A 70,971-nucleotide genomic window follows, 5' to 3' on the forward strand; every position below is an offset into this window, starting at 1 on the left:
AATTGAATAATTTGAAAGATAAATAACTTAAAAATGGTTAACCAATTAACAATTTATAAAAATATTTATTTTAAAAATATTAAGAAATTTATCTTTCGAAAATTTACACAGATTCAAACATTTTTTTCTAAGAAAAAAAATAAAAAAGTGATTTATTTTTCAAATTATTCTATTTACAAAAAATGGAAGTTGAAGCTTAAATTAATTAATTTTTAAAAAATAAAAAATAAGTGGATCGACACATATACACAAAATTTTTTTGATAGCTAAATCAACGTATATTTAAATAAATAATTTTTTTTTAAAAAATAAAAAGAGTAAAAATTCAAAAAATATGTGTACGAAAATTCAAGAATTTTCATATTCCAACTATTATTGTTATTATTATTTATTAATCATATTACTAGTAATACTAAAATAAAAAATAAGTGAATGCATACACGTATACATTTTTTTCGAAAACTAAACCAACACATATTAAAATAAATATTTTTTTAAAAAATAAGTTCAAATTTTTTTTGAAAGATAAATTAATTAACAAATAAAATTTTTTAAAAAAAATTGGTTGACTAACTCGCTATTTAAAGTGATCTATTTTTCAAATTATTGAATTTGAGTTTCAATTTTATTTTTTACATGTAGTCTTCCTATTTTACTAATAATATATGTATCCAAATTAAATAAAAAATAATAATAATTAAAAATAAAAAATAAAAAAGCAACGTCCGCTGCCATGTTGACAAACTGCCATTTGCAGCTGCACATGTCAGCTTGGACGCTGCAAAATATATTGCAAGTGTTCGTCATTGATGGTGGCGATTTGCCTTAATTTTGGAAAACTTATTTTCTACTTCAATTTTGTTAATATAATTTAGTTTCAAACAGAATAAAAAATTATTTTTTCTCTCGAAATATGATTTTTCTTTAAAAAGTGATATAATAATATAATGACATGGATTTCAGTAGCTTCCAAGCTTGGTCCCTTGGATCCCCAACTTTAAGCATATATTTCCTCATAATCATCATCCCTCTTGATGATGCATTATTTGAATCTTGGCCCCATGCATCACTTTAAGCTGCTCCGCAACATGATGTAATTTACAAAAAATCAACATATATCCCACTTGAAGAAAAGTGGGGGAAACCAAATAAATTAAAGAATCGCCAAAATTCCAAATCCAAAGTCGGAAAATGGATCCAAAAAATGAAAGTAATTCATATCTTGATTTTGTTCTGTATTTAATTTTTATATTATACATATATTATATGATGTAAGTATGAGTAGGTTAGTGATGTCACCTGATATTCATTTTTTTTTTTGGTAATAAAACGCGAGCTATTTGAAAATGTAATTAAGATTATATGATAAACTTATACAGAAGAATGAATGAATCAGCTGGAAATATATTTTTAAGAAAAAAAGTCATTTCCGTTTGTGAATATTTGAAAATTCTTTCGCCAATAACTTATAGCTCATCTAACATTAAAAAAAAATATATCAAGTTTGAGATGAGTTCTACCGTTCGAAATCAAATTTTAACCAAAGTTTTCACCAATTTTTTTTTTAAAACAAGTTTAGAAAATGAGTAAGGATTTGAGTCAGGGTGCTATTTAATACTTCTCACCTAACCAACATATATAAATTGAGGAGTATCCAATGCTCTTTCTTTGATAAATTTTCATTAAAAAAATCTGATTTTTTACGTTGATTGCGATGATAAGTTAAGCAACCGAGGTAGCTAATTAAATCTCACTTAAATTTTTTTAAATTTTCATATTGTGTAATTTTTAAACAAATGTTAAAACTTGTGATTTCAAAAAATAAATATGGAATTCAAGAGCTCGAATTTAATGGATTTATTTGGGACCATCCTTTTTTTTTTTTGCTTCCACTTGTTTCAAAAATAAGCATTCGTTTTTGGAAGTTTAAACAAACTTTTGATAAAAATAAAAACAACTTTTTATTACCGAATACATAGAGTGTAAAATATAAATGAATAAATAAAATAAAATGATATATGTACGTATGATATGATGAACAACTTAGATTTTTATTGACAGACACCAGAAAAGGTGTTATGGGAAAATATGAAACAATGATTTCATTGGATATTGAATTTACTATTACAAATAAATCCGGAAATGTATTCAATTATTACACTTGGGAATTTAATGCAAATCTCCTCAAAGTTGGTTTATAATCACAGTCATTCGCATAATGTTTTTTTAGTGAAACATAGAAAATGATTTAGAAAGACAACTCCAGTATTGACAAAATCCAATCGAAAGAAAAGTTGTTTGCTTTGGATTCCTCCACCAGAAAGAGATCATACAAGAAATTTAACATTAAAACTTTGAAAAATAATCTTCCTTCACCCACACATCGTAAAAGCTAAAATCATCAACAAAAAGTCAAAGATGTAAACTTGATCTATTTGTATGTGTGTGTGTGTGTGTGTGTGCAGGTATAAAGAATCACATTCTCTGTTCCTCCAATCTTAGACACGATATTTTCCGACTTCCATCGAATATTAATATTCTCACATATGTTTATCTTTGGAAAGTTCACACGTCTCGAACCTTTCATGTACTGTGATTGAGAGCCTATTTAATTACTTGATGGGTTTGACGAGTAAAATTGATCCCGATCAAGCATATCTGTCCCAGAAATTAGATCTGCATGCAATGCAGAAACGCGACTTCATTGGAAATCTCCACAAAGAAAATAAAGACGTGCTTTCGGTTTCTGTTTTGAATATCAAATTGCCATCTTCAGAACCTGAATTAGTCGCGAGACAGGACGATCACGAAGAAGAAGGCTGCATAACGCCGAAATTAGCAGTGGATACCTGTAAGGAATGCCCACCTGCTCCCAGAAAACCCAAACCACTGCCATCCACAAAGAGAAAAATGGATAGAGTTTTGCTTGATGTTTCCATCGATGAAATTGAATCAGTTTTTCCTTCCCATTTTCTTGAATTATTTTGTAGTGGTAAGATAAAGAAAGTTAGGAAATAAAGCTGTGCATTCGAGTGAAATTTGTTATTTCATATTATCGATCAGCTTGTTCTTGAGATATTGATCATTTGTCATCCGTATTAATATACCATACATGTTATCGTCTTTTCCATATATGATTCATATATTTATATATGTTTCAAACTGAAATTTCGTGCGATTTTCTAAATTGCTGAACCAGTTAATTAGTTTGCTTTCTCTACTCTATTATTTGTATCTACGTACACTCATTTTTTTTACAAGTGTTGAGTGAATGTTCAAAATTATATACTTATAAATTTCTGTGTTATGTTTCATTGATTCATCACGATTCACGGGTGACATTGAGAGTATACATTTTTGTTATTAAATTAGCTCTCATTATTTGCGTATTCATTCTAAATCACCTCACACAAGTTCAACTTGTGTTATAGAGATTTAATAAATCATGTGATTGAAATCATATATCACAACATACTATGAATTATATGAATAACGGTATATGTGTAACAGAATCCATTGGTTGGTCATCTATCGTGTGAGTTATGAATCTTCCAAGAGAGCAGAAAACCATCATATTCTTGCCTTAGATGAGAGAATGAGAGAAGTCTAGAAATGAATTGTACATATTCTGTGTTATTCTGTATGCCTCGGGGACTATAATCATATATATAACATGAGCCGTATTTAACCCATCATAGAAGTTAGGCTGAGTTTCTACACAAAAATAGATCATACCAATTTATTTAATATGTTGAAAACCACTAATAATTCAATCATCTTATTGAGTCTTTTATTAATTAGACAACGAATCTATTTACAATTAATTAAATTATGCGAGCCTTCAAAATAATTCCAAAAAATTATATTTGATTCTTCAAATCATCAAATGTATTAAACCTTTCCCTTCGATGTGTTCCGTCCCGTCTCAATTTCATTATTCACGCTTACGGTACTCTTATACATGTCATTATTCCACTATCTAATGAATCAAAAAATAAATTAAAACTTTGTCAAGTTAAATTTCAAAGTGAACAAGATAGATCCAAGATATGGACAAACGCAGGTAAATTTCGGGCACATTGTGGAATGAACCGAACGCAGATATCATGTGTCTGTGTCTGCTGAATGTTTTGTTTGTGCATCCGAAAGTTTGGAGCAGTGTTATGCGATTTTATGTTTGTTTTGTTATTAGCATGTCTTGGATCTATCTTGTTCACTTTGAAATTTTACCTGCGTTTGTCCATATCTTGGATCTATCTTTCATAGTTGCACTTGCATTGATCTTTTTTTCTTTTTTTTTTTTACCACCAAATCTATAAATTGACCCTCAAGTTGAAAATGTTGCCTATGACTGTATTTGTCGTCCATTATTTTTAGTTATAGTTTGGTACAGTGGAAAAGAGAGGGATTGATAAATAATCCTCCTTATATCACGTTTGGTACTTTTTTAGAAAGCACATGATAATATCAGATGCCTATGATAAATAATTTTATACAAAAGGATAAAATATTTTTTTTATGATATGCGATAATTTTAATTTAATGATATAAAACCATCACAAATGACTTAATTGCCCTCAATATATAAAAAACTTAAACTTTATAAATGATTTTTATAAATCTCTGCTAATAGGTAGAAATTAAAATCAAATAAATATTTTTATTTATTTTTATATATTATATAATATGATAATTATATAAATGAACTCGAAATAATTATATAAATGATTTTTATAAATCTCAATAAAATTATTAGTATCACTCAATTAACTTTAAAAATTGATATTTGACTTGACTAAAAAAATCAAGGGCTCAATTATCATATTATATAATATATGAAATTAGGTAAAAATAAATAAATCATGCAAGCACTGTCGGCGTATGAACAGATAAGAAATATGAACTTAAGCAACAACTTTGAAATTATGAAATTTATTATGATAAAGTTAATTTTGTCATTACAATCTAATATATAAATTTAATCACTCATATTAAAATCATACCAAATATTAAATATAATATTGTACATCTTATTTATCCTTAATTTATCATTATATTATATATCACATGTTTATCCTATCATGTGTATCAAACTATGCCTTATATGCATAGGCTTCAAAGGGAAGAAATGGATGGCATTTTCATGAAATAATATGTAATGAGCTATGTCTATGCATACATAGGGCAACCATTAGCCGAGCAAAGCAGTTCCCTAATGATCAATATAGCAGCTTTTCGTTGTTTCAAGCTTGGTGCTCGCGAACAGCTAGCCCCCTGCCGGCTTACCTGGGGGACAAGCTTTCCATTGTTGCACCTTGAGCATCACAACTTGCTATAACATTGGTGTGTGTAAATACAAGTGTACCACGTTGACTTTTTAGGAGGTTTCATGATATACTTGTCAATAGGGTTACGCCGGTGTGGCATGCGCACAAATATAACACAAGAATATTTGAGGAGCTAGAGATTTAACACAACTACTTCTCCGGTAAAAACTGAGGATGTTTACATTTTTCTCAAGTTGAAATATATCCACATCATGCCAAAGGATAACTGCTTCTGTTTCCTCATTCTATCCCTTTTCATGGATTTTTTTAGTTGGATATAGTCCTCAACTAATCAATCGGAATAAATTACTTAACATTGGGAGAAGTGATCTTTTTCACCTTTTCCCTGTCAAGCAAGCTATATTCTATGTGCCCTTCCTTCAACGCTTTATAAGGACCGAAAACAAACAAACCCAAATAAAAAGAAATAGAAACAATCGTTATCTATTAACAGTGTCAACTGACGGTGGTGGCCGTGGTTGTGAGAGTTGATTCTGAGTTTGAGTTTGAGTTTTGAGTAGTCTCAGTTTGCACCCTCACCTGCTTATTTGTTTCTACAAATCTATCCATCCGTTCAAGCAATAAGGCAGCTTTTCTCTTTCCCCTTTCTGTGCCATTTTGTGCCAAATCAAGAAGTGGTCCCATAACGCCTAGTTCCTGCGCATCAGCAAGGTGCTGTTGGTCTCCGAAGCATAGATGTACCAACACTGCTGCTGCATTTTCTTTGTTTCTCGGGGAGCCATTACCAATAACATCAACTAAAACAGGCACGGCCACTGCAGCTCCAATGGCTGCCTTTCCTTCAGGATGGCTAGACAATATTGCCAATATTGCCAATGCCTCATCCACCATGCTGCCTTGGGGTTCAGTAAGTAGCCGCATCAATGTGGGAATAACTCCTGCCCTCACCGCCTTTCCTTTATTACCTTGATATATGCATAAGTTGAAGAGTGCCGTTGCAGCATCTTTCTTCCCTCTTTGAGTGCCTTCACTTAAAAGTGTAACCAGTGGTGGAATTGCTCCTGAAGAGCCAATTGTCACCTTATTTTCATCAACTACTGACAGGCTAAACAAGGTGGCAGCTGCATTTTCCCGTGCCTCCATGCTTCCTTTCTTGAGCACGAGAACTATACAAGGAACAGCCCCAGAGGATATTATGCTCCCCTTGTTGGTGTCACATATCGAGAGGTTAAGAAGTGCAGTAACGGAGTGCTCCTGAGTTCGAGAATCAGGAGTTGATAAAAGCTGGACAAGCAGAGGGATTGCACCAGCTTCTGCTATTGCCACCCGATTATCTGCATTCCGTTTGGCAAGCAGGCGGATTTCGCCTGCTGCAGACCGTTGGTCTTCGAGGCTGGCGGATGTTAGCTTATGTAGAAGAGCCTCTATCTTGATAAGCTCATCAGGGGAGCATGCAGATGTAGTCTTAGTGGCTCGATGGCTGCTTGGTTGCTTTGGAGGTTCAATCCCATTTGCCTCACACCACTGTGCAATAAGACTTCGAAGAACATAATTTGGCGTTACAGAATTGCTAGTAAGATTTTGTTGTGTCTTGGGACAAGTAACATGTCCTTTCCGCAACCATTGTTCAATGTACAACCTTTCATATGTCTACAATAAATAAAAGAATTTACCAGTTAAATAGCTAGGAAAGCAACCAAAATTTATTCAATGTAAAATCTTTCAAATGTCTATAATAGGAAAAGAATTAGTTAAATAGATTTGTCATTCTGTTTTCAATCATTTACTTCTGGTGCTCCAAAAGATTGTCATCCACTGATTGCACAAAGAGGTAACCACAAAACATGGAGGTTTCATGCAAGACATAAGATTGCAGCACATACTTTCGTTGAAAGAGATTAGCAAGAAAAGAAATGACGTGACAAGATTCAATTCAAAGGCTACATTCTGATAAAGAACATCGAATAACAAGAGTAATTAACAACGCGAAGGCAAAAAAAAAAATTTGAATCAATACCTGCCCTGTTGATACTATGACAGGATCCCTCATTAGCTCTAATGAGATAGGACAACGAAAGTCATCTGGTATGACAAGGTTCGTCTGATCTCCATCGGTCAATGTTTTCCCACTGCTGCTTGCAGGAACAGACTTTTTCGTTGCCGTGGAGTCAATGTTGGGGTTTACTGTCAGCACAAAATCCTTAATTTTCTTCAATAGCATCGACATCTTCTCTATGCTTTCCTCTGGATCCCCACCAGTTTCAGCAACTAATTCATGCAAAGCTATTGATTCTTGAGTTAAGTCAGATATGCCGTCAAGCTGTAATTTTTCAACCAATCTCCTTAATACATCTGGATCTTCTGCAGCATCATTACTCTGGTTATAAAGGCACAAAAGATCGTGGTGCAGCTCAAAATCTGGTGCGTCCACCCTTCCCTTTGCTCTTCTGAATTGAGCAAGAACAAGCTCAACCTGGAAAAGATGGTTTTAAAGATAGAATAAGAGACTATCCCCATCAATCAAGTGAATAGCCGCCACATTCTCGATAGTTTTCAGTGACACCAAACAAACATCTTCAAGTGCATTCGTGACGTGAAATGTACCATTGCGGTACATAAGTTCTCTGATAAAATCGTAATTTGTGATCATGGATGAATAAAACAGCGTCCAAATATATGGCAGGGGCCTGTATTTACCTGTTCCTTTACTTCATCTGATATATCAAGTTTTTCGAATGAAATGCCACTCAGCGCTTGCTCCAACTGAGCCGTAACTTCTTGAAATTTAATCATGATTTGCTCTCTCTCCAATACCTGTAAGTAGAGAAGAATTCTTCTAATTCTACAATTAATTTTAATGGGAAAAAAACATGATGCAGATTATGTGTGTTTCAACAACACGCAAAAAATTATAAATGCAATCTAAAAATGCACAGCCTGAAGGGAAATTAAGAGATTAATTTAACTGCCATCAGTGGAAAATCCTACGCTTTTAATGGACTATCTCAGAAAATTCCATAATTCCTGCAGTAACGAAAATTTGATAACGTATAATCTCAACCAAGATTCCTCAAACCTAAAGCAAATCTTACACCAGACACAAGATAAATCTACTTTCCTCGTGTTTCCTTCATTTTCACCAATCGAATTCAAAAGTTAGCAGGGGCTAATAAACATCTCACCATTCTCGGAATTTTTTGCGACAAGCAACTCATACACGATCAACCAAACAATATAAGAAAAATGAAACGATATTTTTTAAAAACTCTGATCAGATACAAGATTCGAGTTAGAATCTCCAATTTTCCAGAAAGAAAAGTGCACACAGTCACGGAGAAACAAAAATCGAAAAGATCAAATAAAACAAGGAAAAACATTATAAAATGTGGCCATGTGATTTAACTTGAAGAGAATGAATAAATTCCCAAAATCAACAATAAAGATCAATAATGACCATTCCATACAGACCAGATAAATCTTGCTCCCTTCGCTGCCAAACAGGAGTAATTCCTTGGCCGATTCCAAAGCTTTCACTAGAGAAGCTAATGCTTTCATGGAATCCTCGGGGATCAACTCTTTGCTATCGCGAATTTCTTCAAACATCGGAGACAACAGCTTCAACCGCCGAGCTAGATTCATGTACTGCTTCTTCACGGCAGCTCGGTACTCCGGAATCGCCGAAATTTCATCGACTATTTCGATTAATTTCCGAGATAACGCGGCTTTATCTTGGTCCATTATCACAAAGAGATCTGAAGAGAAAATGTAGAATATTATATTTATATTTAAAACCCGAGTGTTGATTTAAGTAACAGACGGTGTTTTGGAGTCAACGAACGTGGGTACGTTCCCAAGTTGAAGGATGGCTGGAAGAACTGATCGGGTCAAGGGTCCAGGTGAAGATCGGATTCGGGTCAGGGTCAGAGTCAGAGTCAGAGTCGGCTTCTCGGAGATGAGTAGGATTTCGTGAAGGTGTGGTGGAATTAAGCTTTTAGGCTGTGCTTGGATTTGGAATGAAAAAGTAATTGGATTTGGATTATAATTAAATTAAATATAAATGCAAAATCGTTCCAAATTATTTTTTAAAAATTTAATAATGTGGAAGTTCAGTTCTGAAGACCCACCCATTAAAAAATGGGAAACTTTTGCTTTTTAAAATTTTAATTTAGATAGATGGTCCATTCAATCTAACTACTTTTACTTGATGGTGCCGGTTAGACGTCGGCAGAAAAGTAAATAAATGTCTAAACATGTACTATGTTTAGTTTAAGAGTATATCTCTTGTGAGACGGTCTCACGAATATTTATCTGTGAAACAGGTCAACCCTATTTATATTCACAATAAAAAGTAATAACCTTAGCATAAAAAATAATATTTTTTCATGGATGACCCAAATAAGAGATATGTCTCACAACATACGACCCGTGAGACCGTCTCACACAAATTTTTGCCTTAATTTAATCGATATCAAAATCTAACATAAGATTTGAAAGTCTTATAAATGAGCTTTTGAGTGGATGAGACTTGTGTTGGATTTTTGTGCCAACTAATGGTGAATTTTTGGAAGGCCTGGCTATTTAAATCTATTCAAAAATCACCAATTCCAGAAATGAGAAATAAACTAAAAAGAGAAGGAAGAAAAGACGCGCGATTTATACCCTAAGCGAGGGTTGGTTTTAAGTGATCAAATCCACATGTAATGTTGTATTGTACATACACATACACGTGGCTGTAAGTTAATAGATTTTGTACAAGTGGAAATGTAGATCCGAATTAAAATAAGTCATTGGTAAACATAGAATCCAATGGAAAAGCCCATGAATACTTGGAGGGATCTTGATTGTAGCTGTCAATATGGGTTGGGCTCTCGTCGGACCAGCCCAACCAACCAACCAATTGAAATGGTTTTGAATTGAAGTTTTCTCAATTTATCTAAAAGCGAACCTACCCGGGTTAGCATGTGCTGGTCGAAAGCGTGTGTATTTTTTTTAAAAATTAAATTTTGTGAATTTTTGTGCTAATAACTTTGACTAACATATAAAAGTGACAAATCAAGAATTTTAATATAAATTTTATTTATAAAATTAAAAAAAAAATCATTGGATGGGTTGGTCTGTGGGACCTCAACCCACTCTTGGGTTTGGCTAAGTCAAAGATTTCCCAACTAGTAAGGAACCTATCCGCAAGTTGACCCTCCAGATGGCGAGTTTTGGTGGGCCAATCTGACCCACCACGAGCCCCATTTGACAAAAATAGTAATATTCACAAAGGATTCCTATTGTCCATAATAAAAAAAAATTATTAATTTTAATTTGTTTTTGTTTAATGATGATAACTGGATGCAACAAATAAAATTATTAGTATAAAATTAATGTTATTTTTGTAATATAATAGTGTTAAAATAAATTATTTATAATTTTTTGTTATTCTTATATAATTAGTTTGCTACTTTTTATCTTTAATCTTTTTCTTATTGTTCTCTTCAGTATCTAGATTTCTAAAGTGTTGGTATCAGTTGGACTAATCGAATAACCGACAAAGATGAGTATGCTTATGAGATGGGTAAAATAAATTGTGAAACATAATCGTCCTCGCACCCGAGTCATTGCCATCCATATCTGTAGTATCAATATGTAGTTTGAACATTCGAAATCCAAAAAATAATAATTTTAAAAGTCAATGTTAAAAATTTGTTAGGAACACAAAAACAACGTATGTCCCGACAAAGTCAAAACGGAAATAAATGAAATGTCGTCTGACAGTGGAAAAAGTCTAAAACTAGGAATATATTTTGGAAGCCAACTTGTTTCACGGCAACTAATATATTCCAAGAGTGAGAATCTGGGCATGTGCTGTTACCAAGTCACCACAAAGCAGAGCTGTAGTAATTACCAAATTTCTTACTTAACTAGAACTTGACCCCAAAAATCAAGAGGAAATTCTTGAAACAATTATTCAGTTTCCATATTATTTAATTTTTTTTGTTTTTGCGTTACTTTTACGTGTACGAACTCGGTTTCTAAGCTCATCCGTTGACCATAAAATGTATTTATTTGTTATTATTAAAACACATTCGGCTTCCACAGTGAATGAGTACAGGCCAATCTCTTGCTGTACGGTTTTTTATAAGCTCATTTCTAAAATTTTGGTGAACAGATTGAGAGGCACAATGGCAGGATTAGTGGATGGGGCACAGGCAGCTTTCATTAAAGGGCGCTCCATTGTTGATAACATTCATCTGGCTCAAGAATTGCTGAGGAAGTATGCAAGGAAACGTGGATCCCCGAGATGCATACTGAAAGTGGATATTCAAAAAGCTTATGACACTGTGGATTGGGGATTTTTGAAAGAGGTACTCATTCTCTTGAAATTTCCTTGCAAGTTTATTAATTGGATTATGGAATGTGTTACCACTGTCTCCTACTCGATTGCTATCAACGGTAATCTGCATGGACATTTTGAGGGTAAGCGGGGTCTTCGTCAAGGGGACCCGTTATCACCGCTCTTGTTCTCACTTTGTCTCGAGGTACTATCCAGGGAACTAAAACATATGTCTAGATCAGCGGGGTTCGGTTTTCACCCAAAATGTATCAATCTTAGAATTACACACTTGGCTTATGCGGATGACCTACTCCTACTTTCGTATGGTGATACTCGAAGTGTGTCAATGATTATGCGGTGCTTAAATTCCTTTGGGGACATGGCTGGTTTGAAAATAAATGCGCTGAAATCTAACATATATATGGGAAGCATTGAAGGCTCATTGCGACAGGATATCTTGGACATTACTGGCTTTACTCCAGGAATCTTACCTTTCAGATATTTGGGAATACCTCTTGCTGCGAAAAGATTGTGTGCATCAGATTATGGTAAATTAGTGGATAATATCTCGACGAAGGTTAGTGCTTGGCCTAGACATTCACTTTCTTATGCGGGGAAGTTAGAATTGATTCGTTCGGTTATTCAAGGCGTGGAGTGTTTTTGGTTATCTATCCTACCAGTACCGAATTGTGTGCTTGACTCAATACATGCTATTTGCCGCAAGTTCGTGTGGCCAACTAAACGTCCACCTATTGCTTGGAACACATTGTGTAAACCAATATCAGAGGGAGGAATGGGTCTAAAGAATCTGAAAGCTTGGAACCGTGCGCTGATAGCGAAAAGCTTATGGAAGATTCATGTGGGGAATGAGAACTTATGGATTAGGTGGGTAAATCACAACTATAGTTGCTTTGGAGGGGTTTGGAAATGGAGAAGGCACAAGGATGCCTCACCATTAATTAAGCAAATTCTTGACATTAGAGATGAGTTGATTGGAAGACTTGGCTCTGAGGAAGCTGCTTCATTGTGCTTACAGAAATGGTTTGGTAATAAGGAGGGTATCGCTCATGCGTATCAGTTCTTCGTTGGAACGACAGGAAATTGGCCTTGGAAACCTCTACTGTCTAGGACATTCATACTACCCAAGCATCGGTTCATACTTTGGTTATTTGCACACCGTAAACTCAGGACTCGAGACAGACTAGAATTTATCAATGATCGGAGATGTGTCTTGTGCAAACTTAAAGATGAAACTATTGATCATTTGTTCTTCGATTGCAGTGTTACAAATCCCATTTGGAAGAGTGTTCGTCATTGGCTTGATATGAAGAAAATAATGAGATCTCCGACGGCTATATTGCGAGCTTTCAGAAGGCAGTATAGAGGTACCTCGATGTTGACAAGAATGAGAATAACAGCACTGGCTGCAACAGTGTACCATGTTTGGAATATGCGAAATAGAGTAATGTTTGACCAAGAAAAATTCAGCTGTCAAGATATCGTCATGAAGATTAAGATTCACACGTATCGGTCCATTCCTGAAGCAATTGAAGTAGCAAACGAGTACGCGTGATTATTGTGGCATTTGATTTGTATTTTCGTATTATGATGTTTCTTGGTTTTTGATTTTCTTTGGGAATGTCCAATGTATTTGTAACATTAACTTTTTACCCATTTTAATGAAATCAGTTTCATTTAAAAAAAAGAAGTTATAACCACTTGAAAAGTTGAGAAAGGATTGATACCACTTGTTATGCAATAGAAGTCATATAATTCTACAATGATATGATATTGTCTACTTTGAGCATAAACTCTCATGAGTTGTTAATTTTTGGATTTTACCCAAAGGCTTCATACCAATTAAGATATTCTTCCATCTGATTAATTCATGATCTTCCTCGTATATTTTCAACGTGAAACTTTTATTGAATTCTCAATACTCCCCTCCCTCAAACCCATCCGTCCATCCTCAAGGCAACTCCTCTTCGCTACGTTAGAAGTGTATGTCTTGTTAGAGTAGATGCCCTGCAAGCCAACAGTTGGCTAGGGAATTTATGGACTCAAGTGTAATAAACAATCTTTATTTTAATATAATTTAACTTTTCACGGTTTCAATTTACTTTATCTGTATACCCATGCAATCAGCATAGATAAAGTCCTTGATTATATTTTAATACAAATGAATCGTAATTCGATGTTGAAACTCATTTGTAAACACTGTATAATCTAAATTCGTTCCTAGTCGATTCAGCCGCCTAAAACATGGATAAAGGTCGCTTGAGCTCGAGACTAGCATCTGTGATGTTGTGTACCGCGTTTCTTGGTAAGGGCATAGAGATGTCCAAACATACAGATGGGTAATCATATGATGATTATACCGAACAACCCTCCCTCGGACTTTCCAAGTGATTATCATTCATCGAGAGGATAAGTCCGTGGTTATGATTGTACACCATTAATCCTTACGACCCGGGACAACACTGAGGCTCTACATGCTAGGGTTGTGCTTTGACTCGTTTACCGGCTCCAGGAGAGTCATCAGGTGGCGAGATTGGGTACAGTTGCGACACATATACGAGCCAGTGCATTGTAGTCGGGGATTCACCGCTCACCTGCGGGTGTGGATATCCTATGTGATCTGATGAAATAATAGTGCGTGGAATCTTTGGCCAGAGTATGAGATGTACGTTGGAGAAGGAGGTCTCCAATAGTACATGCGATGCCACTATTATATGTGTCACATAGTTATCGAATTGATATGCAACCCTCGATGAACCAATGGTTGCATATTCGATCGGGATATATGAGATGAAGGGACCGTACTGTACGCTAATCATAATCGACTGGTTCTTGTAGGCACTATCAGTGATACCTAGGGGATCATGGGGCGATGCTACTAGACGCTTTTAACATGATCCGATGGGTGCAATCAGAAATGAGTTCTGATATTCTTGATCAAGGTGTTGATGAAAAGAATGGGGCTAACTAGGGTAAGCCCGAATAAAGGAAATTGTCCTGAATCACAAAGAGTTGTGAACCAACGGCTAGCTGTATCCCTAAACCATTGAGGGTCACACAAGTACTGGATTATTTTGTTCCCGTTGAGATAATAAATTCAAGGAGTTGAATTTATAGAAAACGTTGAGATAATAAATTCAATGAGTTGAATTTATAAGAAATAAGTTTGATATGATCAATCGATAAGCTTATAAATAAAGTTTATAAAAGCTTATAGAAATTTTGAGAGCATGACTGCTAAAATAGTCAAAGGGAATGCACCTGCCTTATTTAGACATTGGTGATCTCGAAATTAAAGTGTGCATCATAATAACAACACATCGATGATGTTGGATCATCGATCGGGATTATGATGATGTTAATATAATGGGAGCATGTATCATGGGCTTGTAGGAGTATAAGCACATCATGCTAATTTATTAAAGTTTAAATAGGCTTTAATAATTTAATTATATTTTAATTGAGTTAAAATATGGCCCATTAAGTTTTTATAAAATATAGTATTGATTTATGTAATATGAAAATATTCATGATACCATAGTTTTAAAAACTTGCACACAAAGCTAATATTGATTCTTATTTACAATGAAGGATCCGAAAGGTTTTTTTTTTTCACACAACAAATCTTTCGGCTCTTCCCAAGGGAAAACGTGCTGCTCTCAAAGTTTTGTTTCTTGTTGCAAGAAATTAATTTCTTCTTCCGTGTTCTATCTCTACGGAAAATATCTTCTAATTTTCTAGTGCAAGTTAGAAGAGGAACAAATATTCCAGTCGTGGACCGGATTAAGAGATTTGAAGAAAGTTCGTAGGGATATACAACAAGAGCTACATCCGCTTATATCGGAGTAGTTGGAGCCAAGTGAAAATTTCACTAAAGGTATATTCTTTAACATCCTACGAATGTTGATTCTTTATCTTAAACCATACGAGCGTCCAAATCAAATATATTTTGATTGTCAAAATAAAATAAAAATTTTAAAAGTTCTGTTGCGTTTGGGCGCGTAGAAAACCGAGATCCAACATGTCTAACGTGAAATACTTGGAACATTACCACAATAACATCATTAATATAAGTTTGAAGATATCTCCATTGATATGATGCCTTTTGGTAAATACCAAAAGTAAAACTATGAGAGCTCATGTTCAAAATGGACAATATCATATCTTTGTGGAGATATATTATTTTCATGCCAGAACAATGTATTTACACTGGTTATAAATGCACAAAAGAATCTTTTCTAATTTCTACAATTCATTATAACAAAAAAAAAAAAAACACAATCAAGATTGCGTGTGTTCTGGACTACACCCAAAACTCAGTAAGTGCTAAAATGATTAATTATAGCAAATGTAATCTATAATGCACAGCCTTACGGGAGCATTGATTTTAGGCCGGGCCAATGAGTTGTATAAAGAACACAGTCCTGTCTATCACACTAAAAATTTCTTAAGGGATGAGGCAGGTCAAACATACATGTCCTTCCTGAAAAGTAATAATTTCAACATTACAACTAACATTTTTTTTATGAATTTAGTCGAGTCGGATATCTGTCTTACAAAAATAAACCATGAGATGACTCACAAGAGTTTTTGTATTTAATTTTTACAGAGTTTGGGGCCAAACCAACTAATCTGATCCAGGCTTCAAGAAATTTCTTTTTTACACAATCATAAGTTTGTACTTCGTGATAGACATGCTACAACCTTCCACCATATGCCCGAGCTTGACTCCCGAAAACAAACTTCGATACCTTCTCCTCTTTTCCTACAAAATTGTATCACCAAAAAGTAAACAAATCGTTTAGAACTTTCAGGATAGACAGTAACATAACTTTCACATCCTGACAGAGCCCGTCACCCAACTATGCCAGATGAATCAGTAGAAAAAGAATTATCATAAACAAAATTACATACATGTAAATATGTTAACAGCAAAAAACTAATTTCCCCCTTACTTTCGGTATTATGAATGTGCTTTCAATTGACAGCCCAGTTGTAATGGGCTAAATGTTAGGCAAAATATTCTAAATTGGATGCTTGAATGATAGGCATTTCTTCACATGTATTGATTTTGCAATCTTACGACCGGTTAAAAGGATTTGGTGTGAAGAATTGGTTTGAAAATTAAATTTGAAATATCATCTTATCTTCCGTTTATTTAAAATTCTTCACAATGATCATTACATCAAATAAATGAATTTCAAATTCACCGAACATAAAATTAATTAAATTTCCAAGATTGAATACACCTCAGTTAGTTTCTGTCAAATAAAATGTGCTTGTATTTTTTGAATTATGAAAACCATAAGCCATTCAAAATTTAGAAAATTATACTCTTCACGAAGAATACTGCGTATTCATTAGTAATATAATGGGAGTTTTTTCTCAAACATAAATTGATATGTGAGACGATCTCATAGTAGTTTTGTGATATAATAATTATAACAATAAAACACATTGAAAAAGATGAAAAAAACACTTACGAAGAAAGAAGTTGGAAAATTCAATATTACAAAGTTTAGCAAAGGTTGAAAAAATTTATACGCCACTTTACTCAAAAACCGCTTCTAAAGATAAAAAAAAAACACGACAATTTTCTTTTTTCTTTGGTGGGATCCTATTAAATTATATGGTTTCATATACAAATGTGGATTTGAAATGTGCAACTGTACAGCCTCTAGAAAATTTCTGTAGGGATACGAGGGAAAATTTCAAAACCTTTTTTTTTTTGTTTTTATATATTTTTAAAATGAAGACATTTATGTTTTTATGTATGAAAGATAAAAATTAATTCATTCATTTTCATAAAAATAAATATATTTAGGTATGATCAAAGAATTGATGAAATTGCCTCCCTCGTGATTACCTTTTTACTTGGAACAGTTATTACAGCACAGTTTAGCTATTATGCTAACTAAACTGGCACAAGAATTACACCATTTTTTCTGAAAAATTCGCTGAATGCTTGCTTGTATGCCTAATTTATGCAGAATTAAGACTTGCCAAATAGTGAGCGGCATAATTCACCGATAAATCATGCAACAATCTAAACATCGCCGTTCGATCGTTGTTTTAGAACAACAGTTGTTACTTACCAACAATATTAACTCCAAATTAAAGATTTCTCCCAACACATTGTATCCACATAGTCATCGATGGCTTTCGAGTCAAAATAGCGTTTGAATCTTGAAACATTATATTTAAAGGGACTGGGCAATCATATCTGTATAAAACCTGTGTTTCATGAAACTTATCTTAAATATCTTTCAAGTTTTACAGAATTTATAAAATGTTTTACTTTCTCATAAACTCTTACATCTTAGTTTGAAATTAAACTCCTAAAAAATTTGAATAAAACAAATTATTAAGTTGACAAAAGACGAGTGTACAAGTAAACTAAACGAGGGGAAGAAAAAAATAATAAGGAAAAAGGATTCGGAAATATTAATTTAGTGTGTTATATTGAATACTGTGATTATTTCGAAAAAATATTATATAATTTTAAACAATAATTAGCTATTATCTTATTTTTTAAAAGCTATTTATGAAATTATATTATAAAATTTTTTAAGTATTATTATTTTTGGAGGAGTTATTTTTAATTGATATAAGCTAATTAAAGAAAGAAATAAGAAACTTACAAATACTTACAAACATTTAGAAGATGTTTAGCAAAGTTTATAAGCTTTAAAAAAATAGTTTATAAATTGTTTTATAACTAATAAACTTTCATAATTTGTTTATAAAAAAGTCACAAACAACTTATAAACTGTCAAAATAATCTGATTGACAGTTTATAAGTTATTTTAAAAAAAGTTAGGATACCACACATTTTTTCAAAACAATATTATATTAATATTTTACTTATCTGAATTATTCTTACATTATCTTTTTAAATCATAAATTTATCCTAACTTCTTTCAGTATATATAAAAAACAAATTTGTTGAAGTTTTATTGAGTACTACAATTTTTTAATCAATATTTTACTTGTACATATTAAAAATAATATTAAATATTTTTTCTAAACATAAACTTTTCTAAATATAAAAATAAAATATATTTATTTTTTTAATATTACAATCATAAAACTATTTTCATATATACAAATAAACTAGTTATGTTAAGTCATGATATTATATATTTTTTTGATAATTTTGAAAATAAAAAAGATGTTATAATATCAAAAATATTAATATTTTTTAAGTTATTCAAAATAACTTCATACAAACACTTTAATAATTTATTTTTAAAATAAAACATCACAAACTTATAAGCTCCTTAAACAAATTTTAAGACATAAGATGTAAGTTTTTATAAGCTGGCCAAACATCATATTAATATGTTCTTAGATATATTATGCATTATTTTAAATTCTAAAATTAGTTGCACCTTAATATTTTGGTCAAGCTCTAGGTTGAATGTACAAATTTAGATCACATTACAATGTACAGATACGAATTTTAATATATAAAATTTTATGTTTTTAAAAAGATTTGATTATTTTTATTTTTAAAAAACCACTTGCTCGACCAGTAATTTACTCCATTAGTCCCAACTTTACACAGGAGGAAGAAAACAAATAAGATTGGTTTCAACTTTCTTCTTATCCTCTATATACTCAATTAGTGAGTGGAAAGCCACACGAACATCGATAATCTCTGTAATTTCATAAACACAACAGAATCGAATCGAATTAAATTCTAAAAAAGAATAATCTAAACCACTTAATTTTCATTTGACAAGGGATATGTACCGGAGACAATATTCATTCATTCTTCAAGATTTTGGATAGGAAATCATTGCAACTAAAGTACCTGTGACTCTTGAATTCCATGAATCTTTAATAGCAAAATCTTGAACAGAGCCACCGTTATTTAGTCTCATTTTTCCCGGATTCCTCCATTAACAACCTCTTTATGAACTTATCCTCGGCATCTTTCAAGAACTTGAACTTTGGAGGAGGAGAAGACCTCAATCTGTTTATTTCCGCTTCTGTTAAGGATTCAAAAAGAGGATTGAACCCGAGGTTACTGTAAGAATCCAAGGATTTTAGATTCTTAACAGTTGGTGAAGATAAAGGGGTGAGAAAAGGGGTGCCATCTATGAAAACAAGGTCACTTAAACTTCTTGTTCTCGACCCTTTTCTGCTACTCTTTTCGCCTTTCGATTTCCCATCTTCTGACTCCAAATCCTCCTTATTTTCCTCCTTAATTGTGAAGAGAAATCTTGGAGGGCCACAGAGATTGTAAACCCTCATTAACTCGGTCGCCTCACCTTCTTCACCATAGTTTTTCAAGCCCAAATCTTTATCTGACCCCAATTCCAAATCTTGCTCTTGTTCTTGTTGGTTTCTCACTGAATTTGTTAGTTCTAGACTGCTGTTACTGCTGTTAAATGAATTGGGCCTCTTCCAGCAGAAGATAAATGAAAAATCCTCGATTTCTCTGTTGCTGTTATTGGCCACACTCTTCTTCCAGCACAGCAAATAGTAGAGCTCTGCCACCAGTCCTACGAGTACTAAACCACACACAAAACTCAAACCAATGCCTAAACCACTAAAAGATCCCATCTTTACAAAAACCCAGTTCTATAAATGTTTCATTTGCTCATATTTTTGCACAAATTTGAAATAAAACCCAGAAGTTCAAACCCCGAGTAGGTTTTCCTTCAAGATATTTGCTCCTGAAATCAATAAAATACACCACCAGTGGTGATACTCTTTACAAGAACAATAAAAAAAGGGGCAGCCACTTTTCTTGAAATCTTATGATAGTTCACAGTTTGGGTTCAAAAGCATAGACCTAACCACACCCTTTCACTCCCCTAAATGCAAGTACGATTCCATAATGTAAAGCATACTTTAGAGAACTTTACATAAGGTATAAAATTAAAGATTGCCTCAGATACACGCCATAGCCTGTGAGATTCTACGTTTGGAGGAAAAAAAATCTTACCTTTTTCAGTATTCTAGTCCATATATATATATATAATAAACTCGGAGTATCCTAAAAGCAAGAAGAAATATGAGATGCAAATATTCGTTTGGAAAACAGGAAGGGATTTTTTCCAAAAAAAAGAAAAAGAAAAAGAAAAACAAAGAGGAGATGGTGATGTGTATGTGTGAGGAATGGTTGGAGTGGTCACATCTTCACTGGATATTTCACATGGGCTTGCTCTTGGCTCATTTGTGAATTAATCTATGAAACAAGCATTCAAAACTACTCTTTAATTTTTTATTCTTATAAAATAAATAAATATTAATTACATATTATTCCAATCGATTGCGTCTTTCGTACACTCAATCATCTTGCATTAGTCATACCCATTTTTTTTTACATTTGTATTTCACTTATTTTATTAATCGCAATTTCGAATAATAAGTTTACACAATTTATCCACAAAATTTTAAAAATTAACTTACTTATTAGAGTATTTCGTATTCCGTTTGGACAAATACTTGTAAAATTGTTTCAAATTTTTTTATAAAATACTTTAAAAGTTGTTCTAAAAACAAATATTTGATTGAACAACTATTCTATAATTTTTTTAAAAATAGTTTAAAGTAATATGTTTTGATTTCTACTACTGCATTAATTTCTAAAAATATCAAAAAATACATCTTAAATATTACTTTTTAAAAACTATGCTTGAAGACATTTTTTTTAAAAATATTTTTAAATACGTTTTACAAAAATCTTATCTGAATACAATGCTTGAAGTTTTTCACTTATAAAATACTAAAAATGTTTTTAAAGCACTCGGCGCTCAACATTACGGTTAAAGTCTTTAATCAACCACGGATATTCAATAATACAATGAATCTAAAAATTATCAAATACAACAAACTACTATTCTTCTAAAATTGAAAATCTCTCCTCTTTGTCACAAGGTTAATTGAAGAATTTTTAAGAGTACATCACGACATTAATTATAGAGAAATAGTGATTAGAAGCATTTATTTAAACTTAAGTAGATTTAAAACCAAGATTCATAAAACCTAGTATTAATATAGATATGATTTCACAAAGATCTTAATTGGAAGGATGGATTTAATCATATAATTGTCCTAATAATTTCCTTATTATGCTTATGGTAATAGTAAACGGTTATTATGATGGATTAAGTTACCGAGTATGAACATGAAATTTTAGAGATTGGATTTTGTCGATAATTTTCCTATCGAATTATTATTATTCCATCCAAACAGGTTCTCAATCTTTTTGTCACCATATCTCAACCTCGATAAAAAATTCAGACAAAAGCTTCGTAAGACAACTGTAAAAGGCTGTTTTCTGAAATATGAAGGCAAATTTATGCATTATATATAATTTAAAAATGGCAAGCTAAATTTAGTCGTTCTCAGGGGGTTTTAGAATGTCCTTGAGTATTTTTATTATTAACGCAAATGTCACTTCAAAAAAGCGTTAAATGATTCCACATCATAATTTGTGAGAAAGCAACATTTTAGCAAGTTTTGGGTTTCATTTCCCGACACTACAACTTGCTAAAATTTTCAAGAAACAAAGACATTTGAGATTTCAAATCAAACAGCTAGAAAAACATTAATTTTGAAAACAATTGAGTGAAGAAACGAACATTCCGGAACCAAGTGTACAAGTTTTCTAATGTTATAGGTGAAATTTATTAAGAGACTTGAGAAAAGCAGTGGGTGTCTAACCATACCTACCCCCCACACCTTTGCTCTTAAGAAACAGATAGGTATCGAACTGAACACTTTCCAAGAACTTGAATATAGGAGCCCTTACCTTCTGAATATGCAGGCAGAGAAACATGACGAAGGTGAATGAGAAGAAGGTTCAAAAGATGACATATGGACCAAATCTGTAGAAAATAATCGACCATCATCCAGGGACATTAGAAATGCAGAACCAATGGTGATCTAAGCGAAAAATTTCTCCACGGTTAAGAGGTTTACTGCATCGAGTCAATCTTATTTTAAAGGCAAGTGTACCATGGCTTCAATTCTCACAAGATTCACTTTAGCTGTTAATAATGAAGCCAACTCTTTGGGGGAAAAGAAATACAAGAGAGAGAAGAAAAAAAGGGTCGGTCTTACTCTTAAGTCATAACTTAGCCAGCATTGAAAATCTATCTCAGACAAGTACCGAAAGTAACTCGAAGATATTGAATCAGCAGTGCAGGGGGAAAAAACAACTCAGGCAACAGTTCATTCAGCTATTGATTTAAAAGCTTGGGTACTTTGATGTACACTGATGGGTTATGAACGACCAGTTCAAGGCAAATATAGACAACCTAACAAAGAACGGTCTTTGCGAGATGAAAATTGTAACTTAATCTAATGACCGGTATGAAAATGGCCACTGTATGCAATTGCAATTCTTAACAAAAATACAAGTTCACCGCTACAAAAATTTACTTCTAAAATGTCACACAGCACGCTTCCGCTTTGATCTTTTACTTTTCTTAGGACCAGAAAACGTAGGAACTTGTTTGCTTGTGGTAGATGCATATGCCTCTTCAAGAACTTCCTTATCCTGCTGGAAACAATGAACTATAAGCCACTATGAGCTTAGAACGAATACATATCTAAAGGAGTAGAAAACTCTCATCAAAGGTAGATGGGTCCTCCTATCAACCAATTTGCCATCAGATATCAGACAACAATAAACTGATCTACTAATTTTCTTATTATTTAGAAGAACTTAAGAGCGCTCTTTTTGCGTTAACCAGAGAGGTAAACTTCACCTTTGGTTCAGCATCACTATCTAAGTCATCTTCAGACTCAGGATCAATTGTATCTGAAGTCGGAGCATTATCTGCAGGCAGTGCGCTGATCTTTTTCTTCTTCTCTTCGTCTTTCAACTGTTTGAATCTGTTTCAGAAATAATTTTAGTCAGTGAGAGCACCCAGAAAAAGCAAAAATAACAAAAAGACTTTGCACGTTGAATCAACCTTTCACCAGCCTGTTCTGACTGAGAACCTGATCGTTTTGCACGTCCAGCGCTAATTATCCCACCAGCATTCTCGTCTACAAGAGGCTTTGCACCTCCCATTTTGCGCAACCATACTTGCTGTGCAGTACTAAGTACGTTGTTTGTGAACCTAAGAACAATGGTAATGGTTTCTAATGAATTCCAGCAAATGCCAATTTTCTAAGGTAATGGTTTCTAATGAATTCCAGCAAATGCCAATTTTCTAAATGAAGATGGTCGTGCAAACACCAGTTAAGACATGGATATGTACTTATTTGGTGCATAAGTTCTGACCAGAAGCTCGAATTTGTTTTTTCTCATGCATCATGAAGGTTCTTGGTCAGAAAGGAACAAAACCCAATAAATCCAGGTTTTAATTCGATTATTTCAAAGATGTGGATTCTCATGTTCATTTCTCAAAGCAATACACTGTAAGATCTTATCAAACAAAATTTGGATCACCCAACAAAAGAGTGAAAATAAGTGCTAGTCAATGATACTTCACTTTAGTGGATCAAATAATTAAGAGAACCAATTGTTCGAGCTCAAGATTAATAAAGTTAAAAGTACTACAAATTCTTTACTCTCGATCTTTATGCAGTAATTAATTTTCTAACCAAAACAACTGTGCATATTAACAACAGAAGTCCATTTAAAAATAAATGACAAATCTAGAGTTCATAGATCATAGCATCTATATTAGGCACATCAAATTCACTAACACTCTGAATACAATCACGCAAGGCAAAATTTTTAAGGAAACAGCAGCACAGAAATAAGGAATTACATTACCAGTATATTGATAACCCAGATGGCACAGACAACGAAAAGTAGCCAATCATGAGTGGGAGAAACTTTAATACAAGTAGCGAGTTCTTCTGAGATGGATCATCTGTCTACCAAATTAGAACTAAGCTATCAGGGAAACATGACATAATAAAACATTGCAAAAAAGTGAAAGATAAAAAAAAGTAGAACTTACTTGGGGAGGCTTCATTATTTCCATCGAGACATACTGTGATACAACGAGAAGAACAGGTAAAACAAGATATGCAGCAGTGTCATACCAACCAAGGGGTGGGTGTCCGTCCTGAAAGATAATGTGAGATGACATTTTATTACATGCCAAGAATCAACTAGGGGAATAAATCATTCCAGGTAAAAAGAAGTAAAACTTTATAAAAGCCGGGTGAAAGATTCAGCGAGAGACAAATTACTGATCAAAGAATCCAGAAAGCCCTAAGTTAGCTGATTGAATCGGAGATAATTCATTTTCCATTACCACAAATGGCAATAGCCAGGAAATTCCTGATCCACTTTGCCGAGCAGCAATTGTAGTTGGGCCTCCCAAAGAAGGAATCCAAAAAAATCCTTCAGTCAGAAGTCCCTATATAAGATTTCAAAACCAAAATGTTGTCATAATAAAATTATGAACAACCAGGAAGCTGTTGGTACTCAAATAGACTTGACTATCTTGTCACATACCTCATTTGCCACATTTGAAAGAGCTTGATATAAGCCTATCCAGACTGGAATAGTAGCCAAAGTTGGGAAACATCCTGTTATTCAATCTAAGAGTTTAAGAAATTACAAGTTGCTTTCATTGCTTTGGGTCTTTCTACAATGAAATACGTGAATATACTACAGGAAGGAGAGAGTTTTCGGATCAAAGTCCTTAGTTTGGGAGAAATACGGCGTATGTTGTCGGCCAAATGCTAATACATAAATGTTTCTTAGTTCTTAGGTTTATCCTGTCACTTGTTGATGCCGATTTCTTATCATGGCTAGCCTCATGTCATGCTGGTTGTCTATTCGTTTATGCAGCCTTCTCATGCTCAAAAAAGGGTATAAATATTGAAATTACCGGCTTGGAAATTATTCTGAAATGCTCTAGCTCAAAGTATGGCGATGGTCGTATCATCGATTTTGCAGCCCCAAAATTCATCCTCTAGTGATAATGTATGGAGAATTGATTAGTTAATATGCAAGCTACATTCTTGAGGTTGAAATTTGAACATGCCAATGATCATGCCATCATTTGCCATCTCTTTTGTTATAAAATTCTAAATCACCACAAAACACGAATTTTATTTCTTATGAAGTACACAATTGCCCTTTCTTCTATTTTCTTTCCCAGTGTTGATTGATTAAAAAAAGAAAGTAGGTAGTGCAGTGGACTGGCTCACTTGGGAAAGAAGCGGAAGGTAACACCACACTATACAGCTAACTGAAGTCAAGGAAAAGCAAATTGACAGTCTAAACAGTACCTGCCAGAGGATTGACTCCTGCCTGTTTGTATAAACGGGAGGTTTCAAGCTGAATTCTTTCCTGTAAGAGTAGCATATAGGATGAAGTCCCACAGACAAGGCAATAGCAAAATTATATAGAGACAAAAAAAATTTGGCTTAGTACACTGTGACTCAGATGCAAACAAATGAATTAAAAGCAAGATCAATTGCAATCCCTATAAGATCTAACCCAATCGTACCTCAATTCCCCATAAGGATCAGGAAAATTTTCATGTACCAGTAGTATATTACATACTTCATGAGTTTTGCCAGCCTCTCTGCTCGAAAGTGGCCAAAGTTGTCTTTTTTATATGAATAATTTTTTAACTAACCAAATTTAATGCAACCTCGAAGAAACAAAACACTATTTGATCCTGTTGATGCTCAACATTTATAGAAAGAAAAAAAATCATTAATAACATTTCTCATCCTCGAGGTTGATTATTTTCCATTCAAAGTTTATATGGAAGGAGAGTTTATAAGATCAATAATCTCTGGGTTAACACTCGGGGTCTGTGCTCAATATTTATCTGACAAGACATGATAAGCAGCTAATGGAGCAATTGCACATTGTACAGCAGTTTGAATTTTAGGGAAAAAAAACAGAAATCACAATGAATGTTGGAATTTTTAGCGTTTTACATTATGAAGGGCACTTGACTTAATTCAACAATGACGGTGCATCTTGCCACGAGCAAGTCTCGGATGGAAACAATTACTTTTAATATATAAACCAGATACATAGACTTCTGAAAGATTCCGTGAACATGGTTCATCCACAACAGAAGGATCGCCATAGTTTCAAGACAAATACACTGCTACTTTGTCTTTCTATTCTTCCTCTCGCTCAGTTACTACCAAAAATCTTAAATGCATCACTCATATTTAATTATGTGTTTCAGTTTCAAAATAGTGATGGATCATTATTCTAGCATTAACAGAAAAATTAAACTATGTCAGAACACCAGGGAAGATGCTTACTTGATTTCCTGCATATCTTTGTTGGATCGCTTTAATCTTTGGCTGAAGATTCTGCATTGCCAGTGTCGATTCAACCTTTTAGAGGAAAAAAGTATCATTGTTATACAGAAAATTTCCAGATTGCAATTGACATACATCAAAAGAAAACCTTCTGACTGAAAGTTCCCAAATCCACACTTTTCCAAACCCAGAAAACAGACGGGAACCACGGGTGTCGGGGGTTCAAATCCCTCCTCGCCCACAACCGGCCCAAAAGGGTATTGCGGTTGATACATCAAAGCTGGAACTGACAGATCGCTACAAATGTTAATGATAACAGAAGCAAAAGTTCACCTGTTTCTTAGTCAAAGGCAATGTGGCGACTTTAACAATTATTGTCAGCAATATTATGGCAAATCCATAAGAATATGGCACATGAACAGCTGTAAGCCCATCCTTAAGCACCTGGTAAAAGTAAAGCGGGTTTTCAAATTCACTAATGCTATAAATTCATTTACATAAAAATTTAAATGCTGCAATAAGCGAAATAAACTTGCTCAATGTTCTTATAATTTCGACACAAAATTTTATTTGACAAGCATGGAACCTCCACATACCATTTAATCTTCTTAAAAAACGATCGCCAATTGAAGTTTATTATGGGGAACGACAAAACCGGTCTCTGATAACCCATTCAATACAAAGAAAAAGTAAGAACAATGAGCACGCAATTATCCCCATTTATAATAAAAATAAAAATCTTTCACTTATTAACTGGTTTTATTGATTCAATTCGTCGGGACGAACGCATTGTTTTAAATCAATGAACTTGAGATTCAGACACAACCCATTAATTCATTGATATAAAAATAAGTATAGATGAAAGTAAGTTCCATGTACAACAATCTTCTGCTGCCATACGCAACAGACTTAGCAAATAACCCATACAAAACTTAGCAGAGAAAGAACACACGTAAACCTTCTCAACCAAGTTCGAAATCAATAACAGTGAAAAGAAATAGTTTCAAGATCAATAATAACCTTCAAGACAGCTTCCATGGCCTCTGAAATAAACCCAAACCAGCCACCGTTTTTCTGAGCAGCAGCAGAATCCGACGCTATACTCCCATCTGCTGGAACTACCGCAGCATCGGCAATAGTGTACAGAAAACTCTCAGCTCGAGCAGCAATCGCGCCGAGATCAATAGAATTATCCAAGGAATGAATCGGCGGGAACTGATGGAGACTGAATCTCAACCTGGTAGTGATGCGTGGGGTGTGCGGATGGCGGGTGAGGGGTAGGAAAGTAGTCCCCGAGAAGGAAGGAGAGGAAATCAGGGTCCCCGCCATGGAAATTTGGGGATGGAGGAGCTGAGTTCAGTTGGCAGCTGCTGCGCTCATGGAGCGGATAAAACTGTCTTCCAAAAAACGGGAGGGTCTCATTATAGATTATAGATTCTCATTTTAACGTGTTATCCCTTTAGGAGGGGCTTTTGGTCTTTTTCGTTGTGTATATTTTTATGAACAGATATTTCATAACACGGTCTCACGGATATTTGTTTGTGAGATAGATCAATCATGTCTATATTTATAATAAAAATTTATATATTTGACATAAAAAGTAATACTTTTTCGTGGGTGACCCATATAGAATATTCGTTTCACAAAATTGAGCGTGAGATCGTCTCACATGAGTTTTTGTGTATTTTTATTAACTTATTTGCTAACAATAATATTCATGTTTGCCCACACCAGATTTTTTTAAGTATATTAACGCTATCAATATTAATATTATTTATATATTGAGATATAGTTTATTAAATATACGAGTGAGGTATCACTCTAAGCTAGCATCTCATTGATCAAAATTTATCTATGACACAATTCATTTGTTTAGTGATACATATATCCGAAAAATAAGATAAGTATCGGCTTCGAAATCTTGATTCTCATTCCACATATATTGTTTAAAATAAATAAATATTTTTCAAATATATTTTTTGAGGACTTGCATGAAAATCATATATGTAACTTTGTAAATTTAATTTCATAATGTTAAAATTATTTATGTTTTTTTTGATATTTTTAGTGTGTTAAGAATGAGAGATTTAAAAACATGTATTTCATTCAATCGTTGAGATGAATTTTAATCCATGCAAATGTAATGTATTTTGTGATGGATCTGAAATATTCTCAAAATGTATATAACATCAAATGTATTCTTAAAATCATTTATCGAATCAAATCCTTCCATTTAATCACAAATGTAATTAATAGATTTGTTTTGTTTTGTTTGTTTGTTTGTTTTTTTTGGTTGATATTTTACACTTTCTAATTTTTGATGTCAATTTATATAATATATTATAATAAAGAAGTGATTTTAGATAGTAATAAAACTTTAAATTTAGATAAATAATATTGGAAAGGATTTCAATATTGGGTGAAGAATGATTTTTTTTTATATATAAAAAAGAGTAGATCTCTAGTGAGACGGTCTCACTAATCTTTATCTGTGAGACGGGTCAACCATACCGATATTTACGATAAAAAGTAACACTCTTAGCATAAAAAGTAATACTTTTTCATAGCTGACCCAAATAAGATATCCGTCTCACAAAATACAATCCGTGAGACCGTCTCACACAAGTTTTTACCCATAAAAAAAACACATGAAACATTAATTTTGTCATATTACAACATCCCAATTTGGCAAGGCCAAGTGGCCAGCAATACATGGGCCAATGACGGGAAAAAAGCCCAAACAAATGTGGTTAACATTATAAAGCTTTCCATGATAATCTAGTTTCTCTTTTGAACCCTACCGTTATTCTCTCTGAAATCTCTCTGCGTCAAGTGAATCTGAGAAGATGTCGAGTGGTGCCCTGGACATGACCCTTGACGATCTGATCAAGACTAACAAAAAATCTTCCGGCCGGGGCAGAGGCCGCGCCGCTGGTCCTGGACCCGCCCGTCGCTTACCCAATCGCTCCGCGAATCGTGCTGCTCCATACGCTACTCCGAAGGTCAGATCCGTGCTTGATTTTGACTTATTCGTGTTTTTATTTGGTCTTTGATTGGTTACTTATGTTGTGTATAGGCACCAGAATCAGAGTGGGGTCATGACATGTTCGCCGGCGGCGGCGTTGGTGGTCGATCGACTAGTATTGAGACAGGAACCAAGTTATACGTATCCAATCTTGATTATGGCGTATCTAATGAGGATGTTAAGGTAAATCCCCCTCGCTCAATTTTGTCGTTTAGCCATGAATCTAAAATTTGTTTAAATATTGGCTCGAACGAAGTTTACCTTTTTATGAACATTTATGTCGTTGAAGCTAGTAATTTATATGTATATCTCAACAACTTGTATAAACGCATAATGTGCTAGTGTATTGTATGCACACACTATGTGAAGATTATGTAAAGTGAGATTAAGTAATATGTTCAACTAATTTTTTCCATCCTCCTGTTTCTTTCTCAAATAAATTATCATGACAATTTGTTTGTTAGATTATTTTTCACTTACTCCGCTGCTGTTTTCTGAAATTTGATAGCAAGTTGCGGTTACAACCTCTTGCTTACTACTGATGCCTTCACTTGTTCCTTGTTCACCTATCCTGACCTGTTAGATATCTTGGGCTGACTGCAGGAACTCTTTGCTGAAGTTGGCGACCTTAAACGTTATAATATACACTACGATAGGAGTGGGCGATCAAAGGTGTTATCCATTTTATGCCCAGTCATTATTTTTGGTAAAATTTATGCCTTCTTCTGATTTAGGAAAATGTTTTTTCCCTAGGGTACTGCTGAATTAGTCTTCTCACGACGTCAAGATGCATTGGCTGCCATCAAGAAATATAATAATGTTCAGCTGGATGGGAAACCAATGAAAATAGAACTCGTTGGTAAAAACATCTCTACTCCTGCTGCTAGTTTTCCCACTGCCGGTGGTTTTGGTGATTCAAATGTCGCATCTAGAAGGTGCTCATCTGTCTCATTTAACTTTTAGTCCGTGTAATTGCTCGTGATTATTATAAAGAGCTACCTGATGTATCAATAAATCTATAGCATTTTATAAAATGTTTCAAGGGTATGATGTCTTATTAAGATCTAAATACTTTGGACATTTCTGCCTTTTCAATTACCACAAAAAGCGGCACTTAGAATTTATGAAATTTACCAGCACTTCGCTAGCCCTTGTAGCATGCTGAAACCCGATGGCATGAAGTTGGAGACATCCAGGATAAGTTGGTGAACAACTGACCCTTTCTACCATACCGTCAAGAACGGGAGAGCCATTCACCAGCAACATATCATGGATCCTCTCTTGGAACTTCATTGTTTTTCTTTTTTGATGACATTGAAAATGCGCTAATAGAAACATTCATACGGGGAGTATTAACATTTTGCAAACCATTGGGAAGACCATTGTGATTGTGTTTTCAGAAAGGGGATTTCGTGAGTTGAGACAAATCTCTGCAGACTTGGATCAAAATGGCCCTTTTTCTTGAACCCTGTTTTTTTTTGTGGTAAAATATCTACTATTTTAAGTATTTTACTGTGAATACAAGTTATTTCTGTATTTTGATATTGATAGTGTATGTGTGTTTAATTTTTGCGACCCTTAATCATGGTTTATGCAAATGGTGCGCTTTTATCTAATGTTTGTTGAATTTATGCCATTGAACAGTGGACAAATGAGGGGTGGTTTTGGAAGGTCAGGTGGTGGTAGACGAGGCCGTGGATTTGGAAGGGGCCGTGGACATGGAAGGGAGGGACGTGGTGAGAAGGTATCCGCTGACGATCTAGATGCTGATTTGGAGAAGTATCATGCAGATGCAATGCAGACAAATTGAGTCAAGCATAGCTAATGGATTACCTTGTGCGCATTAGACGAAGGAAAAGGTTCCACAAAGCGTGTGGTTTGATAATTCAGCTTGTTCGAAGAAGACGAAAATTATAGTACTTTAATCCAGGGAATTTGAATTATTTTATTGACTGTATGTTTGCATTTGGATTCACGGCATGGTTTGAATTGACCGGTGTGTAATCTAGTTTCGACAACTTTTTTTTAAAAAATTGTTGGGAGTGGAGACTAGGCATCCTTTGTGTGCCCCTACAAAAGTTATCACAGTATTGCGCTACATCAGGTGGTGCAGTGGATGTGAATCAACTTGAAGCCATTTACATGCACTCAAGTCCACTGGGAATCGTTGTCAGATGAAGTTACAGGGGATCTTTGAGGTAGTCTTCCATTGTTCTTTCCTCCTCTCTTATTTTAAAGTCTGTCCTGTTTCACTTTGGTCTTTTTTGTGCTTTATTTATGGTGTAGATGGTTACCTATAAGTTTATGTGAGCTTGATAGGTGTGAAATGCAAGCCAGCGATAGAATTGAAAATTCCCTCCCTATTATATTTCAATGGACATGGTTTTTAAAGGATCCCCCGATCACATGCTTATCTGGACTTTCCACAATTTTTATGCCTTGTTGGTTTCAAGTGCCATTTTCCGGATTTAGCGTTCATCTCAGTTTCAAGATATGCTATTTGCTGGGCCTGCTTCAATGCTGGTTGGATGAGCTTTTGTGCTTTATACAACTGCGACCACTTTAAGGTTGCAATCAGTCGATGTGGAAGATCTCAGCTCATGCTTCATGCATTATTTTAAGTGGAAAGTTAGACCCAGAGGCCGAAAAGAGGTCTTTCATTATTTCCTACCTGATCTCATTGATTGGTGTGACTTGTATCGGACGAGTCTTAATGTTTGCTAGCTAAGTATTACACTTAACGTCTTGAAATGATTGGAAAATGTGGTAGTTATTTACGAAATTTCTGAAATGGTATTGTTTTTCATGTGGTGTTGTGAAATTGTAAACACGCTATTGAAAAAATATAGACAAAATGAGATGCCATGTCAATATTTTAATCTAGTGCCACATTTGGGACATCGTTTAATATGTAGCTTTTACTCTGGCGTTTAATTTGCATCATTTTAAACGCGTTGATGGCAATAAACAGTTATCAATTGACTATATTTTTGTTGTTTTTGTTTTCTTTTTTTTTTTTTGTTTTTATGTAAAAGACTTTTTCAAATTTTAGCAGAGTATAGACCGATACACTTATAATTTTGCGTATTTCGAAAGTGTATATTATAACTGAGAAGTTGGCTGGTGAAAACAGAAGAAAATTTGGAATATCAATATGTTAGTTTCTTTTCTTAAGAAAAAGTCCTGATTTATTCCCCCCTGTTTAAATGATAAAGACTCGTCGCATGAGAAAAAGTCTCTCTGATTTATCCCTCGTATGTTTAAATGATAAAGACTCGGCGCATTTAGTATTTTATATATAAAAAAAGAAACTAATATATTGATGTTCCAAATTCAGTTTTCACCGGCCAACTTCTCTCATAAGAATGAGAATCATCGTGAGAGGCATGAATCATCTTCTTTTAGAACTGAATCCTTGATAACGTCATAGACCAATGTCAGCGATTAATACCGAGTTATTGTACCAAGTTCCCCCTTTAATTTACCCAAGTCAGAGCAAGTTCTTCTTTTTAATTCACCTTGCCTCTTCTTGCCCACCATCTGAGGGAAAAAGACAAACTTTGAGGTGCACGGGTATTAATTTTTTTAAAATAAGAATGCTATAAAATCATGTTTTTGAAAGTAACATAGATGATTTATCTTGCCTCTTCTCGCCCTACATCTGAGGGATAAGGACACGATGTTAATTTGCGAAAATAAGGAGAAATTCAAGGATTTTTGTGTTCATAAAAATTGCTGCCAGTTTACTGTTGAAATCAACAATCGCTGTGCGAGCCGACTAAATGTTTGCTTACGAACTCTGCAAACTAGTGCAAATCCAGATAACCACCAGCTTCGTCATTTCTCTACGTTAAAAGTTACAATAATAGTGTGTACAACAAACTGGTTGATTTCAAACCACACAGGGAGATTATACAAAGAGAGAATACCTCCCTTGTCATCTCCAATCGAAATCAACAATAAATGTACTCATCTAAGCCTATGATTGTTTTGGTCTCAATTTTTCCCAACTAGAAAATAGCAATCTCAACAGAGGGTACATCACAGCTTGTATGCAAGAAAGTACAAAGTTCCAACAGGATGAGGGCCAGTACCACGGATACAGTAGTCGGAAGAAGAGACTTATGAGATGCCGAGGATATCTACCAACCTGTAACATAGCACTCGTTATTTCAAAAGTGTATAAAAAGATGTATTATGCCCCAGAGGTTTAGGGGGTAATCTCCAAACATGAATAAAATCTTCGCAAGAGTATGCAATCATGGAATTTGCGATGCTGTAGAATTAATCAAATTGCTCGAGAAACATTTACAAGTCCAGAACTAAAACCAATTCATTTAGGGGGTTCAAGGTTAAGCTCAACTAATGATATAAGTTACCGGAGGCCATGGCTTTGAGTTATTTCCTACAACAAATTTTATTCCGAATTTTTGTCCGCACCAAGGATGATTTATTTTACTCAGACCCAAATGTAACAATTTAGCAAAAACTAAGGAAAATTAGAAATTTCCAGTGTCAAGAATCAATTATGAAATAAATACTGTAGGAGAATTGCTACAAATGTCACCGTCTTGCAAAAGTCCAATTACTCACAGGAAAAAGAAAATCTAATGCATCCCAAGCAGCATGACGTACAGCTCTTGTTGGGTACATGGGACCACCTGGAGATGTGAAGCTATACAAACATGTTTTCAGTCTTGTACTCGTAGATAGTCTTAGTTCTAATCCTGTACAAAGAATAAAAAGAAGATTGATAAAACTTAATTATGCCGGGTATCAACAATTACAGATGAGTACCTTGGAGAACTTTTATCCGAGAAAGGTAATGCAGAAGTACAGGCTCCACCTTCAGCTTTTGAAGCTAAAAAGTAGTAAATTTTAAGAGAACAAAATACAGGAAAAATAAACAAAGCCTCCAACAAAATATCGCCATGATATACATGAAACAAGAAATCTTCAACAAAAATCTCGTGTTACCTGATCAGCTAGTTCAATGATAAATATGTCTGCTGCACTACCGACCAAGAAAGCATTAGGAAAATCAGGAAATTGCTTGAAAAAGCTTTCGAGTTTGTCATCTGTGAAAAATGTAATCACTGCTTGTTAAAATATTTATGCTAATAAAACAAGCAAATCTAAACACCAAGCTAAAACATAGATTAATGTGAAGATAGAACCTGAATTATAGAAAAACATGACCCTTGAAAGGAGAAGAAATAGATCTCGCTGAGCCTGACAAACAATCAGAATACTTATATCCTAAATGCAATTTCATAAAGGATAACTAGTTTATAATTCAAGAAAATAATACTTTGGTGATCATAGAAGAAATGAAATTATTATACCTGGGGCGGGATCTTCTCTAATCTCTCAGAATCCAGGGCAACTTCCTCTAGAAGATACTACAATAAGGAACAAATGGTAAATGGCCAGAAGCTTGTTCCAGCATAAAGCTGAAGGTGCAATAAAGTGAATAAAATAAATTATCTTGAAAATAAACCTGAAAGAAACTCTCAAACCTCCTCACATTTGTTTGGATGTCAATCCTTCCAACACACAGAAATGACACGATCATTCCAGTTAGAATTCTTAGGGGCACAAAGAGAAAAGAGCGTTCAAGATATAGCATGCTTATGAAGATAATAAATATAATGTATTCATAAGAAACACAAATTCTTCCACCATATTAGCCCTGTAAATATGGTTCGATCCTTTCTCTGCTTTTCACTTCTTCTTGACTGGGAGTGAGGCAATTTATTTGGTTGTTTGATGATTGTTCTGCTAAAATTGAAGATTGAATTTGGGTCTCTTAAGCAAAATTCATAAGTTGCTAAACTTTGGGATGTTGATACTTCTCATGCAAAACATTAAAGACAAAAATCACATTTCATAAGATATACATAATGTTTCACCTTCAAATTGATTAATTGAGCATATAGGAGCAACAAACAACAAAGTTTTCATCCATCTCACCAAAACCATCACCTACGCTCGTGGTTGCTGGAGTTCATGAATGTAATTATATGTCTTAAATCTATACTTTTCTTGAAAAAGCAGAAAAAATCAATTATAAACAGCATGAATCGGCTATGCGATATACTAAGTCATTCCCAGAAAATCCAGAAATCGATATTTCGCATCGATAAGCAAGGTGATTCTGGGACCGAATGGATAGGAATTAGATCCATAAACTTTGCGCCAGCGCGATTGCTCCTGGTGACATGCAAGCACCGACGCATGTTCATTAAATAGTTGGGACTTAGAAGGCATCAAATGAAACAGACGTAACATTAAATGTTCCCGTAAACTGGAAAAACAAATAGAAAAATTTAAACAGACTAGGATGTAGGCAACGAAGGACGGCACATTGCTTGAGATCATTTACAAGGACGCCATTTCAATTTATTTAGTATCTTCAGTTTCAATGACAAATGTATGGAGTGGAAAAGGCTTTTAAAATTTTCATGAAAAAACCTGGCATTTGATATTAAGTAACATAAATCGCAAAAAGGTTATAAGTTTGAGAATGCTATTGTCCTATTATTTAAGTTAAAAAAAAAAGTAACAGGTATGACATAAATGGCTTCATAGATGGTTTAATTCACTTAATATAAACCATTCCAATTTCTAGTTCAAGCACTTATAGCTGATGTTTTCCAGCTCTGAGACTTTTAGTCAGTCAGTTACTTCAAATACTAGTAACTAATAGCTAAGATTCATACCAGAAGACATTTGTGGCACCTTGGACAAGTGCAGATGAGTAGCGGAGTAGGACTACAGGATTATCAAGCTGAAACTCAAAGAGCTGCAAGATAGACATAATTCAAGATCCTTGAGTTGCGAAATGCTCAATTGAGCAAGACTACAAAGTATAAATTTAGGGCCAGGCAGATATCATGCCCAAGTGTTTTTTGAAGCAGGAAGAAGTGTAGTAGGTTTTAACTGCTATCATTGAATTTAAAGCGTCCGCACAAATATCCTATGTGATGATAAACACCTACCCACTTGTGGAACAAGAGAGAAAAGATATTGGATGCAAATGACTGGCTCCATAGTTGAACAATAAGATCAAGGATTGATTTTCCATTCTCCGGCATGCGAGCAAAATGATCAGCAAGCACATTGTAGAAACATAATGGACTGCCATGTGATTCATCTGACACAGTGATTGCATCTTCCTCGCCCAAAATAATCTCTGTATCAATTAAAAGCAAGTTATCATTGCAAACAATTGATAAATAACCCAACAACGAACATTTAACTAAACTCATTGTTTTCCTTCCAAAGATGCAGCATGCAACAGTAAGAAAGTAAACACATCCAAAACTAAAATAAAAATAATAGCGAAATCACCTTTCGCACGATCATCCACTTCCAAAGCTACATCAGCAAACAACTCCTGTAACAAGTTGCGTCTCTGCGATGCCGAAGCTAACGCCTTGAAAATTAACAATCAAACGCCATTAATACTTAAAAAAAAACCCAAAAAATAAAGAATTGAAGAAAAAACAAACAAATAAATCACAGACAGAGGTCACAAATCATACAGCATTTACAACTACATAGAAACGATAAATACACAGAGTATATAGATACACATTACCCGTTGAAGCTTCTTCTCAATCTCAAGAGTGAGAGCCCTGAGATAAGCCGTGCCGCGAGCAATTGACGCCGGTGGCATTTTGATCTCCAATTACACCAATACATATATCGATAACTGAAATGAAAACAACCGCCTTTCTTCTACTGTGTTGTAACCAAATTTTTCCGAGACAGGTTTTGTCGCTGAAGATGATCAAAATCTAGGGATTTCTTCCGAGCTCTGACCGACAGATGAATCATGGGGGGATATGGTTGAGTCAGCGCAAGTTTATTAACTTTAAAATTGGGGAAGCAATTATTGATGCTTGGCAATGCCGCTATATACGTGGCACTCTCTACCTTTACCCTTTTTTTTTTTCTTTGAATCGAAATATTGTTAAAAAAAAGTAATCTCCTTATTAACATCGAACAAGGTTATTAATTTTGTACGAGTACTATATTTGTTAACATGAGAAAGGTATTACGCGTTTATATACGTGTAACAAGTCGATCGTGTTTGTATTTAAAATGAAAATGATATTTTAGATATTAAAAATAACAATTTTTTCATAAATCGAAAAGTTTTACGTGTTTATATACTTGAAACACGTCGATCATGTTTATATTTAAAATGAAAAATGATATTTTAGATATTAAAAATAACAATTTTTTCATAAATCGAAAAGTTTTACACGTTTATATACGTGAAACATGTCGATCATGTTTGTATTTAAACCAGAAACTCGTGCATGCGAAAAGTATGGTCACATCAACAACATATATATGTGTTCTTGACTGCACTAAAAGGCTTGAATTCATACATCCTCGATGGAAACGTAACATCAAAAATTTCGCATGCATGAGTTTTTGGGATAAAATTAATTTTGTATTTGTTTGTTGTTATCTTATACTTCATTCAATTCTTGCAACATTCAATCATATTTTTTTAGGGCAAATACATGACTTTCTTTAAGAACGGGTTTCACTCTGTTCATGACCAAATGTTTTTATTATTCCATGTATGCGTTCACTCTAACAAAAAATAGAAAAAGTAAATATTTTTACTTTCTCACAATAATCAGATAAATATGTAAATAATAATAATAATTATTATTGATACCCCATGGATGAGCCCATCAAGATCCGGCCCATATCTAGGGCCCATAGGTGAAGGGCACATGACAAGTCCATATATTCTCCTATAAATACCAGGTTTGAGCGTACGGTTATTTCATTCACTATATTGTTTTCAGCGGCGCCCTTAGCTGCTCCCCCATATATCCTCAGTCTCTGACTTGAGCGTCGGAGGGGCTACGCCAGGACACCCTCCTGGCCCCCTTCTAACGGTCTTATGTGTGATTTCAGGCTCAGGATAATTTTTAAGCCTGCGTCTGGATTAGTGGCACTTGTCGGAAGCGGACCATAAATTTTCCGTGAGTATCAATTATTATTATTATTAACAACCTCTTTAACATGAAACACGCACTCCAAGCTAGGAAGAGAGTAGAATGGTCAAACTCTCGGATGACATTAAAAATAGGAGCCATATTTTTTTATTTTGCCTAAAGTGAGTGATGAAAGAGAGTAGAAACAATTTATCGAAAGAGTGCAGCACTAATTTATATCTTCGAAGGCAATTTATATTTTCTATCCATCAAAGCGAAATCTTTGAATGCAATTTATATTTTCAAGTTATTTAATTGAAACTAAAAATGAAATTTATTTTTTCAAGCTATTCAGATTTTAAAATTGAAATTTGAATATGAATTTGAGAAGTATAAATAGAAAAATAGAAATTTTATTGATTACCATCATATAATTAATTACATATTTATTATTAACTATCAAATATTTTAAGAATATAATATGATTATTTGAACAGTAACTCGAAAAGACAGCCAATTTTCATGTTATTCACCATAAAAAATTAAAAAATTATTAAATAAAACACATTAATCCTTATTTTGCACAAATACACACACATATATAGTTTTGATATATTGCACACCTATCCTGCACACTTACGTGAGCACGGTCAGAATCACAGATAAACGAGAGCGGAAACGCTAGGAATCGAGAGAATGCAAAAGTCGGAAAGGGATAAAGGCGGTTGATATTTATAGGTGTAGATGAGTAATCTCAGTCGTCGATCTTGGGGTAAATATGGGACAAGATGCGCCTCAGAAATTGAATTAGGTCACCCGAGAAGACGAAAATTCGAGTTAGAAATATGAAGAGATGTCTGTCAGATATTTTTTTTCAACTACTAGTGCTTACGTCATTATTCTGTCAGCACTAGCCCACTTAAAATTTGAAATATAATTGTTCTCCTGCCCAAGTCCAATTTGACTTATCGGGACAGTGAGTAGGGCTCTAGCCCGACTATTTTCGGAGGGAATTGTGATACTTGGTAAAGGGCCCAGGTATCCCTGGATTCGGGCAAAGAAAGATAGACCGGGAGCCCAATGTTGGTGCCATGAAGTCAGGAGAAGACTGGCGAGACTCGGCTTGGGTAAAGAAAGAATAACTTACTTAAACCTTCCTCAGACATACGTCAACCTGATAAGTCAATTAGGCTACTATATACTTTAAAAACTCGGGATCCCAACATAGCCCGAGCAACGTAGGACTAAGATAAATTGATCAGGACCATGTCCACAGATACACTAGGGACCGGAATACCTTTTGTGTCCTCACGTCAATGCCAATGCTGAGTATCTCGAGCCGGGTACCGATTCTGGACCCATATATATGGGTCACCATGTCTCGAAATCATTAGCATGCCAATCAACACACGTTGGGACGATGTAACAAGACAAGATGCATTATGAGTTGTCAATTGTGATAGCGTTATGGGGCAGGTCATGGGCAGCCGTCTAATCACGAGAAGTGACAAGATACTGAAAACAAGGTAATCATTATTTTTTTCCTATAAATACACATGTTTGCTCGATCATTTGGGATATATTCACTTGACATTTTCACAAGCATTCACTAGACATTTTCACAAGCATTCACTAGATATCATTTTCCTTTGTGTGAATATTTGAGTGACTTAAGCGTCGTAGTGGCTACGTCGAAAATCCTTCCAGTGCCTCACTAATGTTCTTTGTTTTTTTAAGTGTGTAGATCATCCAGCCCGAGTTCTCTCTGCCCGGTCACTGTCACTCTTAAGAAAGAAGCATCATTCGGTTTCGATAAATTGGTCATCCAACTTACTCAATTTACTAGGGTAGCATCACTTGTAAATGGTAATATTGTGGAATATATTATATATGCAAGAGAACACAAGAAAAGCATCATAAATATTTAGTGGAATTAATATTACGAATTACTAGCACAAGATTTTGTCAACCATATATGATACATAAAATATTGATACGTTATGTTGAGAAGATTTAAGAAATCAATCTGAAATATTTTCCTAATTAATTTTCCCTTCAATTATACTCACTACCAAATTGTTACCTTCCGATTTGTGCAACAGATAAGATTGGACGGACAATGTGATATATTAATATTATATTATATTATTCATACAGAAATCCTTATAATGTTAATTTTTTCACCATTAAATTTTTTTTTAAAAAAAAACAATTTCTCTTTCCCAGTATATCTTTTATCATAACTACTTATTTTAGTAAGACAACAAAATATACAAAAGTAAAAAATTTAACACGGAAGTTGAGTTCAATAATTTATAAATTTTAGTATTAAGGGCACTTTATTTTTAATTTTCGATTTTATGAGGAGTTGCAAACAAGAGCCATAAATAAAATAATCGAAACTTCCTCCATTTAAAATAAGATTACATATTGATCAAATAATGAAATAAAGTCATAGTGACTTATGCTTCATGACCATCGATAGAATATCTTCTGCAATGGTAACCACAGAATAAAAGTATGCACCGACAGCTGTCAATGGAGACTTGCGTGCTGGTGGTTCGGCAAAAGTATCCTCACAATTTCCCGGTCCACTTGCAGCAACAGTAAGCTGCCCATATGATTCGTCATAAGAATTCGACTCAAAAGCACGTATAGCATCTTTGAGACTTCCTACCGATGGGATCGATTAGTTAGTGCAGAAAACTTTGCATTATGCGAAATGATTTAGGGTGAAGTTGGTTTATAGGGATCCCGAGGAATTGGCCACCTCGATGTAGAAAAGAAGGACGGGGAACCGAAGGCCACTGCAGTCCTGGTCTCGGAAAAAGGTACAAAAACCCTTTGAGGGTTGGTCGGGTCGATCCGAAGGACTAGGAATAATAATGGAGTGGGATAAAGGGATGGACCCGAGGACTCAGAGGTCCTCGTCAGTCCCAGGGTGAAGGGTGCTAGCCATGGTAGAGAACCACAGGACACTCAGGGCCTCGGTCCCGATTTGGTGGGGGTCTGAGTGGGCAAGCTTAGGTTTTTGGGATTTTTAGGGGGTCTAAACGGGGGCTCGAGAGGAGGTGGTGGGAAGGGATTTTTTTAGTGGCAGAAGATATTTTAATAGGATAGGAGTCGGAGTGCAACGTCATGGACTCGTATTCAGAAAAGCCATAAAAGTTGACTCCAGAGATAGAAGAAATTAAGAAAGAAATATTTATAAGAAAAAAAAGACTGAAAACTTACATGAAGGTGGTAGGAAAAATACCTGTGACTGCAATTACAACGAGTAGCATGTCAGAAGTACGTCAGAATCACAGAGAAACAAGAGCATAAGCGTGAGGAATCTAGAGAATGCGAAAGTGGGAAATGGATGAAGGCGATTGATATTTATAGGTGTAGATGAATAATCTCAGCAGTAGATCTTGGGATTAACGAGGGGACATGATGCGTCTCAGAAATTGAACTGGGTCATCAAAGAAGACGAAAAATTGAGTTAGGAATATGAAGCGACGCCGGTCAGATATTGTCTTTTAAACTGCTAAGGCTTACGTCATTCTTCCATCAGCCGTAGCTCGCCTAAAATTCGAAATATAGTTGTTCTCTTGCCCAAGTCCAATTTGACCATTAGTGACAATGAGTATTACTATAGCCCGACTGTTTTCGAGGGGAATGGTGATACTTGGTAAAAGACCAGGGTCATCCCTGGACTCGGGCAAAGAAAGAGAAACCAAGAGCCCAATCCTGGTCCCATGAAGCCAGGAGACGACTGGGCGAGAGCCAGCTTAGGTAAAGAAAGAATAAATTATTTAAATCTTCCCTGGACATACATCAAGCTGCGAAGTCGCTTGGACTACTACATACATATAAAACCTCGGCTCCCATCATAGCCCTAGCAGCGTAAGAGGACTGAGATAAATAGATCAGAGACCCTGTCCACGGATACTCCAGGTACCGGAATACCTTTTGTGTCCTCACGTCAGGACCAATGCCCGAGCATCTCGATACATCTACCGATTCTGGACCCACAGTACAGGTCAACATGCCTCGAAATTATTAACATGTCAATCAGCACATGAGAGGGTGATGTGACAAGACTAGAAGCAGTATGTGTTGTCAGTTGTCACAGTGTTAGGAGGATTGCAATGGGCAGCTGTCTCATCAGGAGAAGTGACCGAGCACTGAAAACAATGTCATCATTATCTTTTTCCTATAAATACACAAGTTTTCTCGATCATTTGGGATATATTCACTTGACATTTTCACAAGCATTCACTATATTCTCACTATATATCACTTTCCTTTCTTTTGTGTGAATACTTGACTGATTTGAGTGTCGTAGTGGCTATGCCGGAAATCCTTCCAGCGCCCCACTAATGTTCTTAGTTTTTTAAGTGTAACGACCCAGCCCAATTGTGATTTTGTTCGCATTGGTCCGGGGCCTCAAGAGTTTAAAAGACGTCACAACATGCGACGTCCACACACACTTGCTTTAATACCAACTTTGGGGCTCGTGCTCCGTATTGGTGTTTAATGACCAAACACCGATCTTGTGGCAAGTAATTCATTTCACATCAACTTCCATTTATTTTTCCAATATTCATCAATTTAGCCTAAAATTCCAAAAATCCATAATTTAGGCTTTAATATTTCGAAAATTAATATAAGACAATTTTATAGCATCTAAACATCTAATTATTAAACACTAAATATCTAAAACCAAATTAAATAAATCAGAATTTTCGAAATTACACTCAAATAAATTCTGAAATTGTATTAATACCTCCAATAAGCTCATATACAGCACCTACAACCAACAATATAACACATATCAATTATAAAAACTCGAATGAACAGAAATACCTCAATTTTCGAAACCCTAGAGTCTAAAATTAACTTCTACAATTCGAAATCTAACACAAGGCTAATAGACCGAGCTCTATGAAGCCTAGAACAAAAGTTGTCCCACAAATTCCGGCGAAAGCGGACTGCGGCCTCCGACGGATTTTCCGGGAGTCGCGAGTTTTCTTAGCAAAAGGGATATCGATGGAAAGCTGACATCGATGACTTCCCAAATATGTATTTAATTTAATTTTTGGGCAATCGGAGCGGCCACAATCGGCGGGCAAAGCTTCGAAATTGGTTGAGGTTTTTGAAGACAATTGTAGTAGGGGAGAAAGAAGAGATTAGGATAGATTTACTATTATTATTTTATTTATTTAACTTAATTAAACAAATGGGCGGTGCTTGGAAATTTGGGCTGGGTTCTCACATTAAGTGTGTAGATCATAATGCCCGATCATTAGCACTCACAAGAAAGAAGCATCATTAACTCCGGTAAATTGGTCATCCAATTCACCCAATTTACCAGGGTAGCATCACTTGTTAATATTGTAGAATATTTTATATATGCAAGAGAACACAAGAAAATCATCATAAATATTTAGTGAAATTAATATTACGAAAAACCGGCTCAAGATTATGATACATAAAATATTGATATCCTTATGTTTAGAAGATTTAAGATATTAATGCGAAATATTTTCGTAATTAATTTTCCATTCAATTATACTCACTACCAAATTATTACATTCGGATTTGTCCAAGAGATAAAGATTGGACGGACAAATTGATATGTTAATATTATATTATTAATAAAGAAATCCTTATAATGTTTATTTTTTTACCCTTAATTTTTTTTTAAAAAAATCAATTTTTCTTTTCCAATATATCTTTTATCATAACTAGTTATTTTAGTAAGACAACGAAATATACAAAAGTAAAAAACTTAACGCGTAAGTTGACTTCAATAATTTATAAATTTTAGTATTAAAGGCACTTTATTTTTAATTTTCCGATTTTATGAGGAGTTGCAAACAAGAGCCATGAATAAAATAATCGAAACTTCTTCCCCTTAAAATAAGATTACATATTTATCAAATAATGAAATAAAATCATGGTGACTTGTGCTTCATGAAAATCGATAGAATATCTTCTGCAATGGTAACCACAGAATAAAGGTCGGCATTGACAGCCGTCAATGGAGACTTCCGTGCTGGTGGTTCGGCAAAAGTATCCTCACAACTTAGCGGTCCACTTGCCGCAACAGTAAGCTGCCCATATGATTCTTTATAAGAATTCGACTCAAAAGCATCTATAGCTTCTTGGAGACTTACCTTAGATGAACCGTATTCACTACTACATACGTTTAAGCATGATCTAACAAGTGGATCAGAGGCTGTTCTTTTCAATTTAATGATAAGTTATGAGGTTTTGATTGAATTCACTAATGCAATGTCCATCATAATAACAACGAGATCTTTCAAGTCGGCTTTGAGACCACGGGGATCGGATTTTAAAGAAGAAACACAGAGACTATAATTATGTGTTTTCTCGCACACTTGTTGTATCAAAGCAACATTTTTGTTGCTAATTGTCATGGACATAACTTGGGTGAAAAAGAAGAGGATAATTAGGAAGACTTGTGTGAAAGGAGAAGACATTTCTCTCTACTCGTATATATAATATATATATTTAGGTTATTTTCTTTTCTTTGATACATGTCAAAGTTTGTATTATGGAGTATTTTATATAAGTAAGAGGACATTTAAAACCCCAAATCTCGTGGAATAATACTACAAAGATCTTATATTAATTATAGAAAATATATTGCATCTTATAAGGGATTGATACCATTACTTTGAGCAAGATTCACGATACGGTATTCCCATTTTGTGAAATATTTTATTCTAATTTCTAAACTCAAATTTGCCTACTTTATTATATATTTTGCTTCTCTGATATTCCCAATATCAATTTATTATATTTGAATTAATTGGTGCAACAGATATAATTGGATGGACTGAGTGATGTTAAAGCCTAAAGGATCGGTTATATCATATTTGCAAACTGATTTCATATGCATCTTTAATTATAAATATTTTGACCAAATAAATGTAGATATAAGCGAGAAATATGGAGATGATAGCACATGCACACGTATCACAAAATAAATTCTATGGCTATATACATTGCTCGGTCGAAACAAAGTTCTCTTTCAACGTTACACTATATCATAACAAGTCAAGGAAATATGGAATTCCAGTGGATTTAATCCAATTTTCTCCGTCAATGAAGTTCCTCACTGTAAACTTGGCAGCCTCTGCTCTGGAGTTGATAACGTGTGACCAATTGACTCTCTGGTGGGTACTTGCACCAGGTCCTCGGTTACTGTATTCGGCATTATACACTTTGTCCAAACTAACTCCTTCCCACTCCAACCAGCCCCTGGGATCGATTAGTTTGTCCAGAAAGCTTTGCATTATCACCGTTGTGGAATGATTTTTCCAAGGTCTGCCTAAAAATGTCTTCACGTTCAACTCCTTTAGCAAATCAGGCGTAGCTGAAAAACTGCAATTTTGCATCACAATGCCAGACTCCTCATTTGGGGTCTCTTTGCCCTGTGCCGTGATGGTGTTTGATTGCCCGGCTGATGGCTTGCGTGCGTAGATGTTGCAGTTTTGGAAGACAACTTTTGCCTCGTTACCGAATATAAAATCTACGGTGCCGTAAACTTCACAATCTCGGTAAAACTGAGTGCGAGACTGGGGATTCAATGTATCTTGATATCCCAAAAAACGACACCTGTAGAATGCTGTATGGTCGCCATAGTTGCTTAGAGCAACTGCTTGGGACATTTGTGGACCAGCCGTGTTTTCAAAAGTAATATCTATTGCCACGAATCCATTAGCATTGATTTCTGAAACACATTAACGAACCCAATTAATTTGATAGAGTAATCGGTTTCCATGAATTTCAGTAGAGAAAAAAAACCAAAGCTATGAAACTACTTACGGACTGTTGCTGTATCCTTAGTTTCCAAGCCCATTCCGGCGCTTTTATTACCAGATATTTTGGTGACGTCCATTCCCTCACCTATGAAATACAAATTAATCTTTTCTTCGGTAATAATGATGTTTTCGTAGTAAACACCAGCTTTTATTTTTATAACCGTCCTTTGGTAACTTGTGTTCGGAGCTGCAGCCACAGCTTGAGTAATAGTGGTGAAATTTCCCCGTCCATCTTTGGACACTATCAAAGTCAATTGTGCTAATGCACAATGTATCACAAAGATGAGGTCACTGCTGTGTAAAGCAAATTCTTGATCTGCTGCATAATTGCTTCCTGTTAAGAAAATGTTGTATTTTACATAAATGATCATCCGGGCATAGAGCCCAAATTCTTCAACACATTCGAACAAATCGTACATTAATTGAGTCAATGGTCGTATATATACAGAACGTAACATTTAAAAATGTATATCTATGCATCTATCATTATTACATTTATAATTCTTGGGCATACCGAGCATAGTATCCTCCATTCTGAAAGCAGACACATTCCATGCATTTGGTTTTCGTAAATCATGCATAATGCACATACGTACGTACGTTAATGTTTGAATGAGTAGACAGTAAAAACTTAAAAACTCGAACAAAAATTCCAGATGCTCCCACACATTAACTAAGGATTTCTAACCTGGCGACAGACGTAAAAATAAAACTATGTTAAAAGATGAAACTGATAAGTTTTTCCTCGAAAACAAGATAAAATGTAAAGTTTAACAAGGAACAACACAAATAATCATTGACCTTTCGATTGATAGTCTTCTTTTAACCGTGTTCTTACTTCTAGGTAGAACTTCAGTGTCCGAGCCCGATCTGTATGTTGGTCTAACCGCAATTCAAGTTGCTCACACAGGCTACACGGCTCAACTTGCTTTCATTAAACTAAGCACATAATGCCACATGAACTAATGAATTGATGTATACATTTATAAAAAAAAAAATAATGCCAATGAGGTGATCAATGTCGTATTCCATTTGCTAGTTTAGCTAGTTTTCCTTAATTTGAATAAAAGTTAAATTGATCGAAAAAATCCATTTATTGTTGAATTTGAAGAATATAATGCACATGTATTCCGTAGTTTTCCAGTGCTATGCGTGCTCCAATTGCTAAGGTGGAGATAATGGATTATTGACAACAATAGACTATATATATGGTATAGGTGTAAATTAAGGCAGACATCTTAAAAAGAAAAGAGACTAGCAGAATAGTCTTTTTGCATTTTTAAGTCATTAATTTGTAAAATTAGTAAATAAGGTTTTTTTTATTTAAAAAAAGATAATAATTGATATCTGAAAACTATAGATAAAGTAGCCATTTTTATGTCAATTATTTATTGCCCCTCAATTCCTTTCTTTGAAAATAGATTTGAAATTATAATCTTATTAAATCTTATTTGGATGGACATGATTNTATATATAGAGTAAGATATTTGGTAAAATATATATAGTAAGATATTTTTTGGTGATGCCTATTTATTAACCTATGAGTAATGTATTATTGTTGCCAAATTAAAACCTCATATTTCAAGGGTTCATTATCGCATCAAAATCGAATTATTTATTGCCTTCATTTCCTATTTGATTCTAATGAAATTATGGTTATGCCACTGCGCACTCATAAATCTGGATTCGAGCTAATTAATATGGGTTTTGTTTACTAAAATTCATGAATTAAAATGTATAAACAGTTTGATGCATTTTGGTCGAACTTGCTTGTGTACATGTTTAATTTAATTAATTTGCTAGTCGATGAACAGACAGTTATTTTATGTAATTAACTATTAAAATTAGTATGAGAATATGTTTCACTCAGTCTATGATGGGACGCTTTATTTTTTATGTATGCGTGAGCCCTAGAAAAAAGAGAAAATGTAAATCATACTTTTTCACATTTAGAAAAGATTAATATTAAAAACATTATACATCTTTCGATCATGAAAGATGTATTTCAAACTGAAATCTCCATTGTTTTCATATCCATGTAGATCATAACAACGAATCAGTCGTAGTTTCATCGTTCAGTGCATTTTGAAGGGTTAACATCACAGATAATAGTGAATAAATGAGTCATTTCATTTTCATATATGTACTCTATATAAAACTCTAACTATAATTAAATAAAATTATATAAACAATACAAAATTTTAATGTGGTTTCTAATTTCAAGAAAGGAATTGATCATATCCAAATTTGAATTTTGAAAAGTAATTCGAATAAACATAAATTGGTACAATATTGATTAAATATTGGTACAATAGCATATACATTAAATATTTATTGTTAAACATTTAATATGTAACAAGGATATTTACATGATATGATTATTTTCTTATTAAGAAAAATCATATATCAGATTATGTTATCCAATTAAACATAGAATATAATTTTAATTAGACCTCATCATTTTCACAAACTTGTTCTATTGTCCTAAAAAATTCAAGTGCAGTCGAAAGTTCTTCCCAGATTGTTTGAGCAGATGGCTCTGAAATAGAGCTAATCGAATAATCAAAATTATCTATTACGAAATTCCACAATATCTTCTAAATTTCCATTTACTATCATCTTGGTGACGGCCTTGCTAGATAATTGAAACCTGCAGTTTTATTCAAACAACGAAAGAAATGGTAATATTTATTATAATATCCCATCTTTTTCTTTAATTAATCTAATTTCTCTCGTTATATTTTTCAATGCCACCATTTGGCTTGTTCATCTTTATTTTGATTTTTTTAAAAAAAAACATTTATTAACTTATTGATAAAAACTTATATGAGACTGTCTCACGAGTCATTTTTGTGAGACAGATCTCTTAACCGACCCATGAGAAACATCATTTTTATGTTAAAAACATTATTTTCACTTTAAATATGGATCGAGTCAAAACGTCTCACGGATATGTATACGAGTCAACACGTCTTACAGTAGACCAACTATAACTTATTGCATTCAAGTATCTTAAATTCAGTTATAAACTCAAATGCAATAATTTATTACTAATTTTGGACATTAAAATTTTATAGGACAAGTAAGCCATGATAATGTTTTTTTTTTTTGGGTTTAATTTGAGTAGGAAAAAATAGGGTAATCATAGTGTGGTTTTAAGTTTTTTTTTTTTAAAAATTCAAATTGAAATATTATATACGGTCAGTTAGCATTTTTAAAAAATAATCGTGATTTTACATGTAGAATTAGTTTTGCAGTTTTGAACAGTTTCAGGCGGTCGAGGTCGGTTTACGGTTTTTCTAATGACAAATATTACGATATATATTCAAATTTATTTGAAAACAATAACAATATAGTATCTTTCAAATAAAAAAATATAACTCAAATCATTGAAATATAAATAGATAAAACAACAATCAAAATTCAAAGCTAAGTTAATAGTTGAGCACAACAAGACACTCACAATAAAATATACTGACAAGCGGTTTAGGCAGGTGGTTTAGTGCGGTTCTTGTAAAAAAAAAAAACAACCGAATTGTGTATGCAATACGATTTATGATTATTATTTTTAATCACGGTTCTTATAAATTATTAAAAAAAAATAGTGTGTAACAATTGGATTCGTGCGATTCATAAAAAATTTGGATCTCCCTGTGTTAAAAGGTTAAGTAAACTTCTACATATCTCACTGGAAAAAAATGTGGACATTGCCCAAAAATACCCTCCTCTTTATTCTTAAAGAAATGTTTATTTAATTAATGGGCGGATGCCTAACCGAAAGCCCATGTCAAAACCCAATAAATTTTTGCCCAAACGGAGAAAATCAATTTACAAGAGAAAATCAATTTACAAGAAATACTCGTACGAGTTATTCAACTAACTCATATGACTCGAGCGACCCATTCTGTGGAGGTTAATATAGTAATATACGCTTCTTAAACATTCACACATTTTCAAATTTAAATTTTATTTTTTTAAAAAAATTTAAATTATGCAACCTTTAAAATATAGCAAGTCATTTTGATTATCTTCAATAATATTATTGAAGGAATAAACATTTATATTTTATAATAATAACCTAAAAAATAAAATTATAGTTACTTGTGACGAACATTTCGGACCTAGTTTGGGATATAGGTCAAGTCAAACCGAGTCAATATGAGCTAAAGTTCATTACAATCAAAGGCTTATAAGTTATAAATCGGTTCGAAAGCATAAATTAATGCACAAATCTCATGTAACATGGAAGAATTCTGAGTTCATGCATTAAGCTCAAAATTCGAGGTTTCAAACATTTTTAATTGCAAATCAGAACTGAGATCACAAGCCGACCTCAATTGTGTATGAATATAATAGTTAAGTATAATTTGGTTCATGTGATGAGATGATAATAAATATAATTTATATGAATAGTATGAATTATTACTACTAACGGTAGAATAGATTGTGGCCAATGTTAATACTTACATCTATATATTCTATATTATTAAGTTTGAGACACTTAGAGTAACTAACTTTTGATATCATGTTTGTTTTTATATATATATATAAAGTGCTAAAATTTTAAAACAAGTCACTCTATACAAGTATCTATACTATATTATTAAGTTCAAGACCCTAAGTATCAAGTTGCAAGTTCAATTCTTACTTGAATTTTTTTGTTTTTTTTATATGTTTTTAAAATTTATATATCAAAATGACAATGTAGTCCTCATTCTTTTTTATGATTATATTTTGATCTTAATTTAAATATAAATCACATGAATTATAAAAAATATTGTACAAACACCCTGACCCAATACGTGTGTCAGTACAATAGTATATAAAATTTTCCTAATTGAGACAAAAAGACCATTTTTATTCTTCCAAAATTGTCCGTATATGTTGTATATATTGCACTTTTTTTTTCCTTTTTTTCGATATTTTAAATTACACTTTAGTTCATCGATAAATTTTAAACTTATGATATGACCTTCATATTAATATAATCAATTCAAATGACAATACGATCCTTTATTAATTTTTAGAACTATGATATTACCTTTAACTAAATATAAATAAAATTCATTAAAAAAATATGGTACACGCACGAAACCCGTGCATCAGTACACTAATATATTTTAACAATTTCTAGAAGATAGAGTTTTAGTATCTCCCTTAAAAAAATATTAGCAAATTCGGATAACAAAGAATCTAGTAGATAAATGGATACCTTTGCCAACTGGCCACCATGAATTATATGACTTGTCATGCATCATACCTATCTTGATCGCATCACCCACTCACTTGCATTTAACTATACCCAAATTATACAAGTTTTTAGACCTTATTTTCATCCGTATAAAGTTGTGTTTGTAACCTTTTAAAAAGTGATTTTTAGATTTTTTTTTAAAAAAGATTGTGATCGAACATCTAAGAATCCCTCGTTTTATATAAGTTACAAACACTCCCTAAAACGTATGAAAAGCTTCATTTCAAGTTAATTAATAAACGAAAAGTCATAACTGCTAGAAATTTTTGAACATCCATTGATTTTCTGAATTGAACACTGTTCCGCGACAATAGATATCCACCTATAGCCAGTGGCGGAGCCAGATTTTCATTTTTACCCAGACTATAATTTTCTAAACCATGATTGAGCTAATATTGACAAATTGAACCCCGGCCTACCGAAAAATAAGATAAAATTTTATATATAAAAAATATCGGAGAAAACAAGTCACTCGGGTTACCGTCCGGACGGAGCAACACATGGCTCCGCCCGTGCCTGCAGCTACGGACAAGAACGTGTGCTTCCAGTTTAAGACATTTTTCTTTTTTAATCTTTTAGCTCTCAAGTCCATGTTTTATAATAAAAAAATAATATTTTTTTTGCATAAAAAGTAATATTTTTCACGAATGACCAAAATAAGAGATCCGTCTCACAAAATTGACTCGTGAAACTATCTAACAAAATTTTTTTGTGTTAATTTAAGGAATTTGTTCTAATAGTGTTTTTTGGTTTTCTAACTAGTCTATCAACTTTGTTACTTTCATAATTTTAGTCCTTACTTTCGCCGCATGTCGGCAACATCACAAAAACCAAACTGGATCGAACAAGTCAAACAAACGTATTTTCGATGCCCAAAATCATCAATAACCCTACTGCCATAACATAAAACGTATATTGGTTGACACGAAAACATGTTACAATACCCCATGCCTCCAAATGGAGATTATTTGATATACAAAATATCCAGATTTCACCTCTAAGAAGAAAGTAAAGAACCTACGTACACAATATAGTATCTGAAAGGAACCATCTACAGGGAGCCCTAAAAATGTACAGAAGTTAGAACTCACCCCAAATCTTCAGCTACACTTGATACTACCTATGCACGATTATCTTTACTTATACGCTTCACCATGTCTTCCACGAACACTTATCAAAGCTTAACAATATATACTCAGTAAAACCAGAAGATTTGAAATGGTTAAATAAATGATCTTGCTGCTTGCATGTTGTTAATTAGCTAGCCAGTTGAGTGATGATTATTGTTATAACAAGGAAAATAATTGAGAAGATCATGGCCACCCATTGGCTGCATCAGCATCTTGGTTTCTTCTTCAATATCAATGGACCACAAGGAGTCAATCGGGTAATAATCAAATGTTGAAGAAGCCATTTCCTGAGCTGTGAGGTTGCAATTCTCTTCAGCAAACTCAAGGCTTCTCAATATCTCATCCATGGAATAAACTTTGCTGCTTTCCCCTATCTCCCCTCCAGTTTTCTTTTCTCCAGGCACCTGATCAACCAACTCCAACCCTCCGGTGTCGAAGAAGCTACGTTCATTCGTCTCGGTGACAGGAGGAAATTCCAGGGTCGGGCTATTCGATGATGACGATGAAGAATATGAGGATGATGGTGATGATGGAGACTTGACTGATTTCTTCTTCTTCTGCTGCTGAGCTTCTTTCCTCATGTATGTCCTCCAGTAGTTCTTGATTTCGTTATCCGTGCGACCAGGTAATTTCTGAGCAATTCTTGACCATCTGCAAGTTAACTAATTTTATATATACTATCCTACAATAAATATGACACACTAGTTCGAAGATAATAATTATTTCTAATTTGAAAATCACAATCAACTCGATACACACACACACACACACTCTTGTTAACAAAAGCAGAAAAATATACTTAAGAAAAGTGAAAGTAACCTGTTTCCCCATTTGGAGTGAAGTTCAAGAACAAGGCGCTCTTCATGAGGGGACATCTTTCCCCTTTTGAGGCCAGGATGCAAGTAATTAACCCAACGCAACCGGCAACTTTTCCCACTTCTTTTCAAACCTAAGAAAACAAAATCAATTTTCAAAGTGAATCTTTTTGGGCTCTCCAAAAATTACCGATTCATGCCCAAAACAAGCCTACCGGAACATCGGATCGCCCGCCACCTTCAAACCTGAAACATTTGCGATGAAATCCCATCGCCGATCACCAAACAAGTTCACGTACAATACAAGCTGGACATCTTCTTCTTCAGTCCACGGCCCTTTCCTCGTTTCATCTTTCTCCATTTTTCCTTGTTCTTTTTTACTGTATCTACTATCTCTTCTCATGCTCTTCTGAGTAACCAGAAGTTTGTGATGTTAATGGAGGAGTGGTGGTGAATATTTATATGCTCGGGATTTCTTGTGGAGGTTATTGTCCTGTCAATATTTTTCTTGATATTTCTGCCTTGCAATGAATGGAGGAGCCTTGTTTTATGTTGGTGGACAAATGTTTTAGTGGCATTCCTTTTCTCAATATATTCTTTTCATTGTTTTTGACTCCTACATGTTTTTGTTTGTTTTTGACTTTTCAAGAAATGGTTCACATATCCTGGTGAAAAAGTGTGTATAATTCGGAACATAAATTACTTTTTATAAAATAGAATATTGTTTTTTATTACTGAAGATTTCGTTTTAAAAGTGTGTATAATGCAAACTAATATAATGTTCGTATTTTCAAAATATTTTCCCATATTTTCTTGATATATAGCTGATACGAGGGATTTGCTCTATCATCTTGGATTTGGTGAATTATAATTTAGTATCAACCTCCTAAGTTATCTGTACGATTGAGAGAATCCCACATATTTTCCGCATTTAGCAAATGTAGGAGCAAAACTTTAATACTTAAGAAACCCAATACATTTCAAATTTCAAAACTTTGATGTTTTCTTATTTATTCAAGGCAAAAATAAATAACATATCATTTTTCCTTTTTAAGAACTTTAAATAAGGTCATTTAGTAGGAAAATTACAATTTTAGTCTTGCAAGTTATTTTTTAGATTTAATCTTATAATTTATCAACGTTCTCTAGTGAATATTACTTATTTAATGTTGATATTCTCCTATATGACTCATGTGACAAGAAAAAAATATATATTTTAAACGTTAAAAACTACATAAACAAAAATCAAAGGAAAAATATTTTTCCTCCTCATTTTGAAGTATTGTGGTCGTTTTACTTTATTTTCCCCCAATCTTTTTGCTTATATGAATTTTAATGTGTGCCATATAAGTTTTAAGTAGAAGAACATCAGTACCAAATAAATCATATTCGATGTATTTAATACTTTTGAGCAAAAAAAGACAAAAATCCACGCGTGCCATTTTTACTAGTAATTGGCCATATGATGCAAGCCCATTCATAAAGTGGCTTTATTCAGCAGCTTTGGATAAGTGGTTGATATGTCGTTCCAACTTTCATAACTGACCGTTCGTTTTACAATTTTATTACCATTTTTATTTTCATGTGATCGTCGTGGGGGCAACACACTTCTTCCACTCCAAAAGTATACTAAACAACATTTAGTGCTATACGTGTTATTCTCCAAAATATTAAGAAAACGTCGAAATCTGACGAATCACCAGTATCCTGATTGAGGATGCGACTGTTGGTATTAGATAAATATTACCATTTCNTTAAAGCAATGTGTAAAGAAAGTGCCTCTAATTTCGTTGTATAGCGAAAATATATACATCAAAAAATTTAAAATCATGAGGACAAATGTCGAACTTTAAAGATGCATCATAAGTGGGCTGAGCCGTTACATTTAATATCGGAGCCACTGTGTGTGGACGCCGGACGTTGTGACAAGTTTTAAAGTCTTGAGGCCTCGAGCAAAAGCGAACAATATCACAAATAGACTATTTACTTATTTTTATCTAAACGTAAAATTATTTGTTCTTTAGGTTTTGGATAAGGGTGCCAATTCGGGTGTGTTGAGTGGGTTGGTCGGGTTGAGCAATAGTACTATTCAAAAATTGATCAACCCGAACCTGAGCCAATCCGAAAACACTTAACTTGAACCCGATTTCGAATTTTTTAAAATTTTTTTTAAAAGAAATTTAAATAAAATGCAAAAAATAAATAATAATATTTTAATTTAAACACATAATAACAAAATTTTCCTCATATATATGATTTAAATTTGAAAGTCTAATTGTAGAAAAATAAAACATATTTACTAAATCAAATAAACAATTGTTTAGAAAATAAAAAATATTCAAAATAAATATTAAATTATGATATAAATAATACAATAAATAATTTTTCAAACATACAATATATAAAAATATAGGCAATATTTATTAATTATATATTTTTAAAAAAAATTAAAAATTTTCGGGTCAACTCGGGTCAATCTTTGTGTTAGCTATCGGGTCTAACCCGAACCCGAAAACCCAAACCTGATTTTTTTCGAGATGAATCGTATCGAATTGGTGAGTCGTGTTTGATTTTGACACCCCTAATTTTGGGAGTGGGTCTCATGTGAGACCGTCTCACGGATTTTAATCTGTGAGACGGGTCAACCCTACCCATATTCACAATAAAAAGTAATACTCTTAGCATAAAAAGTAATACTTTTTCATGGATGACCCAAATAAGAGCCCCGTCTCACAAATACGACCCGTGAGACCGTCTCACACAAGTTTTTGCCTAATTTTGGACGTCTTATTTGAAAGTAAAACGTGAGAGCTGCAGTCTCACACAAGTTTTTGCTTAATTTTGGACGTCTTATTTGAAAGTAAAACGTGAGAGCTGCAGGCTACTTAATTTGATCTTCTAATCAAATAGTGACCCTTCACACCAGCAATGGCCGTCTATATTAATGCATGAGAAATCGGAAAAAAAAGACGCTTCAAACGCAAAAGGGCCAACATCAATGGCCATTGCCGACGTCAAACAAATTTAATTACATGATTAAAACTATACACATGAAAATAATTTAATTAAAGTGCCTTAAATTGCAATATTTTCTTAGAAGAAAATATTTTTACAAAATCATCTTAAATTTTACGTAATCCAACATTATGCAATTAAAATAGTTCATTTATATACCAACCACGCATTGAGGTAGTTGAAGATTAATTTTTTTTTTAGCAGTTGTTACTTTTGATACAATGGGATCATACAAATGGGCATATATAAAATAAATTTTGGGGTGAGACAAATCGAGGGAGGGTTAGGTATATTTTTTCGTTGCGGAAGAAAATTATACATAAATTTTGATTAATTTTATAGTTAAAGAAGATCCTTCATTCTACCACCGTCAGTATCGGGAACCACTCCTCTACTTAGACTACGTAGGATCGAGTGCTTGTTGCTTTACCAAAAGCTATATAACTAGTAGTAATAGTGCAACTCAAATATTTTAAACCGCACAGCAGCTCAAGCACCATGGTTCGATCGCTCTAGCAAGCATGGACAATTATTGCACCCAACAATCTCCCTTCCAATAATTGCACTCCTTGCAATCAATGAGAATTGAACTCGTGACTTTGACTTGATGTCAATTGTAGGACCGAGTGCTTGCCGCTTTACTAAAAGCTATAGCTAGTGCTAAATGTGTAACTCAAATCTTTTAAACCGCACAACAGTTCAAGCACCACAATTCGATTTTTTTATCAAACAGAGACAATTATTGCACCCAACAGACTAGATCAAAAATATGGTTGCATAGGTTAAACTCAATCGTTTTAAAGCACTTAACATGAATAAAGGGAATACGAAACATCATGTGCCAAATATATACTTCACTAGCTTTATTGAAAGACAATGTTGGGGTTTCTTGCTTAGGCTATTTTTGTTAAAAATGTTCCAAATTAAAAAGAGAAGACATGAATCGAATGTTGATGTATTTCAAAGAACGGAAAAGTGTTTGATAAGGTAAGCATGATTTAGTATATTTACATATTTAAATAATATTTATAAAATATTTTAAGATCTTTTTTTAAAAGTGGCAACTTATTTAATAGCTTTATGATATTTAATATCATATCTTAAAAAAAATATATGACTTGTCCTTCGTCGAGACAGCCCAACTTAAGTTACTGTTTAATATTTTTGTTATGGTGTGTTTAGAAATATTAGGAATCATTATTTTTATGATAAACAAACTTTTTTTTTAAATATATTTAATCAAGTGTGAATAAATCAAGATGAAAGATGAAACTCGAATTTAGTTAAATTGAAAATGGAGAGTTGAAATATTTCGATGATATCTCACAGATCGATGTTTCAAATGTCTGGTCGTAAAAACGAAAGGACAAAAAACTCAATTTGGGACATGTCATATTTTTTGTCAGTTGAGCAAAATAGGATGATGTATCTTGGAAAACTGTTGGTGGTAAAGATCATCAGTTTGGCTGATCAGCAAGGATTCATTGTACATGAGTAGTCGAGGTAAATTTGGTCAACCGATCAACTGATTTATTAGAATGGGACGATTCAATATGATCTACAAATCATCTTCATAAGTTAAAGTATGAATCAAAGTCTAAGCTGCTGGTTCTCCACATGATGAAATGAGCAAAGCTCATCCCAACTGAAATGAGCCAAGTCGATTGATCAGCCTAGCTGATGAGCCTAACTGACAACAAGGCTCAAAATCAGTAGAGATCGAGAAAAGCGTCCTACTAGGTGGATTTGACCATTTTAATGTCACAAACTATCCAGAACTTTCCCAAATAGTCATGTTATTGTATTTAACGTGCATATCATTTTTGGAGCCTATTAATACAACATCATGAAGATCAAATACAAATTTTTGTTGGAGATTCAAAGCATGTGCAAACTACATGAAGAAATTAGCTAGAATGAGAGGAAACCTAAATATTGTGATACATATGAGATATATATATATACACTATAAATGCTTAAATCTTCAAAACACAAATCACTCACACAAAAAAAGTTGAGTTTCAACGAATAGTTGAGTGACGGTATTTACACACATACATAAAAGATTGTGTTTATAGTCTTAAATAAGAGACGTTAAACATTATGCGAATTGTGAGGTCACGGTCTACAATCAAGTGTGTGCTAGGAGTTTCGATTAGAAAAGAGATAAGTCCTAATTCAAAATGAATTTGTACAAGGTATTGTATAAATTAAAGTCTTCTAGTGGATTCTTTCTAAGTGAAAGAAGATGTGACTTATGAGTTGTTAATATCTGAATATCTATAAACAAATTTGTGTCTATTTATTTATCACATTTATTTACTATTACTACTGTTTTTAGATACATTTGTGAAACATTTTATGTGTCTCTCAAATACCAAAATATTACATGCAAAGTGTTTGATAAAATGATTCAACCTAAAATATTTCTACTCATTCAACTTGCATATATTTCTAATAATTTACTAAATGTTTAATCGGTTTTTAAAATAAATTATTTTGATTGTCTTCTAGTTTATTTTGTAAATCAAACTCGATTTAATTTTTTTGTGTTCAATATTTCAAAAACAAGATATTATAACTAAATGATTGTTCTTCAATCTATCTTAGTATATTCTTTTCCTATTTCTTAGAATTTAGAATTCTATTTATGTGTTATGTTTCACAAATTCAATTCACAATCAATAGAATTGGCTCTATAAAATTTTTTTTTGGGTGATGATACCCACAGTCAACTATTTTTTAAAGCAAACTAGGTAAACCCTTGGGCTTAAGCAATAGTATGCAAATTATGTTAGTTAAGTAAACTACGTTCAGTAAATCATGTGTGACTGATTCGTCCGAGAAAGTGTTGATAGAGAGAATCAAACTCTTTACCATTGATTAAATGCTTACCTACTCCACTAACTCGAACATTCCCTAACAAGGATATTAGCTATGTAAATCAATATTTTTTTGAGCATGAAATAAATTAATATTATTAATACTACATCTATTGATCATAAAAGACGCATTAATCAATTAATTAGTAATTGCTTTGTAAATTGAATTTTAAGGTTCAATGAATGTACATTTAATCGATTTAAAGTTACCCACTATTGATGAATTCAAAATTTAATTAAAATAAGTTCACATTACCTAGCTTTTATCCACCAATGGAGGCGGCAGCAGATGTGAACAAATTAATCGCCAGCATCTCTCAAAATATGCTAGATTATTATTATTACGTACGATTTGAATATGATAGCACTATCCAACAATATATGATTAAAAAACATTTAGAAGTGGGATATTGCATCATGGGATTAGTTTCTGTAAGACTTGTAATAACCATTAGTTTTGTGTTAAGTGCATATTTTTGTCGTACACATGTTATATGTGAGTGTAACTTATAAAAATATCTTTAATTTGAAATTGTTTAATGTGTGATTAATAATAGGAGAGCGATATTTACACTCCAAAATATGTGAGTGTAACTTAAAAAAATAACTTTAGTATACATTAAATAATTGTATAATATTGTGTAATCACTTGATTTTGTTACCAATTAAATAAATTATTCAAAATAAAATTAATTTAGTTTATTTCTAAGTAAGAAAATTAAGTAAATATTTTCAAAAATTAGAGAGAACTAAATATTTTTTTCCGAAAAAATATAATCAAAATATGAATAAAAATATTTCTCCCAGGAATTTCGTACCATCTCTTGTTCAATTTTTCAAAAATTAATGAACTGAAATAAGATAACTTATATCATCGTTAGAGCACATTCCCGCTAGTTGCATTGTCGGCTACATGGATATTAGTTCTCCAACCTAAGCGATTTTTCTACATATCATATCTTAAACCAAGATCTAAGATATCATTCGATCTTGACCACATTTATCTAAGTTTTCAATGGCATACCCTTCATTCTACTCTTTTCATTAACCTCTCAATCTAAGATATGTCAAATTGAGGCCGTGTTTAATTTGGTCTTCTCTTCACATGACCAAACAATGTTAGACGTGTCTCTCTAATTTATTCTTTATTGGGGCTATACCTAAATAACTCATAATAATTTTATTCCTAATTCTATATATACTTATACGTTTTGCTACACATCCGTCTCATATATTTCAAATTAATAATCGATACAACTAGAGAAACAAATCATATTGTACATGTAGTTTTAGTTAGTAGTTGACATTTAATTTGATTTAACCAAAATTTAATATTTTTTGTAAAATTCGAGATAAAATATAAAACATATTAAATTTTTTGCACTTGAAGTGCAAATTTTATATTGTTTAATCAACTATATATAGTAAAAATTATTAATGATTTCAACATAATAATTTTAATTTTTAATGTAAAATATAAATTTGGAATGCCAATTAAGATTTTATATATTGAGAAAGATAAGGACAATTTTGTCAAGTAATATAATAAAAAGTGTAGTGTTATTAAATACTTTTTGGATTGTAAATAATACTCCCCTTAATAATAATAACAATAATAGTTATCTAAAAGATAAACAAATCAAAACCGTATTTTACTTAGAAATTATGTTAATCGTATGTGATTTTCATGCGTACGTGTGATGAAATTCAGTAGCAGTTACAATAGTTCAATAGAAGAATAAATGAAATGAAATTAATAATTATACATGTTATTTATTTTTTTATTTATTAAAGATTAATTTGAAAATTCACTTAAATATACCAAAAATAGTTTTATCTGATATCACACTGCCTTTTATAATGTATATAAATATAAATATGTCAAGGATACGTAGTAAGGAAAGTAAATATATATGTATAAAAAAGATGCAAGAATATCGACGTTGTTAATGGTAATATTTTTCTCTTACCTCAAATGTAATTAAATAAGTTAAGAAATAGTTTTTTTTGAATAAAAATAAGTCAAGAAACTTAAAATAAAGAATAAGGTGCGTGTACATTTAGATAGTGTTCAATTTTTGGTTTTTATAAATTAAATTATTATCGCAGAATCCCTCTATTAATTTTACTCCATTTCTTGTAAAATTTTCTCGTTTGATTGATTGATTTGATATAAATGATTGATGATTTGATTGATGTAAGATAAATGATTGGTAGATTGATAAATAATATGGTGCATCAAATATGATATTAGATTGGATAAAAATATGGATAAATAATATAGCGAACCAAACTGTATGTCTAGTACATGTTATTTTACGTTTATTAGTTCCGTCGCTAAAATTATGAACATTAGGGTTTGTGTTAATCGAGTTGTGGACGTACATACTCCAAAAGACTCTCTCGTGAAAGATCATTAATATACTATATATGTCAAACATTATAAATGGTAGACATCGAGCAATAGCTTGGGAACTAAGGAACTCGGAGTCGGTAGTAAAAAGTTGAAGATTGGCTTAGGACATGAAGCGAAATTCTTTGTTTTAGCAAACGAGTGGTAATTTGTCTTGGTCGTTCACTCGATTCTGATAGGCACAAGATGTCACATAGGCGTAAGTTAAAAACAACATTGAAATAAAAACTAAAGAAAATCATCTATAATAAAATTTGAATCAAATAAAGATCAGAATTCATAAAATCTATATTTTTGTATGATAATCACCAATGGCCATGTTACAATTTTTTTTATAACCATTTGGCTGTGTCTAAAATTAGTTAGGATTAATAAAATATAAGAGATTGAACAGACCGGTGAGAAGATGTGTAATATAAAATGCGAAAGGGCACCGGATGGTACCTCCTTACTTTAGGGGATCGTTGTGGTGAAGGTGGGGTTTGAAAGAGCCCCCAAAAATAGATTAAGAAAAATGACGTGGAATGCACCATTTTACTATTTTGTCTTGATGACTTAAACTTTATAAGGTATCATGTTTGGGATGTGATTTTATGTCACGCTCTGAGTCCGAAGTTAGTTGACAACAGTGTTTACAATTATACACTTGAAAACAACAAGATTCGTAGTACAATATAAACCAAATTAGTTTATTACTCACAATCAATCATTAAATTGTCTTTACAATGTAAAAAAAATATGTAGAAGTGTTTACAACGAAAACTCAAATAAAAATTAAAACGAACATAGACTCAAATAACGCTGATTTTCGTCCATCATCAGCCTTAAAATTGGTCACGTTCCAATTCCTCTAACCGATCTTCTGACGTATTTGGGAATGAGAGCAAGGAATGAGTGATATGGTTGTCATTAAGCAAGTGAGAGCTATTTGAGCACATACATAATAAATACACATGACTTTCTAAAACAACATATCATATTCGCATAACATATCATCAGCATCAACATAAGCATATTTTGGCTTAGACACTGAGATTCATCTATTTTCCATGATTTACTTATATCAGTTTCTAATTTTTACTCCTCTAAGGGGGCTAGGTCTCATAATGTGTTGGAACATTTCTTGTTCGCAATCTTGATTTTGATGTTAACAAAACTTGTTATTTTGTTTCTAATGAATTTACCTAAGTGCGCAGAAAGTTACTAAGCCAAAACTGAAGCTATCGAGACGCAAACTGAAAGTGCCAACTGATTGTCCAAACTGAACCAATTCAACTGATTGTCCAGCTGAAAAGTAGTTCAGCAGAAGACCTTCAGAAGCCCGTTCAGCTGATGAAGAGCTCAACTGACCAGTTCAATTGAAGCAGTGAAATCAGTTCAGCTGATGAGCCAACTGATTCACCAAACCAGTTCAAGACCATTTCAGAGCATCAGTTAGGAACCGACCAGTTTGCAGAACACGACAACCCTATCTTAATGGAATCCAGCTGTGCATATTTAATAAAAGCAATTGTCTAGTCAAAGGACAATAATGAACGGTGCAGCAGAGCTTAATGCCAAGACGTTCCAGAATGACAGTCAGAAAAGACAATACACAAATATCGAGGAACAGATTCAAACTGCAACAGACACATTTGATGAGTCTTGATGAACAGTCTCGTAGCCTCTATAAATACAAGACCAAGACCATCAACAAAGTGTGTGGAAAAACATATATAAAAGTGTGTGAAGAAGAAGTGCACGCTCAACTCATATCTGCTTTCAAGAAACAATCATCTTAGATTTGAAAGAACACTTCAAAGTGTTATCAGCTTAGTTTATAAGCACATTTTCCTCAGTCTGTGAGAACACTTTCGTGTTGTATTCATAAATCAGTACTCACACACACACACACCATCACTCACATATACAGAAAATTGAGCGTACTGATAAGCTGAGTGAGTTTTGCACAAAGACGTTAAACTTGTGTATGTAGTCTTTAACACATAGACGTTAAACAAGTGTTGGCTGGAAGGTGTTGCTTTCAGTCTAGACTAGGAGTTCAGTTAGACAGTAGGATAAGTCCTAAGCTGAGTGGGTTTGTACAAAGCATTATATAAATCAAAGTCTTCTAGTGGATCCTACCCGAGGTGGTAGAAGGGGTGACGTAGGAGCAGTTGAAGTCTCTGAACATCCATGAACATATATTGTGTATTTAACTATTGTTTTCATTCTGATTTAATCAGTTCGAGTTGTTATCAGTTCAGTTCCTATCATAACTGAACTGCTATATGCAAGAACTGATTCCTCTTATTTCAATTATTCAGTTTACACAAGTTAAAAGACTTTCAAATTAGTCAGCTTTCTTAACGAAGGAGTATTTCGAGTGTCTTTCGCTTGGTTTTAAACCAAACTCGATTTAATTCATCAGTGTTTACATTCTTAGAACACGAGCTATTGAAGCTTATGGAGAATATTGTGTTTTAAGTAGCTTCGCAGGTGTCAGAACCGATCCTTCATAATGGTTACAATTCCATCGTGTAAGGGTCATAACTTATCATCATGCATTGGGATTCTCATCCGTAACCATTTAAATTCTCGGTGTCAAAAACATATATGACAATTGTATTAAGAAAGGGGTAGAAACAGAACAACGATGCTCGACCAAAACTTTTAAAAACCGAAATAATTCATATTCAAGCTATTATAAAACAAGCTCTCTTACCTTAGATCTGAATGTTAAAAATGTGAAGGGCGATTTCGTTCACCAGGATTTTCGAATCTTTCCTAGATCTGGACTGCAGTAGAGCTTCGACACTCGGCAGAATTGGAAAAACAAATCTCAAGGGGAGAAATTTCGAAAATTTGATACAATTTTAAGGTGTGATTGTCGAATTGGAGGCTCCTCCTATTTATAGGGGCTAATTGTTATCTTGATAGCGTATTATCTGTGCGTCTAAACATTGAATATATGATAATTTATCATTCTCTATCTCATTGGATAAACTTCCGAAAATAATCCTTAGCTATGTCTGGAATTTCGAATTCCAGGTCTAATTTCTATCATTCGATAGATCTTTTATTTTGCAGTATAATTTAATCTTTGACCTTAAATTTCAAATTTTTCCTTATTCATTTCCGAATTTGTTGATAATTTATTCTAAAAATAGGACTCTTGATTTTCTTGAAATCTTGGTTGACAAACATTTGAATTTTCATGTATGTATTTCCTTATCGTATAGACTTTCATCTATCTTTTGACATGTCTTCATTTTCGAAAATTATATATATCTCTCTCTGAAAACTACTCATTTTCTATTGATTCCACAAATTCTACTTTTTGAACAAAAACTACCAATTTTCGAGTGATTAGTATCACTTATTTACACGCACCATATTGGACCCCGAATCATGATGAATTGATTTATGAAAAATTTATAGTCACTTAATTTTAAAATACTGCGCCATTAATAGTAAGCACGTAAAAGCATTGGTAGAGAATTGAGAAAGCGATAAGTAAAACTTGGTAGCTCCACATAGATTCAGTGCGTTCATACAAAGCATATTTAAGAAAAACAATTAATTAATTAATTTCTGGGCATACACGACTTTTATCGATTATCATAAATTCCAGATTGATATAATTATTAGGAGCTAGGAATAATTTTTAGAGAAATAATTGTTGTTCTATGTTGTCTATGAGATATAACTATCGAAAAAGTGACAATGTGTTGTTGTTTTACAGATTTGCAAATTCCAACTTTTTAAAGTGTTTTTATTAAAAAAAAAAAGTTTTGGTATTTAGATAAATATTGAATAATATTTTTGTTTTTATTTTTTAAATAGAAGTAGAAGTAAAAAAATCCAAAAATTCTAAAAAAAAAACAATTTTAAGTATTTTTTTAAAGAGTAGGTCTCTTGTGAGACGTTATCACGAATCTTTATCTGTGAGACGGATCAACCTACCGATATTCATAATAAAAAGTAATATTTTTCATTGATGTTGCCGAAATTCCATTATTTTTTTTGGACATGAAGAGGATGAATTGTTTCATTTTTCGTAATAAATATTGATCTTACGATATATGTACTATTTTTTTCTTGTCGAGAATAACTTATCCATTAAGGGTGTGTTTGGTACAAGTGATGAGATAAATAAATGATTGATTATGCTATAGATAACAAGATTGATATATTATTAATCAAACATTATGTGATACTATTAAGATTGTTTGGTTAAATATTTTGAATATGTGATTAGCTTTTAAATATTAATAAATTTACTATTATACCCTTGCTAAGTTTACTTATTTGTTGTACACATCCGGAAGCAATACATAATATTAGATAATGATAATCATAATGTTAATAATAAAGATATTAATAATCTTTGAATTAATAAGTGAAAATATCATAAAATTAAATATAATAACAAAATATTATTGATAAGCATAACCAACATTAAAATTTAGTTTTTATTATTTTATTAAAATATATACAAATAAATTATTTTTTCAAAATAAAAATATATCTTTATATTTTTTAAATTTTAAATCAAATTAAATAATAATGATATATATTAAATATGATCAGGATCGACATATAATGTACAACACTCTAAAATAAAATTTTTATTCAATAAATAACTTAACACTCTAAGAAATAAGAGGTGAAAAATGTAATTTATTGAGTTTTGATAGTGTATCCTATTTGATTTGTTAGATTAATAATCAAATAGTTATCCACAAAATTGGATCTTAAATCGGGTCAAAATGATTATTAAAACATCTTAAAATTTTAACCAAACATTGGATAAGTGTTTGACTATTAATCTATCTTTGTTTAATCCACTCAACCAAACAATCGACCCACTCCAAACTAGTATCAGGCTTAAAAGCTTCCTCTATATATACACTACTGCTAGTGTTTGTTGCTATCAATTGTGTCATCTAATCCAAGTGTATGCTCCAAATATAATATTCAGTATCATATCAAAATTTCCAGATTTAAATATGGAATAAAATTTGTTTTAGTACATGAATTATTAATAAATTGTCAAATTGACTCATGAATGATTGGAAACAACGTAATTGATATATAATCCAACTAAAAAGTAAAATTTATTCTTAACATAAGTTTTTTTAAGTCTAATGATTTTTATTAAATTCAAACTAGATACACATTTTACATTTAATGTACCAATTAAGTTATTTACAATCATTTATATACAAATTTTAAAATAATTGGTGTACCAAATGATTTTTACTCCTTAAAAATGTAAACATTTATAAGATCGAAGCGCAAGTATAAACACGTTTAGCAATTTAAATCAAATTATATATATGTGTGTGTACTGGAATGAACGACCTCTTGAGAAGTTCTCGTGTGGCAATGGGTAAATTATGTGATACATATATTATATTTGGGTCACCCATGAAAAAAATATTATTTTTTATACAAAATTATTACTTTTAATCGCAAATATAGGCAGAATTGATCCATTTCACGAATAAAGATATTTGAGATCGTCTCACAAGATACCTAATTATCTTCCTTTTTATCTTATAATTTTCGAATATATATCCAACTTTTCGAAATACATCTATATATTGGTATATATCTAATATTTCTTTATTTAAATTATTGGATCTTGGATTATATATATCAACTCGAAAATTGGGTATTATTTATATCTTTTAAATTTTTATTTACAATTATTTAATTATCAAATATAAGTTTTGGATAATCCAAACTATAAATTAATTACTTTTTAATAATGACAGCTGATGCTACATCTTTTTAAATTCATATCATAACATCGGATATTCACGCTCATTAGTCATTTTTTGGCTAGCAGTTGCTAGGACAGCGAGAGGAAAATGTCTTCTTATTGCAAAAGGGATTATACATTGGCTGAGTTTATTTACTCAGATTAGTGTTTATGGAATCGAGTTGTTTTCATCTTTATTTTGTTATTAAACACTGTAATTATGTTTGTGTTGGATTCAATGGAAGTAATCTTTCTATATTTTCAATTGAAAATAAAAATATATCTTTTAATTATGGATTTTAAACATACTATAAACTGAAATAAAGTAAATTCGTTGACAGAAATTAAAATTGCCGAACCAATTAAACACCATCAAAAGATGTATTTCAACGGAAAATTTATGGGAAAATAGTTTTGTTCCATCAATTTATTCAATTTTAAGTTTTGGTCTACTAAGTTTTCAAAGTTTTGTTTTAATACACAAATTTTTAATTGTCGTCTATTTTAGTTCAATTACTGATGTGCATCGAAATAGCAACTCATTTAGTCATTTTTAGGGTAAAGGTAATTTACATAATGACAATGTTTAACTATTTTATAATATTTTCGTTCAGTAAAAAATAGCATATTTTTGTAATTTGATATGTGCAACACCAAAAATAGTTACTACAAGAACCTCATAATGTTGTTTTATTTGGAGTATTATTTTTGTAAAATATATGACTTATTGTTACATTTTGATATTTGATTAAAATACAATATGTTTATAAAATGTAAAAAAATAATTATATACATACCGTAGATGTGCCACTAAGTAAAACGTCCCGTCATGGACAAAGTGAAACATATCCTCACTCTAATTTTAATAATTAATTACATGAAATAATTGTCCATCCATCACAAGAGTAAAATACTAGTGAATTAATTAAATTAAACCTGGACACAAGCAAGTTCGACCATGCATCAAACTGTTTATACATTTTAATTCATGAATTTTAGTAAACAAAACCCATATTAATTTGCTCGAACCAAGCTTTATGTGTGTGTGGCATAACCATAATATCATTAGAATCAAGTAGGCTAAAACTTATATAATATTTTTTTATGGTAAACATATAATATTTTTATTATTCTAAAATCAAAATGTTTGATAGTTTGATTAATAAAATGATATGATCTCTACTAGCAACGCAATTTGGTTTCAAAACAAAAAAGTTTGAAAGTAACGTTTTTACCAAAAAAATATATAAAGTTGAGACATTTCTGGTCCATTATTCCCACGTTAGAAAAACATACAATTTATTTTTACAGAGAAATAGGAAATGAAGGCAATAAATAATTCGATGTCGATGTAATAATGAACCCTTGAAATATTAGGTTTTAATTTGGCAACAACAATACAGTTTTCATAGGTTAATAAATAGGCATCACCAAAAAATATCTTACTATCCATCCATAGCAATACATGTATATATATATTTTATGTTGATACATGTATATTTTCAGCCGATAAAACACATACTTACAAATATTTTAGTAACCCTACTGTGTGTGAATGTTTATATATATATATATATATATATCCATCCAAATAAGATTTAATAACATTATAATTTCAAATCTATTCTCAAAGAAAGGAATTGAGGGGCAATAAATAATTGACATAAAAATGGCTACTTTATCTATAGTTTTCAGATAGCAAGTATTATCTTTTAAAAAAAAAAAAAAAACCTTATTTACTAATTTTACAAATTAATGACTTAAAAATGCAAAAAGACTATTCTGCTAGTCTCTTTTCTTTTTAAGATGTCTGCCTTAATTTACACCTATACCATATATATAGTCTATTGTTGTCAATAATCCATTATCTCCACCTTAGCAATTGGAGCACGCATAGCACTGGAAAACTACGAAATACATGTGCATTATATTCTTCAAATTCAACAATAAATGGATTTTTTCGATCAATTTAACTTTTATTCAAATTAAGGAAAACTAGCTAAACTAGCAAATGGAATACGACATTGATCACCTCATTGGCATAATTTTTTTTTTTATAAATGTATACATCAATTCATTAGTTCATGTGGCATTATGTGCTTAGTTTAATGAAAGCAAGTTGAGCCGTGTAGCCTGTGTGAGCAACTTGAATTGCGGTTAGACCAACGTACAGATCGGGCTCGGACACTGAAGTTCTACCTAGAATTAAGAACACGGTTAAAAGAAGACTCTCAATCGAAAGGTCAATGATTATTTGTGTTGTTCCTTGTTAAACTTTACATTTTATCTTGTTTTTGAGGAAAAACTTATCAGTTTCATCCTTTAACATAGTTTTATTTTTACGCCTGTCGCCAGGTTAGAAATCCTTAGTTAATGTGTGGGAGCATCTGGAATTTTTGTTCGAGTTTTTAAGTTTTTACTGTCTACTCATTCAAACATTAACGTACGTACGTATGTGCATTATGCATGATTTACGAAAACCAAATGCATGGAATGTTTCTGCTTTACTATTTTTCTACCTTATAAAAACTGGGGTGGACGAAGGATTTGAGACGATGATATAATTTAGAATTGTTATTTTAATTCAAAATGGAGGATACTATGCTCGGTCTGCTCAAGAATTATAAATGTAATAATGATAGATGCATAGATATACGACCATTGACTCAATTAACGTACGATTTGTTCGAATGTGTTGAAGAATTTGGGCTCTATGCCCGGATGATCATTTATGTAAAATACAACATTTTCTTAACAGGAAGCAATTATGCAGCAGATCAAGAATTTGCTTTATACTGCAGTGACCCTTATCTTTGTGATACATTATGCATTAGCACAATTGACTTTGATAGTGTCCAAAGATGGACGGGGAAATTTCACCACTATTACTCAAGCTGTGGCAGCAGCTCCGAACAAAAGTCTCCAAAGGACGGTTATAAAAATAAAAGCTGGTGTTTACTACGAAAACATCATTATTACCGAAGAAAAGATTAATTTGTATTTCATAGGTGAGGGAATGGACGTCACCAAAATA

The 70,971-nt window shown here is 32.9% G+C and overlaps 9 protein-coding genes across 14 annotated transcripts in view; 2 read left to right on the forward strand and 7 right to left on the reverse strand.

Moving 5' to 3' along the window:
* Positions 1-5,350: 5,350 nt before the first annotated feature.
* LOC140973076 (U-box domain-containing protein 13-like) lies at positions 5,351-9,295 on the reverse strand. The gene is made up of 4 exons (XM_073435631.1): positions 8,757-9,295; positions 7,986-8,102; positions 7,306-7,761; positions 5,351-6,938 (listed from the first exon to the last, which is right to left on the reverse strand). The coding sequence occupies exons 1-4, from the start codon at positions 9,024-9,026 to the stop codon at positions 5,784-5,786; spliced, it is 1,998 nt and encodes a 665-aa protein (XP_073291732.1). The 5' UTR covers positions 9,027-9,295; the 3' UTR covers positions 5,351-5,783.
* Positions 9,296-19,280: 9,985 nt separating this feature from the next.
* Positions 19,281-20,750, reverse strand: LOC140973077 (uncharacterized). The gene has a single exon (XM_073435632.1). The coding sequence runs from the start codon at positions 20,197-20,199 to the stop codon at positions 19,501-19,503; it is 699 nt and encodes a 232-aa protein (XP_073291733.1). The 5' UTR covers positions 20,200-20,750; the 3' UTR covers positions 19,281-19,500.
* Positions 20,751-22,806: 2,056 nt separating this feature from the next.
* LOC140973078 (inner membrane protein ALBINO3, chloroplastic-like) lies at positions 22,807-28,281 on the reverse strand. Of its 2 annotated transcripts, XM_073435633.1 has the most exons (11): positions 27,874-28,281; positions 27,187-27,297; positions 26,854-26,928; positions 25,852-25,912; positions 25,070-25,143; positions 24,867-24,971; positions 24,567-24,674; positions 24,377-24,480; positions 23,565-23,714; positions 23,358-23,484; positions 22,807-23,146 (listed from the first exon to the last, which is right to left on the reverse strand). In XM_073435633.1, exons 1-11 carry the CDS (start codon positions 28,180-28,182, stop codon positions 23,039-23,041), a joined length of 1,332 nt encoding a protein of 443 aa, XP_073291734.1. In that variant the 5' UTR covers positions 28,183-28,281; the 3' UTR covers positions 22,807-23,038. The 2 variants fall into 2 exon arrangements, with proteins under 2 accessions (XP_073291734.1, XP_073291735.1); XM_073435634.1 differs by lacking the exon at positions 27,187-27,297.
* A 1,345-nt stretch (positions 28,282-29,626) lies between these two features.
* LOC140973080 (THO complex subunit 4A-like) lies at positions 29,627-32,286 on the forward strand. 2 transcript variants are annotated; one of them, XM_073435635.1, is made up of 5 exons: positions 29,627-29,855; positions 29,930-30,061; positions 30,482-30,550; positions 30,632-30,813; positions 31,523-32,286. In XM_073435635.1, the coding sequence occupies exons 1-5, from the start codon at positions 29,700-29,702 to the stop codon at positions 31,686-31,688; spliced, it is 705 nt and encodes a 234-aa protein (XP_073291736.1). In that variant the 5' UTR covers positions 29,627-29,699; the 3' UTR covers positions 31,689-32,286. The 2 variants fall into 2 exon arrangements, with proteins under 2 accessions (XP_073291736.1, XP_073291737.1); XM_073435636.1 differs by lacking the exon at positions 31,523-32,286 and adding an exon at positions 31,016-31,500.
* A 1,408-nt stretch (positions 32,287-33,694) lies between these two features.
* On the reverse strand, positions 33,695-37,769 carry LOC140973081 (uncharacterized). Of its 4 annotated transcripts, none has more exons than XM_073435641.1 (11): positions 37,482-37,769; positions 37,232-37,316; positions 36,880-37,073; positions 36,601-36,683; positions 35,379-35,424; positions 35,224-35,280; positions 35,056-35,110; positions 34,856-34,956; positions 34,676-34,730; positions 34,514-34,605; positions 33,695-34,028 (listed from the first exon to the last, which is right to left on the reverse strand). In XM_073435641.1, exons 1-11 carry the CDS (start codon positions 37,557-37,559, stop codon positions 33,858-33,860), a joined length of 1,017 nt encoding a protein of 338 aa, XP_073291742.1. In that variant the 5' UTR covers positions 37,560-37,769; the 3' UTR covers positions 33,695-33,857. The 4 variants fall into 4 exon arrangements, with proteins under 4 accessions (XP_073291742.1, XP_073291741.1, XP_073291740.1 ...); XM_073435640.1 differs by having other exon boundaries at positions 34,676-34,739; positions 37,482-37,766; XM_073435639.1 differs by having other exon boundaries at positions 34,472-34,605; positions 37,482-37,764.
* Positions 37,770-44,786: 7,017 nt separating this feature from the next.
* LOC140974651 (pectinesterase inhibitor-like) lies at positions 44,787-45,272 on the reverse strand. The gene is made up of 2 exons (XM_073438200.1): positions 45,120-45,272; positions 44,787-45,008 (listed from the first exon to the last, which is right to left on the reverse strand). The coding sequence occupies exons 1-2, from the start codon at positions 45,270-45,272 to the stop codon at positions 44,787-44,789; spliced, it is 375 nt and encodes a 124-aa protein (XP_073294301.1).
* Positions 45,273-45,792: 520 nt separating this feature from the next.
* LOC140972079 (pectinesterase 2-like) lies at positions 45,793-47,606 on the reverse strand. Its single transcript, XM_073434549.1, has 3 exons — positions 47,484-47,606; positions 46,687-47,016; positions 45,793-46,591 (listed from the first exon to the last, which is right to left on the reverse strand). Exons 2-3 carry the CDS (start codon positions 46,757-46,759, stop codon positions 45,906-45,908), a joined length of 759 nt encoding a protein of 252 aa, XP_073290650.1. The 5' UTR covers positions 46,760-47,016; positions 47,484-47,606; the 3' UTR covers positions 45,793-45,905.
* Positions 47,607-52,795: 5,189 nt separating this feature from the next.
* LOC140973082 (transcription factor MYB59-like) lies at positions 52,796-54,451 on the reverse strand. Its single transcript, XM_073435642.1, has 3 exons — positions 54,125-54,451; positions 53,883-54,012; positions 52,796-53,714 (listed from the first exon to the last, which is right to left on the reverse strand). The coding sequence occupies exons 1-3, from the start codon at positions 54,279-54,281 to the stop codon at positions 53,195-53,197; spliced, it is 807 nt and encodes a 268-aa protein (XP_073291743.1). The 5' UTR covers positions 54,282-54,451; the 3' UTR covers positions 52,796-53,194.
* A 15,622-nt stretch (positions 54,452-70,073) lies between these two features.
* The window catches only part of LOC140972080 (pectinesterase-like), a 1,876-nt gene continuing 978 nt past the window's right edge, over positions 70,074-70,971 (forward strand). The window contains exons 1-2 of the mRNA XM_073434550.1: positions 70,074-70,179; positions 70,696-70,971. The exon at positions 70,696-70,971 is cut by the window's right edge and continues 55 nt beyond it. Of these exons, the coding sequence (XP_073290651.1) occupies positions 70,705-70,971 (267 nt within the window). The 5' untranslated portion in view covers positions 70,074-70,179; positions 70,696-70,704. The remainder of the gene's footprint in view (positions 70,180-70,695) is intronic.

This window comes from Primulina huaijiensis, chromosome 3 (genome assembly GCF_012295235.1).
Source record: "Primulina huaijiensis isolate GDHJ02 chromosome 3, ASM1229523v2, whole genome shotgun sequence".
Lineage (NCBI taxonomy): Eukaryota > Viridiplantae > Streptophyta > Magnoliopsida > Lamiales > Gesneriaceae > Primulina > Primulina huaijiensis.

Bases quoted from the DNA above. Each gene is read 5' to 3' on its own strand.
- LOC140973080 (XM_073435635.1), top strand. From the start codon at position 29,700: ATGTCGAGTGGTGCCCTGGACATGACCCTTGACGATCTGATCAAGACT. The intron at 29,856-29,929 runs GTCAGATCCGTG...TGTTGTGTATAG, and splicing joins CTCCATACGCTACTCCGAAG to GCACCAGAATCAGAGTGGGG. The intron at 30,062-30,481 runs GTAAATCCCCCT...GGCTGACTGCAG, and splicing joins TATCTAATGAGGATGTTAAG to GAACTCTTTGCTGAAGTTGG.
- LOC140972079 (XM_073434549.1), bottom strand. From the start codon at position 46,759: ATGGACGTCACCAAAATATCTGGTAATAAAAGCGCCGGAATGGGCTTG. The intron at 46,592-46,686 runs GTAAGTAGTTTC...AATGTGTTTCAG, and splicing joins TAAGGATACAGCAACAGTCC to AAATCAATGCTAATGGATTC.
- LOC140973082 (XM_073435642.1), bottom strand. From the start codon at position 54,281: ATGAGAAGAGATAGTAGATACAGTAAAAAAGAACAAGGAAAAATGGAG. The intron at 54,013-54,124 runs GTTTGAAGGTGG...TTGTTTTCTTAG, and splicing joins TTTCATCGCAAATGTTTCAG to GTTTGAAAAGAAGTGGGAAA. The intron at 53,715-53,882 runs GTTACTTTCACT...GTTAACTTGCAG, and splicing joins CACTCCAAATGGGGAAACAG to ATGGTCAAGAATTGCTCAGA.
- LOC140973078 (XM_073435633.1), bottom strand. From the start codon at position 28,182: ATGGCGGGGACCCTGATTTCCTCTCCTTCCTTCTCGGGGACTACTTTC. The intron at 25,913-26,853 runs GTAAGCATCTTC...CTACTCTTACAG, and splicing joins AAAGATATGCAGGAAATCAA to GAAAGAATTCAGCTTGAAAC. The intron at 24,675-24,866 runs GTAATGGAAAAT...ATTATCTTTCAG, and splicing joins CCTGGCTATTGCCATTTGTG to GACGGACACCCACCCCTTGG.
- LOC140973081 (XM_073435637.1), bottom strand. From the start codon at position 37,559: ATGCCACCGGCGTCAATTGCTCGCGGCACGGCTTATCTCAGGGCTCTC. The intron at 36,684-36,879 runs GTAGGTGTTTAT...TCTATCTTGCAG, and splicing joins CTCTCTTGTTCCACAAGTGG to CTCTTTGAGTTTCAGCTTGA. The intron at 35,281-35,378 runs GTTTATTTTCAA...TCCTTATTGTAG, and splicing joins GGTTTGAGAGTTTCTTTCAG to TATCTTCTAGAGGAAGTTGC.
- LOC140973076 (XM_073435631.1), bottom strand. From the start codon at position 9,026: ATGGACCAAGATAAAGCCGCGTTATCTCGGAAATTAATCGAAATAGTC. The intron at 8,103-8,756 runs GTCTGTATGGAA...CTCTACTTACAG, and splicing joins AAGGGAGCAAGATTTATCTG to GTATTGGAGAGAGAGCAAAT. The intron at 7,762-7,985 runs GTAAATACAGGC...CATCTTTTCCAG, and splicing joins CAGATGAAGTAAAGGAACAG to GTTGAGCTTGTTCTTGCTCA.
- LOC140973077 (XM_073435632.1), bottom strand. From the start codon at position 20,199: ATGGGATCTTTTAGTGGTTTAGGCATTGGTTTGAGTTTTGTGTGTGGT.
- LOC140974651 (XM_073438200.1), bottom strand. From the start codon at position 45,272: ATGACAATTAGCAACAAAAATGTTGCTTTGATACAACAAGTGTGCGAG. The intron at 45,009-45,119 runs GTGAATTCAATC...GGTTCATCTAAG, and splicing joins TTATGATGGACATTGCATTA to GTAAGTCTCCAAGAAGCTAT.